Raw genomic sequence first — 64763 nt, forward strand, 5'->3', positions numbered from 1 at the left:
ATACCCTCCGCCTGCTACTGAAGGACGAGCTGCTCTGTCCCTAGAGGTTTACTACGGGGCTAACTGCAGGGCTGCGATCCTCTTCCAAGGAAGCCGAAACAGACCCTGACTCTCCTGCTGGAAGGAATCGGAAAGGAGACAGCGGTTACGTGCCGTGAGCCTGCGGCCCCTGCTCGGGAAGGGCGCTCGCCGCAGCCCCGCAGCGCCGCGGGGCACGGCGCGCCGCCCGCTCCCGGGCCCCTCGCGCCTCCGCACGCGGGGCGGCTGCGGGCTGCGCGGGGAGGACGGCGACGACAGCACCCGCTTCGCCGGCGGGGCCGGAGGCAACGAGGCTCGCCATCAGCCCGCTCGCGGCCGAAAAAGAAGCCGCCTATACAGGCCGGGCAGCGGGCAGGAGAGGAGGCGGTGGTCGGGCTCCCCACCCCTTCCCAAGGGGCAGGAGGAGGAGGAGGAAGGCGGGTGCCCACCCGGCTCTGAGGAAGGTCCCACCAGCTCGCCCCAGGGCGCAGCAGCGAGCGCTGCAGCCGCACCCCAGCACCGCAGAAGCCAAAACCTTTCCGGCGGGCTGCTTTCAACAGGGCTCTCGCCGGCCCATCGCCGAGCGCCGGCGCAGGGCAGAGCCCTCGGCAGCCAGCCGCCCGCTCCCGCGGCCCGGCCCCGCGGCCCTTGGCCCGGCCTCGCGCAGAGCGACGCCACCCATCCCGAGCGGCGGCACGGCCCCGGGAGCTCATTCGTTTACAGCAAGAGGAGATATACAAAACGAAAACTATGCTCAGCTCTGACCTTTACCAAAAAAAAAAAAAAAAAAAAAGAAAGAGAGAGAGAGAGTGAGAGAAGAGGTTTGGGAATAATATATACAGGTGGGGGAATTGCACTTAATTACAGTAGTTTACATCCATTGGACAAAATTCACCTCTTTTATATAAATCTCTATGTAGAGGAGATGGGGAGGGGCCAAGGTGGAGCAGGCTGTACCTATATTTACAGTTTAACTGGCTCAGTTCAACAGCACATGCAACTCCTCCTTCCGCACGCCAAGTAACAGCTCCAAGTCCCTCTCAGTCCTTTGGGTGAAGGAGTATAACTTAAATATTATTGATCTTCCCCTTCTGCCAGTTCTCAGTACAGTTTGTTCCTATTTTCTCAGGAGAGCCAATGGCCTCTTCGAAGGCAAATACTTAAGAGAAAAATCCTCAAGACACGTCTTGGAAATACTGCGTGGAGGGGAGGAGCGGCGCCGTCCCCGGGCAGGCACCTCGCGAAGACGGGCTGGTCCCCGGCGGTTCCTCTGGACTCCCCGGCTCAGTCTGGGCTTAACGGGCTTCTCGCGGCGGCGGCGGCGGCGGCGGCGGCGGTGCTAGGCAAGCTGGCCGAGCTTGGCCAGGGCAACCCCCGCTGGCTCGTGGGGCGCCCGTGGGACGTGGTGGAAAATCCGGTCCGGTTGCTAGGTGCAAAGCAAGTGAAGTGTGGAGCATCACCAGGCTTGCAGGGGACACTAGGAGAGAGGCGAGAGAGGCAGGAGCGGTGACCGGCCGGGCCGGCGGCACCTATCGCAGCCGGCGGCCACGGTGGCCGGCCGCCGGCCCGCCCGACCTCCACCCACGGGCTCACCCACCCCCAGAGCGGCCGCGGTGGGAAAACGCTTCCCAAGCCAGGTATTGCCTCCCCCCCCCCCCAAAAAAAAAAAAAAAAAGGGCCTGTTCGTGCCCAGCCTCTTGGAGAAATTGTTCCACGGCAGCTCGCGCACCTCAGTAGTGCTGCCAAGAGCAGCCGAGCGTGAGGCGCTCTGCTGAATAAATGAGGTCACGCAAGGCGGGCAGCGCTCGGGCTGGCAGCGGGGGCCCGTCACGGGCCAGCGCCCGCTGCCGTCCCCTCCGGGGAAGGAGCCGAGCCCTGCCCGGCGCCCGCGTCGCTCCCGCCGGCCGGCGCGGGAGCGGCGACGCTGGCGCCCGAGGCTTCGCCCGGCGCCCGGCTCGGCCGCCGCCGCCGCGTGCGCGGGAGGCGCCCGGAGCTGCCCCGTGCCCGCCGCCTCTCCCCCTTCGCTCTGCCCCGCGCTCCCTGCCTCTTGTCGCCCTCCCGAAGGGCGCCGAGCGCCCGAGGGCTGCGCGGCACGGCGCAGCCGCCCACCGCTCTTTTGGCAACGTCGTTCAGCGCCGCCTGCATCCCGCGTCTTGCCGGGCCGGGCGGGAGGATCCGCGCCGCCGCGCTGCCGAGCGGGGCCGGCCGGGGACGCAGCGCCGGCGGCGGCCTTGCCGGCTGCAGCCAACGGCAAGAGCGGTGGCGGGGAGATGAGGAGACGCCGGGAGCCCCCCGCCCGCCAGGGAAGGGCCCGCGCAGCTCTCGGCTGTTTGCTCACGTAATAAAAATGGCGGCTGGGCCTAAAGCGTAGCCGGAGGAGCGGGGAGCCGTTTGCCCCTTCCACGTCTGAACGACAACATCTGATAAGCGAGCGGCAGCACCGGGCTCCCTTCAGAGGTGCTGCCCGGGGCACGCCGGTTTAAGGTCTGCAGGCAAACCCCTGCGCCGAACGGCGGCGGCGAGAAGGTGGAAAGGAAGCTGGCAACTCCCGGCCGCGCTCTCTCTGCCTTCCCCGGGTGTCGTCGCGTGCAGGGGGCCGCGCCGGGCCTGACGGCCCGATCGCAGCGGCTCCGGCCTCGCGGAGCCCTTGGGGGACGCAACCGCATTTGCTGCGCCCCTTCCTGTAGCATTTAACTCTCTCCTCTTGCTAACAGAACAGTTTAAAGAAGAGATTTTCAGAGATGCTGCATAGGAGGGGGGAAAAGAAAAAAAAAAAAGTCTGCAGCCTTGGCTCAAAGGCTCGCGGTGCCTGCCGAGCAGGAGGAGAAGGGGTCTGCGCGCCGCGCTCGGGCTCGGGGGGGACGGCTGGCGGCGCTGCCTTGTTGCCTCCGCTTTTAATTACGACCTTCTCTGTTCTAACGAAAGGCAAGAAAGCGGGAGGGAGGGAGGAGGAGGAGGAGGAGGAGCGCTGACTTCCTCGGGCCGCTCTGCTTCAAGGTAGGCTGATCACCGCCCGGCCGGGGCGGCAGCTCGCGTCAGGCGCGGCGACCGGCCTCGCGGGTACCCTCACGCGCCGGTTCGATTAGGGGGACGTTTCCTGTGCTTGGAGGGCTTGTTCCAACAAGCGAGCATCAAAGTCAGCCAGTGGTGGGGGCGGCATAATTAATCAGGGGAGCGGTTCGGGCTGAACGCACACCAGATGGATTGATAAAGCCTTTCAAAGGAAATGGCCTGCCGGAGGAGCGCGGCTGCGCCTGGCTGCCTCGCGGATGGAGACCGGTGGGCGAAGGGGGCTCGCCGCGCGCTCCTGGGAGCGGGGACCCCGCCGGAGCGGCGGTGCCGGGCGCCCGGCCGTCCCCTCTCCCCGTTGCTCTCGTTTGCAGCCCAGCCCCTGCCTTCGCCCCCGGGCGCCGGTGCCAGCGACGTCCCACCGTAATTCCGCGCTGTATTTACTCTACCGCCATTGCCGACATTTTTTTCCTTTCCCCCGTCAAACTCGGCAAGAAAGTTTATCTGAAAACAAGTTCAAGGCTCCTCTCTTATTTATCTAGCAATCAATAAGGGCCACATATTTCCCACAGTCCCCAGAGCTGGCTTTTAAAAGAGGACTATTGTCTGGGGAGGGTCTGGCGCACCTGACGCGAGCCAGGATCCGGTGCACCGAGGGGCAGGTAAAGATTTACAGGCGGGGAGGAAGCGGGGGCGACGCCGGAGCGCTGGCCCGGCTCGCGCCCCCCCTTCGCGCCCGCGCTCGCACCCGCCCGCGCCGGCCGTACCTGCTTACTGGAAGACATATTGGTCAAAGTACTGATGCTGCTGGTGTCGGTCACCACCATCGCCGACGGGAAGCGGGAGGTGTGGGAATACTGGGGAGGCTCCTGCTTGTGCGCGTACACTGCGGGGAGGGAGGAGAGCAGCCGCGGTCACAGAAAAGCCACCCGCCGCCGTCGTGCACAGCAAATGCTGGGCTGCAGCGTGTTGCGGGGCATTACGGGGAAATTAATATCCCTGGGACGTAGGTGAGATAAGGCAGGTCATGGAAATAAGCAGCGAGGGCAGTACAGAAAGAAAAAGCAACGTTCGGGCCAGAGGAAACGGCAGAAACCTTGAGCCATGCGTCGGGGGGCAGAGAGTCAAATCTCGCTTCGGACAGGAAGCTATTTCACAACTAAAAACGTTTTCCCCTTTTTTCGTTTTGACCAAAGATTCTGCTTCTCGCCCCAGCCGGGGGCGAGCGGAGCGCGGAGGGGGGGACGGCGCGGCGGCCCGGGCACGGCGAGCCGGCACCACGGCCGCGCGGCGACGCCAGGCTGGCTCGGCCGGGGACGCGCCGGGGCCCCCACGGCACGGAGGGGGGGGCCCGGCTGGGCGGCGAGAGGAGGCAGCGAGCGGATTGTGGGGACCCCGGCCCGGACCCTTACTGTGCGAGTTCTGCAGCTGCGTCACGGTGGCCATGAAGGGCTGCTGCGCCATGTGGCTGGGCGACTGCTGCATGAGCGGCTGCTGGTGCGGGCTGTGCAGCTGCTGGGAGAACTGCACGGGCTGTAACGCTGCCAAGCTTCCGGCAACGCTGTTGATAACGGGCACGCTCTGCGCCTGCGAAGTGTTCAGGCCTGGGAGACGGGAGAGAGCAAAACCGGCACGGGGACGTCAGCGCCGGCAGAGGCGCAGCGGGCTCCCAGCAGCCGCTGCCCTCCGCGCACGCTCGAGAAGAAGCAAACCCACAAGGCCACCGATGGGGTGGTGACGCCAGACCTCCGCTGACCTCCTCTTCTGCACAGAGTCACGGCAGGACCCAGGGCCAAGTATGAGAGAGGCAACGGCAAAAGTCCCCGCTGCCCCGGGAGAAGGAGCCGCCTGGGCGAGCACCCAGCACCCGTCGCATCCCTTGCGGCACGGGGTGCAAGGGGCAGGGTTTTGCTGGGCGAGCACCCAGCACCCGTCGCATCCCTTGCGGCACGGGGTGCAAGGGGCAGGGTTTCGCTGGGCGAGCACCCAGCACCCGTCGCATCCCTTGCGGCACGGGGTGCAAGGGGCAGGGTTTCGCTGGGCGAAGCGCGCACCGGCAGCAGGACCCCCACCCACGCGCGGGACGGCAGAGCACTTACTCTGTGCGATGGCCATGACGCCGGAGAGCGGGGTCATGATGAGGTTCTGGGACTGCTGCGGGTTGTGGTGGGACAAGCTGTGGATGTTGGTCAGGGTGCTCACCGGGGGCAGCCCGCCCCCCGAAACGGAGATCTGCTGGGGAACAAAGCGGGACAACCGGCGTCAGGGGCGCAGCGGACATCGGGGGCGCCCAGAAGGGTCCCAGGAGAGGGCAGCAGCTGCTCGGGCCGCCGACGCGCTGGGGCAGAGCGAGCCTTGCGTCTGACTCTGCGCCCCAGACCCTGGCTGGGACTCCTGAACAGCACGTTAATAAATAGCAAGCGCATAACGAGAGCAGCGGTGGGGAAAGGCTTTCCTGGAAAAGCTTCCAGAGATCCACCCGAGCACGGCGCTGGGGACGTGACACAGCCCCGGCGTTTGCCGTTTTGCTCCTCGAGTCCAAGCTCCTGCAGTCAGGGGGCAGCTGAGGACTCGCAACACTCATTAACTTCTAACCGTGGCTGTTACAGAGGAAAGGTGGGCAATATCAACTGTGGAAGCTAAAAAAAACCCAGAAGGTGAATAAAAGAAGGCCTCGCAGTGATTTTCTAAGTCACCACTTTTAAGGAGAAACTCCTCATGTAGGGGCCGCCGTGGGTCTGCGCGCAGCAGCGGCCGCTGCGCAGGGCACCGACCGCAGTTCGAGTCGGATGGAGCAGACCCCCTTGGCCAAAGCGAGGTCCCCGGATTTCAGGACAGCATTTGAAGGTTAGACACGTGGCAAAGTCACTCGGAGTGTGCACAAACCACTGAGACCGGTTCCCAGCGTAAAAGGGGGCTGAGACAGCACGTGAGCATTGGCCCGGCTGCACACCCCCCGTCCCACGAGCCTGCCCCGGGAGGGAAACGGGACAGTTCGCTAAGGCTCTCGCGCCGAGCAGCCCCCGCGCAGGCTGCAGCGGCATCGTCAAGGCCACCGGTGACGTTTTGGGACGCTGGTCCAGGCATCTCGTTTATTCTGCGCGCGCGCTCCGACATCGCCCCAGCGCAATCGAAACAAGCCCATCCATAAATTCCACAGCGCGAGAACGAGTCATGCCGCCCTTTCCCAGCATTTCCCGCTTTCAAAGCCTCTTCGAGGTCTTTGCTCACCGGAAACCCCAGCCTCCAGCACACTCCCGTGAAATAACTTGCAAGCGCTAGCTGGCCTGGCTGCAAGCGCCCTCCCGCCGAGCCACGCGCACCTCTGCCCGGGGCGAGGCGGCGGCGGCCGGGGCCGCGGGCCGCTTCGGAGGGCGGCCGGCCGGCCGAGCCCGGCACCCGCGGCGGCCGAGCCCACGGGAACGCAAGCGGGAACCGCTGGGCTCAGCCCGGCCGCCAAGTGCCATGTTTGACTTTCGCTTTCGGCAGGAAAGAGGAGGCACGGGCCGGGCCGGGCCGGCATGCCGCCAGCCCAGCCCAGCCCAGCCCGGGCTTTATAAGCTTTTTTTCTTTTTTTTTTCGCCCTGGCCCAAACGCCGGGCCGGAGGGAGGCGCCGGGCCGAGAGCCCTCGTCCTGCTCTGCCCCGTGGCTTGTACGCCCTGGCTGCTTAGGAAAGCCCTTGCAGCGGCTCTGCGTGCGTGTCGGAGGCTGGTTTCTCTTCTCCGCACACGTGTAGAAGGGGAGAGCCAGGACCTCCGGGGCATCCAGGACCTCTGGGACCTTCAGGGCCTCCAGGACCTCCAAGGCCTCCGGGACCTCCGGGACCTCCAGGACCTCCGGGACCTCCAAGGCCTCCAGGACCTCCGGGGCCTCCAGGACCTCCAGGGCCTCCAGGACCTCCGGGGCCTCCGGGGCCGGTTCAGTGCTGCTGGCCGAAGCCCGGGGGCTGGCAGGAGCCGAGCCGAGCCGGCCGGGCAGGAGGAGAGCCCCGCTTGCAAGGAAACCCCTTGCCCGGCCGAACGCAACGCTGCGGCGGGCTGAAGGAGAAATAACGAATGAGCGTTTGATCGACGTCCGTGTCATCGGCGGGGGAAAGCAAACCCCGAGGCGCCCAGGCTGCGTTCAATCCGCCAGGCACGCAATCAATAAAAGCCGAGCGGGGCTCTGTCAGGTTTATGGGGCCGCGTTTGGAAAACACGCCGCTCCCGGCCGGGGCGCGCGGGGCCGAGCGCCGCCTTTGAGGCGGGTGGCGGGGCCGGCCGCGCGCCCGCGCCGCGGCCCGGCCCCACAAAGCGCCATTGTTCGGCGCGGGCCGCGTGTGAAACCCGCCGGCAGCGTGTTTGCTTTGCCCGCCGGGCCCTCTTATCTTATCAGCGCCGCGGCCACAATAGGGCCAGGTGTACTCACCATTTTGCCGTCAGGCGAGAGCAAACCGTGGCCCGGGTCCAAGGCGGCCGGGGAGACCTGCTGCAGCACGGCCTGGCTGGTGGTCACCATGGCACCGTTGCCGTGGTGGCTGATGGCCCCGGAGGATGCCGCCTCGCCGCTCGCCGCCTGGCTGTACCGCACGCCTGCAAAACAGCACGCCGGGCTGTCGCTCCGCGGCCAAGAGGCCCCGCGGTGCCGGCCCCGCGGGGCTCCCCCCGGACGCGCCGGGCAAAGGGGAAGCCCCCCCCCGCCTGCTTCCGCCACCCCGGGCACCCTCGGCACCACGCCAGCGCCGCACCAGGGCGCAACAGGCTTGGCAACGGGCAACGGGCTTCGCAAACGGGCAACAGGCTTTGCAACGGGCTCAGGGTTTGCAAACGGGCAACAGGCTTCGCTATGGGAAACGGGCTTCACAAACGGGCAATGGGCTTTGCAATGGGCTCAGGGTTTGCAAACGGGCAACGGGCTTCACAAACGGGCAATGGGCTTTGCAATGGGCTCAGGGTTTGCAAACGGCCAACGGGTTTCACAAACGGGCAACGGGCTTTGCAACGGGCTCAGGGTTTGCAAACGGGCAACAGGCTTCGCAAACGGCCAACGGGCTTTGCAACGGGCAACGGGCTTCACAAACGGGCAACGGGCTTTGCAACGGGCTCAGGGTTTGCAAACGGGCAACGGGCTTCGCAAACGGCCAACGGGCTTTGCAATGGGCTCAGGGTTTGCAAACGGGCAACAGGCTTCGCAAACGGCCAACGGGCTTTGCAACAGGCAACGGGCTTCACAAACGGGCAACGGGCTTCGCAAACAGGCAACGGGCTTCGTTATGGGCTCAGGGTCTGCAAATGGGCAACAGACTTCGCAGTGGGCTCAAGGTTTGCAAATGGGCAACAGGCTTCGCAAAGGGGCTCGGGCTCCAGCAGCGAGCGGGTGCCGGGCCCTGGCACCAGCCTCTTCCGCGGTCGCCCCCTCTCCGCAGCGCGTTTGCCACCCGCCCGCTCTCTGGAGCAGAGGAGCTGAAAGTCACAGGCTTTTAAATTTAATTGCGCATTTGAGCAATAAGCTGGGAGGGCAGGTCAGGACGGCACCCCCTCGCTTCGGCGCTGCTCTCCATCTTCTCCTCAACCCAGGCTTTTAAAATTGCAATGACAAAATTATGGTGGGAGATGCCAAACGTGCCTTTCGCAGGGCACCCGGGCCGTCCTGCAGTAGCAGCCCCCCGCAGCATCCACCTGCATCGCTCGGGCAGTAATTTGCACCAGTTTCACCCTTTGTGCAAAGCGCGGCACGTGCCCGCGGCGCCCAGACGCAGGCCCGGGCGGCCCCGGCCGCGGGGAGCTCCTGGCCATCCTGCAGCCTTCTGCCTCCGCGGCTCGGCCCGGCCCCACGGGCCCTCCCAGCGCCGAGCGGCGGCTCTCGCTCCTTCCTCGGGCCCTCCGGCAGCCGCTTCCCGCTCGACACGTGTGTGATTAACAGATTCCCGCAGGAAGGCAGAAGAGCGGCCGGCGCAAACGTCCCCGCCGGGTCGCAGCCCGCCGCCGCCAGGGAGCGGAGCCTGGCTCGCGCGCAGCTCTTCAATACAAATATATTTAATTTGGCTAAAAAGCCTCGCACTGATAACCATATGATCAGCCATGTGTCATGGAAAGGCATCCAGAGATCACAAATAATTAACTGAGGAAAACCCGCTGGGAACAAAAGCGCCTTTTACAGGGCTGCCCCGCCAGCGGCGGCAAAGCCGCTCCTCGGGGGGCCCCAGCGCCCCGGGGCTGCCCCGGCCCCCGGCACGGCCGAGAGCGGCCCGGGCCGGCGGCTGCGCGGGGCGCTGCCGAACCACGGCGCGGGGCAGCCAGGCCCTCTCTTCTCAGCGGGGTCCCGAAGAGGCGCGAGGCGCGCAGGCAGCTCCTGTCGGAAGCACAGGCCCGCCCTGGCTGCACAAGAAACGGCAAGCGCGCAGCAAAAACACGGGACTCTACAACGTGACGTTTAAGAGCTACCGAGCGAGCCTCCGCGACGCCTCCGAGCAACGCAGCCAGGGCGCAGAGCAGGGATGCCGACGTCCGAGAAGCACTAGGACAGCTTTCAATCTCTTTCGGACTCACTGAAGCTTTCAGTAAAGAAAATAAATCCGTTTCAAACCCCAAATCACGTTACGCCCATTTGAGGATGCTCACGGCTCATGAGCCAGGACTCCCAGAGTTTTGAAGCTGTCTTTGCAAACGCTGAAGTTTGAAAAGCAGATTTTCAAGCTTTCCCAGGGACAGGACGGTTCTCGCCTAAGCAACAACCGAGGCAGATTTCCCGATAATCTGATGACCGAGATTTTGGGTCTCCAGATCCCAAGGCAAAACACCGCGCTCTCTCGACGAGGGCTTCGCTCCGCAGGAGGAGGCCAGGGCCCGACGCCAGGGTGCCGGGCGCCGCGGGGCAGAGGCCGCCCGGCCCCGACGCGGCTGTCTCGAGACCTGTCGGGAAGCAGCAGCCCTCCCGGCTGGCTTTTTCCCATTCCTAGAATGGGAGAGCTGCTGCTGTTATCTGTACGCCCTCGAAGCTGGGCTGGATTTTGGCTCACTGGATAACTAGCTTTGGGAAACCAGGACCTGGTACAGTTATCGCTGCCAACAGAGCCCCCCAGCCAGGTTTTTCGGAAAACGTCTCCTAAATCAGCAAACAGCCCCGGTCCGCAGGGCGGCGGGGGCAGAGCATCATCCCGCCGCCGGAGCGGGAGGGGAGGCAGCGCGGCGGCAGCCCCCCGGCCGCGGGATTCCCAGCAAACCTGGCCCAAATCCTTCCAACGGGTAACTAACATTTGGCCCCGCTCGGCGGGCTCTCATTTTCGGGGAGCCCTGCAAGCCAGCCGTCCGCTCGGGAGGCGCCCGGGAACGGAGACGCGTGCGACCCCTCTCCGTCTCCAACCCGCGCGGGACCGGCCGGCACCTCCGGGCGCTGCCGGCGGTCTCCGCTGTCCGCGCCACGACGTCGAGGTTTCCTCGCAGCCGCCGGAGACCTTTACGACCCGGCCCGAGGTCACGGTTTACGGGGCGGCCGCTATTGAAGCCCCGACGGGGCGGTCCCCCGCCGGCGCTCGGGCGCTGCCGCAGCTCCACGCGGCTGCCGGCACGGCCGTTCCTCCGCCGCCGCCTCTCCCCTCCAGCCCTGGCACCGCAACCCGCACGCGAACCGCGGCACAGCCTGCGCTTTCTAAGGCTTTTTTTTTTTTAACTGGAGCTACAGCCCTAATATAAGAGTGTGTGTATTGGAGCCGGGTAGTGTGCGGCCCCCCGGCTGCGCGGCCCGCGGAGCCGTTCACCGCTCTCCCGTCCTTCCAGGCAGGGGGTCCCGATCGCTGCGTTTCGGCGGCCGCGATCCCCGCGGGCCTCGGCCGGCCGCAGAGCCGCTCCGTCACCTCCCGCGCGGGACCGGCTGCTGCAACGCCTGCAGAGCCGCGACGTCCCCGTGCCGCCGCGCGCGGCGCCAAGCCGCCCCCAGGCCGCCGGCCGGGGCGAGAGCGGCCCGAACCCCCGCGCGAGCTGCAGCCTCGTGCCGTGCCCTGGGAAGCGCGGTCCCCGGCAGCCGCCTCCTCCCGGCGTCCCGGCGAGCCCCAGGCCGGGGAAGAGGACGGGGCCGGCGCCAGGGCGGCGAGCGGCAGCTTCGCCCTTTCCTGCACGCCTGGCGGACCCCCCTGCCCCTTCCTTCGCGCGTGCTGCGTGCTGGTAGGCGAGAAAGCACGGAAAAAAGGCCAGAAAAATTCCCTTCTGCCTCCCTTCTGCTTCCTGCCTTCAAATCCCTAGATTTTCATCCCGTTTCCTTGGCAGGAAAAGCGATGAAGCAGCTCGGGTCTCCTCTGACTCAAACCGTATTCAGCTGCAGGGCTGCAAACCTGGTGTTTTTTAAGGTACTCGCCGTGCAGCAGCCCCAGCGCTCGCCCTGCTCCAGCAGCGGCAGCATCCCGAGGAGCCGCTTGCAGCCTCGGGAACGGCGGGCACGGCCCACGCCGCCGCTGCCGCCCGGCCCCGAGCGCATCCCGAGCGCCGGCTCGGCTGGCCGCCCCGGCTGCCCCGCGGAGCCCCCCCGGGGCTCGCAGCGCCGTCCAGCCCGGGGGGCCGACGGGCCCCTCCGACCCTTCAAACTTGAGGGCCGAGATTTGCTTTTTGGGCTGCCACTCAAATTGTCTCTAAAGTGTTAACCTTGCTAAGTTACGGAGGGGCATAGTTTATATCCATTATAAACGTGTTTATTGGGACTGGACCCTCCCATTCTGCTGCGGTCGTAAAGCCCTAATTACCCTCCATAAAACCCGCAAAAGCCTCTAACAGCGCCCTGCACTGACATAGCAGGACAATGGGCACAACAGTAAAACGTTACAGCGGCTGCCGGAGGACTACAATCAGGACCAGCGTACGTAGCCCAAGGCTACCAAAGAGCAGCTTGCAAGGTCCAGATATAAACTGAAGCACCTCTGGGCTGAGGCTTTATGGACAGGCCTTTAAAAAAAGAAAAGAAAAGAAAAGAAAAGAAAAAAAAAGAAAAGAAAAGAAAAGAAAAGAAAAGAAAAGAAAAAGATCCGAACTGCCTTCTCCATTCAGGAAGAATTCCAGGGACGGACCAGAGTCATTTATATACATATATATATATGTCTACGTCTGCAGCTATAACTAAAAACGTACAAATAACGTCCATCCACAGAGCCGTATGGATGAGCATCCTCAAGTGGCTGTGATGTGATTTGGGGCGGGAGGCCCGGCGGCGGCGGCGCCGCGCGGAGCTGCGCCCTCCCGGCCCCTTTGTATGCAGCCCGGGGCTATCGCGGGCGGCCGAGCGCCCGGGGCTCCACGTCCGTTAATCTCATCAATGCGCTGATTGTCTTCAGGGCTCTTGAAGATAAAAATGGCATAAGCCAGAGTCTGCGGCATGGCACCGAGCGAGCAAGATAAAGCGCAGCGTGACCTTCAAATCAAACAGAGATCACTGATAATGCCCTGTAGGAAGGGAAAAGTCCAGAGTCAGAGCGAAGCCTCTGAAACCGGCTCTCAGGTATTTGCCCCCAAAGAGTTAAGTTAAAATAGTTTAAGACCGCAGGCGGAGGTTGGACAGATGGATCCCCAAGAAGAGGTAGCGGGGATGCTTATTTTGGTTTTGGCAGCTATTCCCTGCGCTCCCGGCATTCATCGCCCTCCGCCGCAGGCGCCGCTCCCTCCCTCGAGGCGCGAAGGCGCTGCGCTGCCCGCCCGCGCACGCTTTGGCGGCTGCCTGCACCCCGTCGCTTCCGGCCGGGGACGTCACGGGGCTGCCCGAGGGGCCGTTAAGGCATTTAGTGCTCCAGACGCGGCCGCACGCGGTGCAAGGGCAGTTCACATCGCAGCACGGACGGGCGGGGAGCGGGCCGGCGAGCAGCGCGGAAAAGACGCATCCGCCTCCCCGGATTGCCCCGCACGAGGCCGGGGTGGTGCCCGGAGGCTCCTCGTCCCCCAAACCGACCCCTCTGGGGGAGAAAACCCCCCCGCTGTGGCCGAGCGCCGTCTCTGCCCATCGCCGCAGCCCCCCGGCGCCCCGCGACGCCCCGTTCCCGCGGTGCCGGCGCGGGAACCTGCCGGCGGCGCGGGCGCCCGAACCCGCTCCGCGGCCTCTCCCTGCCCGTTTCCGCCTCCTCCGCGAGCCTCAGCTCCAGCAGACGCCGGCGGGCCCCGCGCCGAGCCCTCCTGACCCGGCGGAGGGGCCCTCGGCCGCCGCCGCGGCCATCATTCCTGCCCGGCTCAAAAGGCCCCCGAAGAGGCTGTCAGCGGCCCCACAGCCGCGGCCGGCTCCTGCTGGCGGGGGCTCGGCCGCGGGAAATAAAGGCCCAGGCTTAACGGCCCTCCGGCCGCAAGATAAATGAAGGCGGCTACAGGAATTGCAGTCCGCTGCTAGAGGGAAACAAAGGCTCTCGCGGGGCGCCTGAATACGGGCTGGAAGGATGCGAGCACATCAAAGGCGACAAGGTCCGCTCAGAGCCCCCGCTTAATTGTCCATTAAGCATGCATGAGGGGGACAACGCCATGACAACGCGGGGCTGCACGCTGGTGCGTTATTGTCGAGCCGGGCGGCCGACACTGAAAACAGCTGATTTTGCTGACAATGTGCTTGTAGGGCACCTTGTAAGCAATCAGCCGGTGACGGGAGGGCGAGCGTCCGGCCGGGCCCCGGGCTGCGCGGGGCATTCCCGGGGCAGGGTCACGTCTTGGTCACCGCGGCCGGCGGCCGAGCTGCGCCCGCGCTCGCCCCGCCGGCCGCGGCCGGGCGCAGACCGAGGCCCGCGGCCGCCTCCTGGGGCGGCGAGGGGTTTCGGGCAGCGGCCAAACCTGCCGCGCGCCCGCCGAGAGCGGGGGGCTTCACCGGTGCGGCGCCCCGAGCAGCTGGTCCGCCAGGCGTCTAACGCCGAGGGATTAACTAGGGGCGGCGAGAAACTCAACCCCAGCCTCTGCGCGGCATCCAGGCAGAAGGCGTCCCCGCGCCCGTCCCCGCTGCGTCCCCCCGAAAGGCGCCGGGCGGCCGGCTGCCTCCGGCCGCGCTCCCCAGTTCGAATCGGCGCGCGAGCTGCCTGATTCGGTTTGCACAAGCCTGAAGATGAGAGCGGTGCCCGGCTGCGGCTCAGCGCTGACGCCCGGCCGCGGCCCCCTCTCCCCTCGGCCCGTCCCCTCCCCGCTGCAGCTCCCCGGGACACCGCTCCTGCTAATTTGCAACGAGCCGGGCACGCGTAACGAGCAACCGCGGGGAGATCTCCGAGCCGGGGCCGGCTGCGGGCTCCCGGCCGCGGACGCCCAGCGCCATCCCCGCGACGAGGAGGACGGTGCCTGGCCGGGGGCGGGCGACCCCGCGCTGACCGCCGCGCGCCCCGGCCGCCGTCGGTGCGCGGGCGGCAGGTAGCCACAACGGGCATTGTTCTCCGGACAATGCCGCGATGCCGCCGGCCCGCACCGCGCCGCGCCGCGCTGGCCGCGGAGCCGTCCTGCCCGCCGCCCCGCTTCCCTCTGCCCTCCTGCCGGCTCCCTCCGGCAGCCTCATCTCCCCCTTGGAGCCGCCGGGAATCCTCTGCGGATTCGCTCTCCTCGGCGCCAGCCAAACCCGACCGGCCCAAGTTTATCCTCAGCAGGGCGGACGCCAACCGGCGCACCCAGCAACACCGCGACGCGTGCGCCCCTCGGCGCTGCCGCGACCCCGCGGGACTTCAGCGGCGACCGGCGGCACCTCGTCGCCCCGTCCCCTGCGCCGAGCGGGGACACGACGTCCCGCCGGGGAGGAGCGGGTCCAGCCTGGCACGACCTATTCGGCAGCGATGGTTTGGACAAGGCAGCGGGGGAACGGTGGCGGGAGCGGAGCGGACCCGCCGGCCGCGGGAAACGGGCACCGCCGGCGCCGCGCCACGTCCCCGGCCGGCCGCGCGCACGCTCACCTGGCATTTTCCCGGGAGGCGAGGCGCTGGGCTGGTTGTGGTGGGGGGAGCCGTGGGAGAGCAGCAGGTTCATGCTGTGCGGGGGCTGGCCGGAGCTGTAGGCGTCCATGGCCAGCTTCTGGCGGAAAGCCTCCTCCTTCCGCCGGTTGGCGAACCAGTTGTAGACGCGCACCTCCGTCACCAGGTTGGAGCCCAGCCCGTGCGCCTTGGAGGGAGACACCCCTCGCTGCAGACACTCGGCCCTGCGCGGGGCAAGGGGACAGGTTGGCACGAGCCTGCCGCCGGGCAACGGGCCTCGAGCGCCGCCGAAACGGGCGGCGTTGCAAGAGCGGGCGCGTTCGGGGCCGTTCGAGCCCTTCCGAAAACCGGTCTGCTCTTTCCAAGCACGCAAGCGTTGCAAAAGCTACCCCGCTCCCGCCGGCCGCGCCGTAACGCCGTGCATCCCCTCGGCGGCGCCGGCGCGTGGATGAGCCTCCCGGGAGCCCGGCGCCGCGGGCGGTTTTGGAAACGAAAGCGCCGGGGTAAACTGGGAGACAACGGGGAGGCGGAGGCGGTGCGGCGCCATTACCTGTTGCACTCCTCCACCAAGGCCTCGCGCTCCTCCTTGCTGGGGTTTTTCTGCCGGTCGTAGGCTTGGTACAAGATTTGCTGGGAGGCCGGCCCCCACTTGAAGCGGTTGCGGCGCATCTTCTTGCTGGGGGTTTCGGCGCAGGCGTCGTCGAGCTGGCCAGCGCCCTGGTTCTGCTGATTGAACTCTGGAAAGAGAAACAGCAGCTGATCCTGACTGCTTTTGTCTGTCCTATTTCCACCACCCTGGACTGTCTGGTTGAACTCTGAAAGAGAAAGGAGCAGATGTGATGTGGCCTGTAGCCGCCGCCACTCAGAGTCACCGGCCGCGTCCGCCGCCGCGCGCAGCCCCCGTCCCCCCCGGCGCCCGCGTGCGGCAAACCCCGGCCCCCGGCTGCGGCCCCGCCGTCCGGCCGCCACGGACGGTGTCGCGGCAAGGCGATATTCCTAGCCTGGGTCTCCGCCTGCGGGTGCGGGCGCTCAGGGCAGGGCGGCTGCGAGGGTCCCCGCGTCCTGCCCCCCCCGCTCCCCCGGCCCCAGGCCGCGGCCAACGGGCTGCAGCACGCTGCGCGGCCGCTCGTGGCAAAGGCGCCTTCTCGCCGCGGCTTTGGGAGGCTTCTACTACGCTCGGTTTTGCAGGGGAAACTCTGCCCTCTTTTCCGACCGCCTCCTTGCCCTGGCGGCAACGGCGGCGGACAAGCGCAGGGCAAGGCTGGAGCAGATTCGGCCGGCTTCAGCGGCTCCAGGTGCGCCTGCAAAGCCACGGCGTTCGGGGCTAAACCCCTCGGCGCGCTTCGCAGCGCCTGGAGGCTTCAGGGCGGCAGGCGCGAGGGCTCGCGACCGGCGCGGCCCGCTCCGGACCGCGCCACGCCGACGGGTAACTCGCGGGCGGCTTCTTTTCTCTCTCTTTCCTTTTTTTGCAAGCAGTTGCAAAAAAACGGAGAGAGGGGGGGAAAAAGCGGGGCGAGGTGGGAAGCCGATCTAATCGCGTCCCTACTGGTTGCGCGCCCAGCGCTAAGGGAATACGAGCGCGCGGAGACTCAGCTGCTTCGGTGGCCTGGGGGGAACCTGCGCGCCATTGCGCGGGGACCAGGAGAGGCTCCTGCCCACTCTTCCTGCGGCTTTTACCTCTACCAAACCCGCAAGAGGACGTGGGGGAAGGGGCCAGGCAGCCCGCCCCCAGGGAAGAGACGGGATTTTTCTCCGCGCAACCGCACGACCCAGGCAAAGGGAGACCCAAGCGCCGCGGCCAGCGGGCGCCGAGGAGCCGGCACGTCCCCGCGACGCAGGGGGCAGCGGGGTCTCTTGTCGCCCCCCTCGCCCGGCCGCAGCCGCAGCCCCTTCCCGGCGCCGCCCCGGAGCCGCGAGCGCGCGAGCCGGGTACTTACGGCGGAGGATCTCCCGCTGCTTGCGGACGTACCACGTGTAGAGCGCGGCCCGCTTCTGCGTCTTCATGGGGGTGCCCTTGTTGAGGTGCTGCGAGAGGTGCGACTGGTTGAGGCCGGTGACGTCCACCACCTCCCGCTGCGGGATGTTGTGCTGCTGCATGTAGCCCTTGATCATCTTCGCCGCCCGCCAAGGGTCCTCGCTGGAGGGAAAGGGAGGGTGAGCGCCCCGCCGGCGAGAACGCCCGGCCGCCGCTTCTTCCAGCCCCGGACACCCAGGAGTTCACGGCTAGCGGGCTGCCTCCCCCCGCCCGAGCCCGCAGCTCATTTCGGAAGGGCACAAAACCCCACGGCCACGTCCTCCCGCCAGGCCAAGCACCTCCTTGTCCCGACTACGGAGCAGAGCCCGGAAAAACAACTGCCTGCCGGGGCCGGGGAGCAGGGCGGGCTCGGGTCCGGCCGCCGCGCCTCGGAGGGGCCGGGCCCCCCCCGGGGAAGGGACAAGGCCCCGAGCATCCCCCCGGCGGGCGCCGAGCACTAATGGACGCTCGCAAAGCGCTTCCAGGTCCTCGAGGGGGAAACGCAACCCGTTCGGCAATTGCCGCCCTTGCAGCTATCCTGCTCACGACAATTTTTCCCTTCAAAGAGATGCACGCATGGCTGCGATATATATACACATACATATACATATATATATACAGGAAGACCACAGCGGCTGTTTCTCTCTAATTTTGCAACGCCGGGGACGCTTTGCCGGCCCCTGCTCTAGGCCGCGCCATCGGCGTTAGGGAGCGGCGGCGCGGCCCCGCGCTCGCCTCCGAGCCGGGCGCGCTCTGCCCGGGACCCCGCGGGAGCGAGCGCCGGCCGAGCCCGCCGCCCCACCTCCCGGCACCCTCCTTCCCCGGCGCTTGGAAAAAGGACGCGGCGGCAACAGGACGGGCAAGTTCATAAATCTCAGCCCTGGCAACGCGAGCGGGAGCTGGTGAAAGCTCTCCGGGGAGGAACGGCCGGCCCTCCCAAAAAGTCCCGCTCCACAAAGATCGCCCTTTCCCCGGGCTCCCACGTCCCGCGGCGGCGGCTTCCTTCCATCCCCAGTGCCTGCAGGAATAATCACCCAAGAACCTCAACATTCGTTTAAAAGAGACCCTGTTTCCAGCCTTCTCACGAGAGCCGTTTACAAGCTGCTCGTAGGGAAAAGACTCCGAGCCAGAAGGTCAAAGCAAGGGAGCAAACCCTGCACGTAAACACAAAACACTCCCCCCCTCTAATATCCCGTCAGTCCTGAATGGTTTTAAACGCTTGAATTCGGTGACATGGCTCCTGCAGGATCAAGGTGTAAAACGACTCTTTCCCTAAACCGGCCCAACCTCGGTGCCCTTGCGCTAGCGGACACCAACCCAGGGAACAAAAATAGCCAAAAATAAAAATGTTGTAGGTTGCTTTTAGATCTGCTCAACACAAATAGGCAAAGCCGGGCGAACAGGCCAATACGCTACGGCATTATTAGGATCACTGCATTTATTCTTTACTAGATGAGGGCTCTGGACTAAAAGGAAGTGCTTTAACACTGAAAAAATCAGTGTGGAACCTGAACCTGGTCACAGTTATGCACTCAAATAATGAGATATTCTAATGCTTTACTTGGAATAACCGTCCAACTGCTTTTCCAATTCATTAGTTATTCTGGATCCTTCAACTTGTCAAGGGGGAAAACCCAACAGGTAGATTTCTTACTTTTTGTCCTGAAGGCAGCGCGAAAACAAAGCAGTTTGGAACCAAAGCAAAGGTAACCGGCCACAAACAGCCCTGCTAGTAAAGGAGCACGCTTTACCGCGATCCCTGCCCCCGGGAAAGAGGGCACGGATCACCTTTGGAGATGCTGCCGTGTGCCGCCTGCGTGCAGGGGCGAGCCAGCGCCGGTGACGGGGCTCCGCGGCCCCGGCGGGCTCTGCTCGCCGTCCCTCCCGCCACGGACGGTCGGGCACCGGCGGCTTTTTCGACACGAGTAGTTGAAGGATCTTTTCCTTCCTGTACACTGAGCCCTTTGTATGGCCGCAGTCACATGGCGCCGCAGATCCGCAGGTACCCGGCTGTGCGCGCGCACACGCACCTCTCGGCACTGACTCGAGCTTTCCGCAGCGGCCCAAAGCCGGCACCGGGCTCAGCGCTACGCAGACGCAAAAGCCCCGGCCGCGAAGCTCCGCGCCGGCTGGGGGAGCCGCTCCGCGGCGGCAGCGCGCTGTCGCAGGAGAGGCGACGGGGGCCCCGAGGCGCCTGCATCCGAGCAGGAGCGGCCGCAGGATTTTGCCGCGCAGAGAAAGCCCCGGCGATGCGACCGAGGGATTTCGGAGCCCTCCGGCCTGCCCACCGCCGCGAGAGGCGACCAGGAGGCAGGAGCCAACAGCGAGAGTATTTATTAAGAAAAGATCTTTTCACCCAAAGTCCCCACGTACTCGTCCCCCGCGGGAACCGGAGCAGGCGAAACGCGCTGGACGCGGTGCCGAAGGCGGCGCTCGCCGCCCCCAAGCCGGGGGTCCGCGCGACGGCTGCTGTCACGAGGGGCTCGTGTCACCCGGCTGATTTTACCCATCACTGATTAATCATAAGTTAATAAAATAGAGCTCCGTAAAGTTTCGAAAGGCAGCTTGGCTCACAGCTAACTCAAGGGCATCGCTTCCCAGAGCTGAGCCTTCAGCCAGCGCAGCAGGGCCCGCTTCGTTTCAGGACGGCGAAACGAGTCCCTTGGGGCTTACGGACGCGGTTTCTGAACTGAAATAACATTTGGCAACGTTTTGGCTAAAAAAAAAAAAATGGGGGGGATTAGGGAAAAAAAAATCTCTGGGTTTCACTTCATTTTATCATTTGAAGAAAGGCTTCAGTTTGATATTTCCAGCATGTTTCAGACTTACGCTTTCAAAACAATTATACAGCTTCTCATTTCTGAGCAAGCTTTCTCTTTACAAGTCAACTTGACCGTATTTAAAAGGGTTAAACAACCTGAAACCAAACCCAAACATTTTGTTTCATGTTAAACAAAATGTTTGGACTTGACCCAGAATGAAACGTTTGAGTGTTTGTTTGGTTTCTTTTTTCTTTTTCTTTTTTTTTTTTTTTGGTTTACCTAAAAACCAGAGAGGAAAAGATTTTGATTCAACAAAGCCTATTTTTTGGTTCTGTCACTGCAATGAAAAATCCATTAATTGTCTAACCTTCGGGGGGGGAAGGTACGCAAAAAAACCCAGGAGCACTTTGTAATATCAGAAAAGCAGTTTATGGACCTCAGTCCGCGGTTCTTCTCCACCCTGAACTTCTACGGAAACCAACGAAAGGCTGTTTTTTCCTGCACACCAGCAACCACAAATAACTACAGCCGTGAATGCTGACCAAGAAACAGGCCTTTTGCACCCTGACCTCTGCGCGGAGGTTCAGAGCAAACCTCGGGTTTCCCATCCCGTGTCTCCCCGAGGATTCCCGCTCACCCTCTTTGTCAGCCTTGAAAACAGGTAAATACACTCAACATCCTCGGAGAAATATGCCAAGAATTTATACACATGGATTATAAAACAGGCCCTCTACATAAATGATCTATCTAATCTGCATCTCTCTGTACACACACGAAGGATTAGAGCTCGGAGGTGTGCTGCGCTCAGCGCTCACCCCTTCCCCTTTATTTCAGCCAAACCTCAGGGCGCGAGCGGGAGCGACTCCAGCCAGGCACCTCCCGCGGCCGGCGGCTTTCCCGCGCCGCCGTGCTCCGCTGCCGCCTTGTCCCACCGGTGGCCTTTGGGCACCCCTGCTCCGCAGCAGGTCCAGGAAGGGCCGCGCCGAGCCGGGCTGCCAGCCCCCAAACGGGGCCAGGCCTGCCCCAAGCGCCGCACTTCCAAACCCCTGTGGGCCACGCGAACGGGCCCGAGCTGCAGCGCCCCAGGGGAACCCCCCGCTTCCCGAGGCGCCGCCGCGCCGGGGGACGGCCGGGGGCCGCGGCTGGACGAAGGGGCGCACGCTTCGAGGGCCCGGCACCACAACAGGCGATTTCTTACTGCGGCCGCGCCGCAGGCGGGCAAGCGAGCCGGGACCACCCCGCACCCGTGAGAAGCGGGCGCGGGGCTGAGCACCCCGGGGGACAGGAGGAGCCCCAGGCCAACCCGGCCCCGGGCTCGGGCCGCTGCAGTCGGAGGCAGCCGAAGCAGAGATGGGTTTAGCCCCAGCGCGCGGCTGAAATAAATGGTTGCCGACTCCTCTCGGCCGGCTCCCTCTCCAAGTACAAAGGCCTCTCTTAGAGCAAACACCAGCTCTTTGCAAAAGGCTCCTCAGGGACATGTGCCTGCTCTTGTTTGCACCCAAGGCAAACTTTGCACAGAAACACCTGTGGGAGAGCAGCAATGCTCGGGGCAGCACCCGCTCCGCGCCCCCGGGCAGGATGTGGCCAGCGAGCAGGGTGGGAAATCAGGGACAGGGCGGGAGGCAGCAAGCAAAGGTGCGGGGCACAATGCGACCCAAGGGGTGGCGAACCCAGCTGCAAGGGCCTGCCGCAGTTTCTCCTCCGGACAGAGCCCCTTGGCAAGCACGGACGGCGGTGCCCAGCCCGGTCCCTGTCCCCGTCCACCCGCCGTCACAGGGGCCGGCCCCGGGCTGGAGCACCGCACGCACACGCCACACCGAGCCCAGCGGGGCCCCGACCCGCTCCCGAGCCCCGGCACGCCGGCAGCACGGGGGCTGCCCTGGGCCCAGAGTCTGGGCTCCGCCGGGGGCACGGGCAGCGGGGCTGAGCCCCGGCAGGCAGGATCGGTGCCGTCCTGGAGACCCCAGCCCAGCTCGGGGCGCCGCTCGCTCACTGGGGTGCAGGACAGATACAAAAATGGGACGCAGGGTGGGGGCACACAGAGGTACCTGGACCCCCCCACACACACACATACCTTACAGAGCTCCCAGCGCCCGGTTACCCCGGGCGCGCAAACTCGGGGAGCCAGGACGGCGCCGGAGCGGTCCCGCCGGGCCGGGGGCTGCTGCGCCGCGCAGCGCCCCGACGGCGGCCCCGCTGCGAGCGGCGCGGCGCGGCCCGGCACGGACGGACCCGGCTCGGCCCGGACGGACGGACCCGGCTCGGCACAGCACGGACGGACGGACAGACCCGGCTCGGCACAGCACAGCACGGCGCGGCACGGACGGACCCGGCGCGGCACAGCACGGCTTGGCCCGGCGCGGACGGACGGACCCGGCTCGGCGCGGACGGACGGACCCGGCTCGGCGCGGCTCGGACCGGCCCGGACGGACCCGGCTCAGCCCGGCCCGGACGGACCCGGCGCGGCTCGGACCGGCGCGGCTCGGCGCTGCCGGCGCAGGCAGCGGGGACCCGGCGTCCCCCCGGCCCGGCAAGGAAAGGAGCCGCCGCGTTTGGGGGTTTCCTCCTTCCCCCCTCCCCGCCTGGTTTACAACTTCGGCAATGAATAACCCGCCTCTCCGTTCGCCCTAATCGCGGCCCTTTGTGTATCTTTCTGTTGATGATTTATAGAAATAAATTAATAACACCCCGGGCTCCACGTGCTGCAGTTTATGTTTTATCTCCCGGCGCGGAGGGAGGACGGAGCCGGCGGCGGGTCCCGGCCGCAGCCCGAGCCCCCCCGGGCACCCCCCGCCGCCCGCCGCTAGCGGAGCGCCCGACGGCGCGGCGCGGCAGAGAGCCGCCTGCGGGCTCCCAGCCGGCCGGCTGCGGGGCGGCCGCGGCTCCCCCCGCGGCGGCGGGGCCGGCCGGGCCCCACGCGTGTCCGCCGCGGCCCCGGGCAGGGCAGGGCGCGGCGCGGCGCGGCGCGGCGCGGCGGCTCCCCGCCGGTACCTGATCATCCTGTCCACCTCGGCCCGCTGCTCCACGGCCTCCTCGGTGTTGAGCGCCTGCAGCTCGCGCAGGATCTGCGGCGTGTCGAAGTCGTCGCCGTCCTCGGAGCCCTCGTCGCCCGAGAGCTTGCCCTTGCCGTGCCCGTTGACGAGCGGGTGGAAGACGGGCTTGGCGTCGGGCGGCGGGCCGCCGCCGGGGGACAGCGGCAGGCTCTCCAGCTTCACGCCGAAGCTGGTGGTGGGCACCATGTCGTCCAGGGCGCGGATGAGCCCCTCCTTGGTGGCCCCCGAGCTGAGCAGGGCGCCCAGGAGCTCCTGCTGCAGGGCGCTCAGCTGGGACACCATGGTCCCGGGGCGCACGGCGGAGCGCCCCGCCGCCCCCGCAGGTCTCCCCGCCGGGGCCCTCTGCTCCGCCGGCCCCGGCCCCGGCCCCGGCCCGCCCTGCCGACACCTGCCGCTCCGCCCCGGGCTGGCGAGGCTCCTGCGGGGAGCGGGCCGCCCTCTACCAAGCCATGATCGCCTCCATTAGGCAATATACCCTATGCAAATCAGCGCCGGGAGGCCTCTCCTCCGGGAGCCGCGGGGGCGGCGGCGGCCCGGGCCCCGCGCCCCTCCCGCCCCGGCCGGCCCGGCCCCCCCGCCGCCGCCGCCGCCGCCGCCGCCGCCTTGCTGCTCCCGGCCTTTATCAGCCAAACTTGGGCTGGACTTTGCCCGCGCCAGCGGCGGCCGCCGGGAGGCCACCGGGAGGAGCGGGGCGGCCCGGCCCGGCACAGCCCGGGGCAGCGCTCCGCGCCCCGCCGCGCCCGCGGGGCCGCCGGGTGGGCAGCGGCGGTCGGGGCGCCCCGACGGCGGGGCCCGGGCGGCGGCAGCGGGAGCCGCCGGCCGCCTCCGGGGTCTCCCCGCTACCGCTCGGCAGCTGCCGCCCGTCGGGGGCCGAGGGGCTCGCCGGCAACGTCGCGACAGGGACCGCTGGCCGCGCCGGGCGTGTCGCGACAGGAGGTGATCGCCGCGCCGGGCCGCCCTGCGAGGGGACGGGGTGAGCGTGTGTCCCCCCCCCCCCCCCCGAGGGCAGAAATCCTGCCCGGCCCTGGGCGCCCGGGGTGCTCCCCCTGGGCCGGCACCGGCACCGGCACCTCCCGGTGTCCCGGCCCCGGCGGGCGGCACCGGGCTCCCCCCGAGGTCGTGGGGGGGCGGCGGCGGCGGCTTCCTGGGGGACGGGGCCCCGCGCTGAAAGAAGGGCCCGAGCCCCACATCTGGGACCCAGGAAACCCTCCCCGGTCCGGCTGGGGAGCTTTTCCTCCCCGGCGGGCCAGGACCCCCGCTCCCGGGCGGGCGCACGGCTCGGAGGGGCCGGGCCGGGTTTCCTCCGCGCCCTGGGCAGGCTCAGCCCCTGGGCAGCGCGGGCGGGCTGAGTTTTAGCTGCCTGCAGCGTGGAAGGACGCGCAGTGGTTTCGCCAGCGGGACCGTGGGTGCTCTGGGGGCACAAAGCCCCCCCTTGAGCCTGGAAAGCCTGCTGGGGGGGGTGGGAGGAGAGGACGGGTTTGGAAACGGGCAAAAAAGTGAACCCAGCCCGGCTCTGGGCTCCGAGCGCGAGTTGCTTTTTCTTGCACAATAAACACACTGAGTCCCAAAAGATCAACAAAGTCACTTAAATCAAAGCAGATACCATAAATACAAGCGAGACGCACCACCATCGCCCAGAGCAGGATGCGGCTGGACCTGGGTCCTGCAAGGGCAGCAAACCTGAAGTCTCTGCCCCTGTGACCCCCCCCCCCCCCCCCCCCAATACCAGCACAACGATTTCCTTTTGCGAGCCTGGTTTCCTACAGCTTTGGCCCGTCGGGCACCCAGACTTCAGCCCCTTCAGCTTTAAACTCCCAGGTATTCAGCCACAGCCAGACTGTTACGGGGCACCCAGAGCTGTGGGAGCCCCCGAATGCCCCGCCAGCACCCGCAGCGCGTCCCCAGGCACCCCGAGCCCACAGACCCTGCACGTTGCATAGCACGGCCCCGGGCTCCGCGCGAGCGCCTGCGCCCCCGCGCCGGCAGCTGGGGACCCCCCTGCCGCTGCCGGCCACAGGTAACGGCTCTGGAAAACCAGCTGGAGTTTGGTTGCCACTAAAGGAGGGCAGAGGGAAGGCAGAAAGGCAGCGGCCGGGTGGGAACAGCCCGAGCCAGCCTGCGTGAGCGTACATGTCGAGAGTCGCGCTGATTTACAGACTGATGCGGAGCCAGATTAAGCCGCTTCTGTTTCTTGGTGCAGAGCAGCCCTGGCCTCGCGAGGAAAGGCCCATGGGCCATTTTCTTCAGAAAGCAGCAGGACCAGCCCGCGGCCGAGACTAGCGAGGTCTGGGCGTGCATGAGATGGGCAAGGAGGGCTGGTCCCAAAACGGGGAGCGCACCTCTCCGCCTGCTGGGGAGGGAGCTGGCTGGCCGGTGCGCCACGGCGGTGCAGGGCTTTCCATGGGCGTGCAGCACGCTCAGCCGCAACCCAGAGCGGAAAGGGTTGACGAAGCCCAAACGCCTCCTCCCAGCTTGGGCTCCCGGCCCTGCTCTGCGCCCGCAGCGCCGGCGCTCGGTCGAGCGAGCAGCCCTGGCGCGGCGCGCCTGCGCGGCCCGCCTCGCCAGCCCCGCTCCTCGCCAGCGCGGGAGGCGACGGCAGCCCCTCGGCCCGGCCCGGCCCGGCCGCGCCGCGCGCCTCCCCTGCCCTGCTGCGCTGGCAGCGAGCGCGGCAACGCGTTCGAGCGCCCGCTGCGCCCCAGGAGGCCCGGCCTGGCGCTGGCGGCGGCGGGTTCGCACCCCTCCCCGCTCAGCCCCCAGCCGGATGAGCCTCCGTACTCCGCCGTCTCCCAGTTTCCGTTCGGGAGCGGCGAACACGCCGCTGGGCGGCTGTCACCTCCCCGTGCCCCGGCTCCCCCCGCCGAGGGCAAGCGGACAACAGCTGCCCACTGGGCTTCCTGGGGCTGCTGGTGATGGCCAGAGGTGCCACCAAAAGGTGCTGTTACCTGTCACACATCATGTGTCTGAAACCAGCCGCACCGCTCCGAATGTCCCCCTTCCCCAGGTCAGGTGCCACACGTGGCCCCTTTGGGGCAGGGGGCAGCGGCAGAGCCACCGGCGTCTCCCAACAGCCTGCTGTTAGCAGCCAGGCGAGCAGACCTCACACCTGGACCGGGACGTTGGCTTAGGCTCGGTCTACCCGCCCGTGGGCTTTCCTGCCAGTGGTTGCCCCCTTCCAAGACCCTCTCCTAGAGGAGGGCTTGCTGAAAGCGCCCCGTGGCAGAGCTGGGACCACAAAAAGAGAGCAGGAGCCGGGATGAACACCCAGGTCCTGGGGCACCGGAGATGGGCCATGCTGGCACGGAGATAACCCCCTACCCTCGCCTCCCCGGGAGGCCATGCCTGGGAACAGCCTGCCTCTGCTTTGAGAAGGTCCCCGCTCTCTTTCAAGTGGGCTGGTGAGCTTTGACTTGGTCTTTGCACAGGCTTCATGGCATCGCATGATAATAATGTTCTGTCACAGTGGGTGACCTGGACCTTGTCCTATTTCCACACATTTGGAGCCACCTGGCTAATGAAGTGGATATTGTTTTCTGGTCCATCTCTCTCACCCTATTGCTCTTCCCCCTTCCTCCACGCCCATCTCTTCCGAGCGGTGTCAGGAGCCTTATTGCAGTCGGCCTTTTCCCATCGTTGTCCGGCACACCTCATTAACTCTTCCCAGCAGAAGATCATGGTCATTACAGCTCGGAAAGCTGATGGGCTCTCCGCAGGGCTGGGCAGCGCATAGTTTCCCAGCCGGGGAGCTCTCTCCCCCAGAGACGTGCGCCATTTCACCGGCGCTGGGAGCACCAGCCCTGCGCGAGCATCCACCCAAGCTTTCAACACGCGGCGGCCGCGCCTGGGAACGAGGCGAGCTCTCCATGCCAGAGCCCGGGTTCAAGGCCAGCTCCGCGCGCTCCTGCCCGGTTTTTATAAGCTGAACGCGCTTTGCTCTGCCAAATGTGCGGCCTCGCTGCCTGCTCCCCGTAGTAGGTTCGCCTGCAGTAGCAAAGCCCGGTCGCAGAACGCACCCCGGTACCCATCTCAGAGTCCATCCCCGTGCAATCGCTGCAAGGCAGCGACTGTCCCACCGTGACGGTGCTGCTCTGCGTCTCCGTGCCGGTGGCCGGGGCCGGCCCCGGGGACTTTGCTCTTGGCACCGCGCTCCTACGTCTCGCAGGCAGCCAGCTCCGGGCGAGGAAGGGCGCCCGCGGGCCCTCCGGCCCCCGCCGGCCCGCTGCAGCGCCCGGGACCGGCCTCCCGCAGCGGGGCGAGGTGGCACCCACGGTGCCGGGAGCCCGTCCGCGGCGCCCGCCGCCGGGATTTCTCCCTGCGAGTCGAGGCCGGCGGGGGCTCCGTGACTCACGCGGCGCCGGGGGAGCCCTGCCATGAATACGCTTACACGTTTTGTACGCGCTTCTATTTTTTTACAGTTTCATTTAACGCCTGAGCGCGTGCAGACACACCGCCCTCTGACCTCTCGGGCACTGGGCAAAAGAGTTCCCACCAAAACAAGGCCATTAAATCCCCTCGCTTATATTTTTTCTCCTCTCCCCCCACTTGCGCCGAGGTTTTTGCATTCCCGGCCTGCCTCCGCCTCCCCCACACGGAGGGTGACGTAATGTTTTGAAGCCTTCTCCCATCCCCACCTTTATTAAATATGACCTGCGCTTGCTCCCCGCGCGGAGGCGAAGGGAAGCTGTGGTTTCGGCGGCGATCAGACATGAAAGGCAGAGCTGGCCCTCGCGCCCGGCGCTCCGTCAGCGGCCCGCGGAGGGAGCGGCGCGCACGCACCCGGGAACTTCCAGCCCCAGTATTTGCCGTGGCGGGGGCAAGGCGCTGGAGGTGGCAGCCGCCCCCGGGGGCCACGGGGCAGGTGCCCCTCGCACCCTCCGCTGCCTTTGGGTTGGGCGACTTCTGGACGTGCTCCTGGTGTCCTTGTCCCCGAGCCTCTCTGCCGGCTCCGGGCGGCCGCGGGGGCCAAGCGGCAGCAGAGGGCTGCAGCCCTCGCCGCCCCGAAACGTGCCCGAAGCCCCGGCGGTGGGACAAACCTTGGCGCGACCGAGGGTCCCAACCTCCCGCCGGCTGCCCCGTCACCGGGCGCAGCTGAGCGACTGCCAAGTCCAGCGCAGCTCACAGCGAGCGAGGCCGGACCTGGCAGAGACGTAGGCAAGGGGGAACGGACTGGTCCAAAGATTTACTGAGCCAGATATCAAGTCAAGTGTATAAAAATGACTCTTATTCCACCCACATAATTCCCAGCTCGTTCCGGTATCGGGGAAGCGCTGGGTGAAACCCTGGTGCGAGTGAGCGGGGCAGCCGGGCTGATCTCGCGGCCCCGGCGGCCTTCGGAGGAGCCGTTCCCTCGGGACCCCCGCGCCGGCCTCGGCCCCCCTCCGGTGGCCGCCCGCCGGGCCCCCCTCGGCCGGCCGACGGCCCGCGGCGCCCACGCCAGCGCCGCCGCGGGCACGAGCTCCGCTTCGCCGCCGGGCGCCCCACGGCCCCGTCCCGTCGCCCCGGGATAAAGGCAGAGAGCTTTGTACGAGCCCTTACTTCACCGGGGCTATGGGATGCGGGATTAGGGGAGGGGGAAGGCGAAAGCCACCCGGAGCAGGAGGCGTCTCGGCGGCGGCGGGCCGAGCTGGTCCTTCAAAGCCAGCGCATCCCCGCGCCGCCCGGCACGGTCAGCCCAGCGCCGGCACCGCGGGGAGGCAGCTCGACGCGGCCCAGGGGCTTGGCGGCGGCGGCGGCGGGGAGCCCAAGCGCCCCGGGAGCACTGGGGGGCTCCGGGGGGCCGGGGAGGGGGCTTCTGGGAGGAGGACACGCGGCAGCAGCGTTCGTCCGTCACGCCGATAATTAATGCTTCTCCCTTACGCTCTGCAAATACCTCGCGACTCTCTTTGTCTGGTGATAAATGGCCCCTTTGAAGTTCTCCTTTCTCAAAAGCAAAGCAAAGAAACACTTTCATAACCCAGCTTCCCCCCCCCCCCCGTCCTCCGCAAAGGCTTGGGTGTTCGCGCAGGCCCCTCGCCGCTGCGCCGGGCAGGTCCTGTCCCCTTCCCGGGGCCGCGGAGGTCCGGGAAGCCCTGTTCTGCAGCGGGCGGCTGCCGCGGCTTGGGCCAGGCACGAGCAACCGCCGGGGGTCCCGACCGCCCGCGGGGTGGACGGCCCGAGCAGGACGGCCGGGAAGGCGTCCCCAAAGCCACCCGCGACCCCGCTCGCCTGCCCCCGCCGGGGCTCGGGCCGCGCTTCACCCGAACGGCCAAACGAGTTCGGCCGGGCTATAAAAAGACATTCAAAACAGGGCAAGCTGGCGGGAGGCAGCGCTAAGGCGAGCCCTGCCAGAGCCCGCGCGCGCCGGCACCCGGCTGACGTGTCTCGGCAAACAACGCTATCGGGCGAGGGATCGCGGCCGCGAGCACGCCGCGGCCCCGGCCCCGGCCCCGCGCGAGGACCCCCGGGCAGCCATGCTGCCAAGCCCGGTGTGCTTTCGGGGCTGCTCTCCCCCCACCCAAAAGAGACCCGCGAGACGCCGGCCCCCGGCGAGACGGGGTCGGGGAGCGGGGGTCCACCCCGCACTGCCCCGCCGAGCGGCCGTCTCCTCCTCGCGCGGGGCGCGTGGTCCCAACATGCCATTCTGCTTTATTGAGCAGCCGCTTGTCCCGCTGAATTTTATTAATTTTAAGACAGACAAAGAGGAGGTAAGTGATCTGGAACCAGCGCCGGGAGGTGGTTTTGTTTTCCGAGAAAACAAAAGCTGCGTTCCAGCGGGCCACCGCCGAGGGGGTTTGGGAGATGCTCCAGCCTCCGAGCGCCCGCCGCCCGCCCGGGTCCCAGCGCCGCCGGGAATCGCCTTCCCAGGGTTTTTCCAACCTGGAAGCCCCCAGGCCAGCTAAGCTGTCCTGATTTCATGCCCCGTTGCAGGGCGCCCCATCTGCACCTCGCTCGTCCTTCGTGCAAGCGGCCGCACCGGTGCCGCGGCTCGGCCTGGGGTGCCACCAGGGCCGAGAACGAGCATTGCCATCATGGAAAAAAAAAAAAATCCCGTAGGCAGTGCGATTAAATGCAGATGAGGTTATTACTAGATGGGTGTTTTTCAAGGCAGAGCGGATGCCGTCAGACAGCCCTTTGCGAGCAGCCCCGCTGGGTCTCTGCAGCCACTGCAGCCGGCAGCGCCGCGCAGAGCAGCCCGCACGCCGCTGCAAATCGAGCGGACGAAGCGCCGTGCTTGCAAACCGCCCGGGGACGCAACCTGCGCTGATCCCAGCCCCGAAACGCCCGTGTCCGGCCACCGGACTTGGTGCCGGGCAGGGCCTGGTTCCCGTGCACCAGCAGAGACCGGAGGGCAGCCCCGGCCCTGGGACCAAGAGGGGTCCCGGGGAGGGGGAGAGACAGGGAGAGTGGGAGAAGGGAGGGCAAAAATCAAAAGAAAATTGCGAAAGTCAATGGTTTGGAACAGCAGGCAGCCTCAGCAACTGCAGTGTGACTTTGATTCCCCTATCATAACCCCGAATTAAAAATTCAGGCAATTACTTGCATGGCTTCCCCCCGATGAGGCTGGGCCTCGCGTTCATTAATGCGGGCGCACAGAGAAAAGCCATTACGGCCCGCGACGGGGCATGTTTCTCTGAGAACAGTTCCGCTTGAGGAAGAAGTCCGGCGAAAGTTAAATTTCACACATTGCAGAGGCTGCCCAAGCAAGGCCGGGCTCCCTGAAAGCCGCCTTTGTCCGCGCCGCCGCGGCCGCACGCGGGCCCGGAGCATCCCGGGGCGGCGGGAGCGGAGCGCCGTCCGCGCGGGCGCTGCGGGGCCCGGCCGGCACCGGGGGCCCAGGCTCCAGCCGGGATTTGGGTGAAGAGTCCCATGAAAGCGGCAGCCCCGCGCCCCCGGCACGGCACGGGGTTTTTGGCATGGCGGGAGCAGCGCTAACCCCTGAGTCAGGGCGCCGCTTCCGGCAGCGCCCGCCAGGTCTCCCTGCGCGTATTTACCGAGCCCAACCCTGCCCGGCTCGGCCGACCACACAGTCGCAGGCAGCGTGGTGGCAGCAGTAAAGTCAGTGACTCTTCAATAAAGCTTTTCATGCAAACTTATCGCCGGCCCTGTGCAGACCGGGCCAACGTTCGAGCAAGATGCGGCAAGTTTTCCCATCTAATAAGGCTGCTTTTATGAGCAAATTTCAAGTTTCGCATAGTTTCCCGCCCCTCGCGGTGCAAACGTTTCTCCTGCCCCAAGGACACGAGCGGCAGCGCCGAGGGACGTGCCGGGCTCCCGGGCCGTCCTGGGACCCCCGGGCCTCCCCCGGCTCCCGCAGAGCCGCTGCCCGCTGGCCTCCGCCTCCGAAACCACCCGGCTCCCGCTCATTAGCCGTCGCCGCGTGCTAACGAGACGAGTCTGCATGTTACCACTGCGCCATCCAGGAAATCTGCTGGACTGAAAAAATGCCAGCACGTCTAGACCGAAATACCGGTCCCGACGCCGCGGGCAGCCCGGCGGGCTGTCTGATCCGCGGGGGGTAGAGGCGACCCGGCGGGCGGGCGGGCGGGCGGGCCCGGAGAGCCCCGCGGTGCCGGGCAGGGGCACCGGGCCAGGCCGCCAGCGCCGGCTCCGGGCGACCCATCAGCAGCAGACCCAGCGCCGCGCCGGGAGGCTGCGGGGGGGCACTGGGGGAGACGAGGGAAAGAGACAGGATAAAAATCACCGCATTAGTGGGGCCGAGGGAGGGAAGGCCGGGAAGATAGCGCCGAGCCATTTTTTAAGGGAGAGACGGCAGGCATGAGCGAAGCAGCAGCCTTCTCGCCCTGACCCCGCCACCGCAAGTCACCGCCGCCTCCGCGTGCTCGTTAGTCACGGGCCGGCGAGGAGCCGGCGTTGCCCGGCGGGGCCCGCGGCGCTTGGCACCGCCCGGCCGCCGGCGAGGGGCTTCCCGAGCCCAGGGAAGGGGCAGCGCTGCCCCGACGGGACGGGGCCGGCCGGGCGCCCCTCGGCCCCTGCTCTGCTGATGGGTCCCGCTGAGGCGGGCGATAACGATCGGCCCCACCCCGGGGTTTTACACCCGGGGAGGAAAGGTTGAGGTTATGACGCTGACGGAGACACCTGCGCCCCAGTGCCGGCTCAGCAGCCACGCGCAGACCACGCTGCCCCAGGGCCATGGGGCAAAGCTGGCCAGGGCACAGGCGGGTGGCATACGTGCCGTGCGAGGAGGCCCCCCGTGCCTCACGGGCACCTGACGAGGAGAGGCCCCATGCACGGCCTGGGCACCCAGCGAAGAAGAGCCCCATGCAGCTCCCACGTGCCAGGTCAGGAGCGCCCAAAGGACCCAGCAAGGAGACCCCCATGCACTTGGCAAAGAGGCCTCCGTGCAGCTCCCATGCATCCAGCAAGGAGACCCCATGCACCTTGCATGTACTCAACAAGGAGACCCCCTGTGGACCCAGCAAGGAGGCCCCCATGCACCTCCCGTGCACCTGCAGAGAGGACACCCATGCACCTTGCACGTACCCAACAGGGAGTCCCCTACGCACCTAGCGAGGAGGCCTCTGAGCACCCCCTGTGCACCCAGGGATGAGGCCCCATGCACCTTGCATGTACTCAAGGAGACCCCCTGTGGACCCAGCAAGGAGGCCCCCATGCACCTCCCGTGCACCTGCAGAGAGGACACCCATGCACCTTGCACGTACCCAACAAGGAGACCCCTACGCACCTAGCGAGGAGGCCTCCGTGCACCTCCTGCACGCCCAGCAAGGAGCTCCCTGTGCACCTCCCATGCCCACAGCAAGGAGACCCTCGTGCCCCTGGCGAGGAGACCCCCGCGCAGCCAGCCAAGAGCGCCGGGCCGGGCCGGTGGGGGCCTGCGGGCGCTGCTGCCGCCGGGCCGGGCCGCGGCCAGGGACGTGGTGCCCCCTCGCGGCCCTGCCACCAGCCGCGCCGGCGGGCAGCGGAGCCCCCGGCCCCGGCCGCCCTCGGTCCCTCCGCCGAGCCCAGGCGCCGCTGCCAGTCCCCCGGCGGGAGGCGGCCCGGCGGCAGCTTCCTAGCGAGCGCCTCTCGCAGGGATACAGTCATTTGGCCGCATACTTTACTTATCAGAGTAAAGGTGCTTTTCTTCCCCGAGCTCCCATCGGCTGCATGGGTTTGAAAGGGTTTATGCTCGGGCCATTGAAATTCTTGAGGGTAATTAACTGAGGCTGCCTGGGATTAGATGTACTTATTGCTCGCCGTGTTCCCACCGCGCGTCCTCCCCGGTGGGATTAGAGGCTCTCGGGATGCCCGGGGAGGGGATCCACCTCCGCCGCCGCACGCCCGGGACGTCTGCGGGCATCATCCCGCTTTGCTAAGTCTGTGAAAACGTACAGACCGCCGAAACCTCGCAAAGCAGGACACGCGTCCTCCTGCGCCCGGGGCGCTGCCGTCCCGCTCGGGCACGGCGGGGGCGCCGCCGAGAGCCCCCGCGCCGCTCCGCGCCCCCGGCCGGGCCGGGCCGCCTGACCCGACCCCGGCCCCGCTCCGGTTCAGCGGCTCCTGCAGGTGGAGGGAGTTAATCAGTGACAACCAGCTGATTAATATGCGCCGGGCCAGCGGACAAGACACCGTCACGGTGCTGCCGGCTCCGTCACTCTGTTCTTACAGCGCCAGAAAGAGAAGAAAAAAAAAAAAGGAGGAAAAAAAAAAAAGGGAAAAAAATTGCTGAGGAAATTGGTCAGGTTCCTGCTCCACCCTCAGGAAAAAAAAAAAAAGGGTCTGAACTAGAGATGCGAAGAGGAACTTCAAATTTCCCTGTCGATCTGCACCGCGTCTCCTCGGCGCGCTCGCTCGCTCCTCGGGCGGGGACGGCGCGGCCCCGGCGCCGGGCGAACCCCGACGGCCCCCCCGACGCCGCGCCTCGCGCCGGGGTTGCACCCCGCAGAGGGCCGGACCCCGCGCTGCCTGGCCTTCCCCACGACGGGGCCGCAGCAGCGGCACGACGCAAGGCGGAGGTGCCGCCGTCCGGGCTCGGGACAGAGCCCAGCACCCCCGCGCCCCCCCCCCCCCGCCAGCCACGGCAGCGACCCGCTATTTTCCTGCCACCCGCGTTTTATGTCTACGTCCTCAAGCAGCTGCTCTCCCCGAAGGGCGTTTCTGCCGCGGGACCTTCCGGGCCTCGCAGCCCGCGGGTGCTCCCCTCCGGCCCGCAAAACCCGCGCGCTTCCCGCGGACGCGCGTGACCGGGGCCGCGGCGTTGGCGGAGCCGGGAGTCTCGTCGCCGGGCAGCGGGCAGCTCCCGGTCACCTGCCCCCGGGGCCGGTTTTCCTCCCCCCCTCGCTTCGCCGCGCCGTCCCGGCACCGGCCTCTCTCTCTTCCCGGGTCGCCACGTGCTTTACACCGCTGCCATTTTCCACCCCAGAACTGGCTGCATTTTGCTGCTCAGCTATAAAACCCCTGCAAGATAACGTGCACGTTATTTTCTCTGCTCTGAGTCATTAAAGAGATCGTTACCGCGGGGGGGGGGGAGGATAAAACAGCACTACGCAAAAATAAAGTGAAACATGTAATAAATGTCATAGCCGCTACGAGCATGGCCTAGGTCCGTCCGTAAGTAGTTTTGCTGAACGGTTTAGCAGCCGCTTCGGTTTACCGACAGGCCGCGGTCCGCTTCGCCCCGAGCCCGCGGAGATGGGCGTCGCTGCCGCGAGCGCAGCCTCGCGGGCAGGAAGCCGCGTGTTTGCTTATCCAGGTAACGCAAATCGGGAGGGGGGGGGGCTTTACAGCTTGAGCTGCAGCCTGAGCTTTGAACTCCCCGAGTGGCTCATCTCGGAGCACGGCAAGAGCCCGGAGCCGGGAGGCTGCGCGGTGCGGCCGGCGCTGCGCGGCCCCCCGCCGCCGGCTCCCCTTTCAAGCCGGGCCGATGCGGAGCTCCGGCGTCCCCGGCCACCTTGGCTGTAAATCACCCTACATGTGATAAGGTAATTACCTTCTCCTTGAAACTATTCAGAGAAAAACCTATAAAGCGCCTTGGCTTGTAAACACAACAATAAAGAGGCAGGACAATAAAAACCTCGGCCAGGGCGGGGACGGAGCGGCGGCGCGCAGGGAGCGCGCACCCGCCGCTGCCGCGGCTTCGCCCGCCCGTCCCCGCTCTGCGCCCGGGGCCCGTGCTCTGCGCTGCCCCGAATCGCGCTCGGGTGCGCTTACCACCGCCACAATTAGCCCCAGAGGCTCGGGCAGGCGCAGCTGACAGCTATAACTGATCCCGGTCCCTGCCCAGCTGTTGCAGTGATTTTTTTTTTTTCAGTCATGTCCCACAGAAATTAAGCCAGTAGCTCCAGAACATCCGTTAATACTGACCAGAAGCTGGGGAAAAAAGGACTTTCCTGAAGGAGAATGAAGGGCCGGAGGCAGCCCGAGACCCCTCTCACACCCTCTCTGCCTACCAAAGATTTGCGCCTGTTCTGGGGTGTGAGGCTGCAAAGTCCCGACTCACTCAAACCGCTGTTTTGGTGTTTACTCCTGTAACGTGATGGGTCAAATTGATGCCTGGGACTGTCTGAGTTCAGGAAAGTCCTTTGAGGAAAAAAAAAAACACACAGAAGAGAACAATCAAATATGTGTACAAACAAACACCAAAACCGAATGCATAACTAGTTTAATTCCTTTACAGATGATCCCTGTCTGGCATTCAAATATGCAGCCTTTTTCTCATCTGTTCTTCAGGGAAGGACAGCGGTCAAATTTTGAGGAATACATTCAACAGATCTCCAAGGTGTTGAACGATCCCTTCTGCTCGGTTACAAGCCAGTTCCTTGAGTAAACGGATAGTTCATGTGGAGAGAATTGCTTATGCCACCTTCAGCCAAGGCTGGCCTAGAAACCACTTTTACTTTCAAAGATAAAAGCTATTCTTATCTTCTTCCATCTGAGGAAATTAGCAGGTTCCCCAATATGAGTTGAAGTACCACGTGTGGATATCTAAAAAGCTGTAGCTACTGAGCATGCCAACTCCTCCAGAAGGGTTTTACCACCCTTAGCACAGACGCACGCTCCTTTGCTCACGGTTTGTCTCCATCACTTGCTCAGTCTTGTTCAGAGCACAAGTACATGTCTTCTCAAATGTCTTTAGGTGTTTCGAGAGGCAGGTAAGACTTTGCAAAATGTGTTAATAAAACCCAAAGACGTTGGCTATGTGCTATTGGAGAATCCTAACAGCTCCTGTCTGCTTCTTAAGGCACATAAAATACCTTGGGAAGTTGTTTTGTCAGCTTTTGGAGTGAGCCAGTTGTTTCCTCTGTGCTTGCGTGGTGCCTGTCGAGCTGGCCCCCGTCGCTGCAAGCAGGGAACAACGCTTCGGGTGGTGGCCAGCAGCGCAGCTGGGCGCGCGCAGGCGCCTCCCGTTCCAGCTGCCCAAACGGCCGGGCACTAGCACGTCCATAGGGCCTGGCCGACACATCAGGAGACGCGGATGCTTGTATTATCTCCTTCCTCAAAGAGGGGGTGTGTTTCTACGCTACGTCACCTACGCATTCCTGTGCGCCAAGGCAAAACTCCTTTCCCAAGGCACTTAATGGAATTCTTGAATCAGAGACTTCCCCATTCAGAAAAACCAGCTGTCCTTCTCCCTGTACTGCATCGCGCGTGGGTTTGAACAGACGCTCAGCACAACGCTGTTTCCAAACCATGAGCAGGACACCGAGTCCAACAGCAGCCTTACCTCCAATATTTCAGCTGGTACAGTATGTAGCCAGCTCGCGGTTTGTTAGCAAAGCTCGGCAAGAAATCCAGTCACGTTTGCATGTTCGACAGTAACCGGACAGATTTGTTCTAGAGACAAAATACAGCTGCAAAACCCGGGTTTGTTTCATAGGTGGAAACTCAAAGATGGGGGAGACCGTAACAGAGGAAGCAAAAACTGAAGAATCAGGTGGAAATAGGCTCTATGCTGCCAGAGAAGGAGACAAGGAACGTGTAATTCTAAGTGCAAATTTGGAGCCTTAAGCATAGTCAAGAGAGCTTGTGAGCCCGGATGCGTGCCCACGCTCCCCTCGAGCCCAGCAAGGGCAGAGGCGAGGCAGGGCCCAGCAGCGACGCTCTTCTCTGCAGCTCTAAGTCCTCGGCCACTGCGCAGCACTTCACGGCCTCCAGACAAGGCCAACTCCGAGCCAGACACGGGCAGATCCGTTCCCGCTGCAGACTGTTACAAAGTGAGACGAGTCGATTCCTGGCAGAGCACCGGGAAACAGCCCCATACACCCAGTGCAAAGGGCGAGCTAGACACGATTCCACTAACCTGAATGAGTTTAGGGTATTCAGACAGTTTTAGGCACGCTGAACCCGGGGGCAAGGGGGAGAGCGGAAACAATTTTGTATGCCAACGAGCTTTTATGACAGGTAGGGCTTGAGCTGAAGTCTGTTCGGACATCTACTAGAGGTATCCATTTAACTCTCAAAACGCCTCACAGACTCGGTCGTCCCTGGAGGTATTGATTTGGCCCCAGCAGCGTCACAGAGCTTGATCTTCCATAGGTTAACAGCACAGTAAGCGCATACCAAAGGGAGAGTAGGTAAGTAGCATGCCTTTTTAGGGGCCTCGTTCCTTCATGGGTAACAGGCTCCCAGTGGCAGTATTGATTTCTTAAGAGTCAAAACGTCTTAGTTCAGAGAACCTAGTTTGAATTTTCTGGCTTATGTTGTGCAGTACCATCAACCTGGAAACAAGACATTTAGTTTTTGGAAGACAGGATGAGTAAAGGCGGTAGGGAGGGGCAGGCCAGGTGTCAGATATGAGGAACATGGACAGTTAAAGGTAAAGCATGTTCACTTTAAGCTATTATTCAAATATTGGCATATTTAGGTTTATTGTAGGAACATAAGAGTGACAAACTATGCAGTGCTCAGAAAAACAAAATACCAACTCCATAGTTGTTGTCAGTCAGGTTTCTAGTATGGTAAAGGCAGACAAAACCAATTCTGCCAGACTCTTCTTTACAAACGATTCTGAAAATAGCAGCAAGGGTAACAGAATGCTTTTAAATAAGCTCATAAAACAGGCTGTTTGTATAAAATATATCAAGAATGAAAAGGCATTTGTTTTCAAAGTCGTAACGTTCTAAAAGTTTAGCTACCAACAAAACCAACTGAGGACAACATAGTTCACCAAGCAAATTGAAAAATGAAGTTTTACAAATCATTTCATCAGAAGTTATGAATGACTTGAATAAATGGTTTAATACCATCAACGGGGAATTTCACTTTGGATACCCTGTGTAAATAAAAGCAGTGTGTTTCTCCTCTGTACAGTCAGAAGCATAATTTATTGGTCACTAAAAGAGCTGTTTCTAAGCCTCTGTTAATTCAGTGGCATTGACATGGTTTGTCAAAATATCTTCTAGATAAACAGACACTCTTATTCTAGCTTTGCCCTCCAGCTGCTTCTCTATCCCACAGAGATGCTCAATAGCTCCTCTCAATACTTTCTCCCTTTCACACAAGTTTGTGTGCATTCCTAGTTCGTTTTCTTCACCTCCAGATTTCATATATCGCAAGACATAGGATTTGATTGCATCCCCATTTTCTGTTATGGTTTCCCAAATGAACGGCAGGTCTGTGGTTTTTGCCAGGCTTAACAAATGAATCAGAGCTTGGCAGATCTGTGTTCTGAGGCTGGCACTGTACTTAAACTCCAGAAAGTCCTCAGTGTCTTCACTTTTCTGCAAGGCTACCACCAAGGCACTCCAGATCTGGCAGAACTGTTCAGTGGGTCCATAACATTCCCTCTTGCTAGGGATGGAGAGAGCCATGGCTGATTTGATTCGGACTTTAAAATTCTTGCATGACTTCACTACTGAGGAGAGTGCTTTATATGCTTGTGTGGTCCATGGAGCCTCTCCTAAGACAGACAAAACCCCCAAAAATTAAACAACAAAAAAACCCTTTTTAAAATTCCTCAAAATATACAAAGCCATAGAAGAATCTCCTAAGTATTTACTGGGCTTACATTACTGTATTTACACTGGTCTAATGAAAGAATTGGGGGTTATGAAATGAGAAATTAGTTAAAAAACAGTTCATATTCTGAAGTTTTGTAGGAGGAAAAGCAACATTTTGCATCTATTCACAGCTATAATCCCATTCTCACACTCATCTTCTAACATGATAGATCCAACTGAATATAGTAAAGTTACGCCTGTAATAGCGTTTGCAGGATCTGAGCCTATTTCACTGGCAACAAGAGTTCTGGGCAAGACGTACCTCTGGATACAACAGCAAGATTTGACTCAGTTTGCTTTCGTTCTCCTCCCCCAACACACTCATAACTGAGACCTTCTTATCAAAACCACAACCTGCTGCATAAATCCAAAGCCAGTGGGACAAGTCTACTCACCGAGCGGCAAGGCAGGGTTCTTAAATACATTCCCCAGCGCGTAACAAGCATTCCAGCGCACTTTCATAGTGGCCTCGCTCTGAACAGTAGAAATAAGGGCCTGAATAGATTCCTCGATGGTTTCCCTAAATCTGGGGTTTGTTATATGATACGGTTGAAGGAAATGAAGCAGATTCCCAAGAGCCCGGACTGCATTGCTCTTTACCTGGAACACACACACACACACACACACACAAAAATCATTCTGGCTTTGACTTATAAGCAAAGCTTTCGTCAAGCCTGCTACGTAATCCTGCAGAGAGTCAACAAGGAGCCCATCTGGGATCAGACTGGTTTCTTATCAGATTGTAACTTCCTAAATGCCAACAGAAAGATCATTCTCTGCAAACGGTCACCTGCTGGAAGGAAAAAAAAAAAAAGAAAGAAAAAAACCCAGGCACCATGGAATAGTGCAGTCAAGCACCCTGCAGGTAAAATGACCTGGGAAACATCCAAACACCAGTCCTCAAGCAATGATGCTGAGCTGCAGCTCCCTGTCTGTTGGAGCACCGTGGGGCCAGCAGTCTGCCATCTCCCAGAAGCAAACTAACGCAGAACAGAGCGAACAGAAACAAAGTGCAGCAATGCCAGAAGTGCCCGTATCTGAGATGCCAGTGTACTTCACAGCATTGTGGTTAAGTTTTTTTGTACACAAGGATTTTGATTACTGAAAATAGAGACTACCCCAAAGCAAGTAACTGATGCCTTTTTTTTTTTTCCTCTAATAAAAAGCAAGAGCTAATTACACCAGGATAACCCCCTTCTTCACCTCAGTCATACCTTGTCTTTGTCCTTGGATGCTTCAGTTGCTGACCGTAACATTTTCAACAGTAGGAGATCAGAAAATTCCTCTTGAAAACTTTGTCCCATTGTCTCCCTAGCAAAAAAATCATATTGAAAAAGACCTACTCAGATAATCCATCCTCAAAGATGGGATACAATCCTTTATAAGGGCATATGAACAACCTTCACTCTTGAAAAGGCTAATATGTAAGACAGACCTTACTACATGTGACCACTATGCTTATTAATTTAAAACCAAGCTATCATTGCAAGAAAGCCTGTTAGCAATGCATTAGGTCTGTAATAAAAGACAGAAGGTAATGAATTGCTGAGAGGCAAGATAGCAGAAATATTTAATAACTATTTCTCCTGTTAAAAATATAACAGTAGGTTGGAATTCCTTCAGTCCTAGGCTTGAGGAAGTGTTAAATATTTATGAATCTTACTTTACTTCCACATAACACAGAAGTAACCAGGGAACACGCAGTTACACAAAGTAACACGTAAGAAGTAGAAAACTGAAAAGTAAACTTGGATTATACTCTAGAACTAAAGATTAGAAGACATAAAACCAAGAAGATCAGTAGAACTCAAGCCCCGATATGATATGGGATACTCAGAATAGTTTCCTACATCGGTAGACACATAGGTTGAAGAGTGGTTAGAAAGAAGCATCCAATTCAGACACATTCAACCACAATTTTCCCACTACAGGCATTTGGCTTTTCTGATACTAAGTAGATAGTACCCTCTATTTGACACTACTGGAATGGTAGCGCTGACAGAGAAGTTCTGCTTACATACATGTTGACAATCAGAGTGTCTGTAAGATTGCCCAGGGACCAAGCTGCTTTGGCACGGACGTTTGGAGATTTGTCATGGAGGGAATTCAGGATAGCGTTTGCTGTATCTGCCACGAACATCACATCCTATAGAAGTAAAAACTGCTGCAAAGTTAGAAAAGCTTTCAAAACCCAAGTGATTTCCTTAGCAACATACACATCTTAGCCTTTCTAGCAAAAAAGAAATCTGCGCAGAGACCAGCTCTATTAATACATCCTTCTTTTTTAGGCAACAATTTTAACGTGTTTCTAGTGCTCTTCGTACAGCTTTGTTTGATCTTTAATTAACAGTCTAAGCCTGCATCGTGACCAAGTTCACCACTCTCTTGGGTAGCTCCTGCTGAAAGGGTTCAATGTATAATTTAATTTTGGTGGTACCTCAGTTACTTTGTATTTTAACATCATTACCTGGACTGCCAATCTCATACTCATCAAATCCCATTGTTAAGAAAGTTAATTGCTTCTCCAAACTCCCTGTTGAGATGTCTGTCTAGTTTTCTCTTCAACAGCACATTACATTTCATTTTCAATCCCTTGCCTATGATAAAGGATTTTCTTTCAAAATATTTTAGACTAAAATCTCAACTTCAGCTACTGTTATAAATTTCTTCCAATAATCACTTATTTAAGGCTACACTGCAAAAACAGCAATGCCTTCTATCTCAACCATGCTAAGATCAAATTGTACAGGGAGTTAAAAAAAAAAAAAAAAAAAGCTTTCTTCTGTAAATAAGCTTGAATTCTTATTTTAAGCAGCACTGAAGTCTTCCCATCAAAAACTTGTTAAGATCTACAGAATGGTATACAGCTGTCCCCTTTTTCCCCAACTTCACTTCACCTCTCACCCCTCCTTTTATGCCAACCTTACTTTCCCTTTCTGTCCCTGCACGTTGGGGGAAGATCCTGACTTCCCTCCTTCTGCTCCCAAATATGAGGTACTCTGGGTTCTGCTTGACCTCACATAGCAAAACTGCACTGGTTCTGTTCACCACACCAGGCCAGAGCAGGGCTGGAGATGGTAAAGAAAAACTTTACACACCAAAGACCAAAAGCAAAAAGGAAGGACAACTCATTGCAAAAGAACTCATGTCCCACATCTTATGGTTCAGCAGACCCACCGTAAAACGACACAGAATGAGAAAAGCGGGCCAGTTCTGACCTGCCGAAGGCAAGAGAAGAGGATGTAGACTCCAAGTGCACGTGCGGCAGCAGCTTTTACCAGGGGGTTCTCACTGTGGTTCAGGCCAAGCAGCAGAGTGATGCACAGTATCTGTCGGTCATTCTGCAATGATAAGCAGTCATGGCAGTGGAGAGGAACTGGAAAAACCCCTGTCCCACAGAGAGGGACAACTGATAAATTGTCTGAAAGACCCTACTACGTGGAATTTGTAAAGCTACCATTCAAATCATTCTTTTCTTTAAAAGAAACTGACTGGCATTTCAGGATGCTACAAAGGAAAGAGGAATGCTTCCAGGGAAAGTGATCTTGTTGCTGTCAGTCGATTTCCTTCTTGATTTTACCTATCATCCAAGTGCAAAAGGTAAATGGCCCTTCTGAATAAAACAGAGTGGATCAGTTGCTTTTTCATGTCCTACCTCAAAAGGTACCTCACAGACCTACATGAAAGCAGTTGAACTGTGGGAGAGTCACTCTTCCCATTTCATAAATGAGGAAAACAAGGCAGACTAAGTTAATGCCGGTTAGTTTACCGACCCACAACAACAAAAAAAAAAATCAACTGTGCTGCATCAGAGCAGGGGTCAGAGTGGGCACTGACTTGACCCTGGCATAGTCATAAGGAGAAGAGGGTGTATGGGATCAAAGTACAGAGGGATGAAGTACATGCTGTGCTTGAAGAAACCAGACTGAAAATTCCAGAGATACTGCTGTACTAGCAATTCTCGGGCAAATGAGTTCTGGCAGAATACTCCCCATCAAGAAGGGCACAGTGACATAAAAGGAGCTGCACAATGCAGTGGTGATACACTGCCAAGGCTTTAATGTTTGGAAGCATATTTCATGTTGCAAAAGGAGAGTTAAGGCCAACACATTTGTTTGCTTCTGCCAGGGCAAACACTGCAGTTTAATGTTTTAAAAGCCAGCCAAAAGGAAAAAAAAAACCACACATGCAAATTGGTGAACAACACCCGTCCACTGCATTAGCTCAGCTATCATTTCCAACACTTAATCTGCAAAACAGCAACCCCTCTCCCCATCCCCGTGTAATGAAATTCTCGCCCTCCAGCTCCTGTGCATCATAGCCAAGGCTGAGTAGTCATGGCAGGGCCAGATAGCTTCTGTGATCCACAGTTTAATTGTGTTGTCAGACTGATTACTCCCAATGTTACATTTTCTAGTCTTCGTAATATTTTTTACATTCTGAACAAGCTGTGACTATTGAAAGCCTTCCCTGACCCCCACTCCATATAAATTTTAAAAGGCTTTACATTACTATAATCAGGTAGACAAAAGCAAAATCTCAATAGGTAACAGGGAAGCCCTTTAAGTACTGCATTTTTACCTGCAGACTGCTAAAAGCTTCTGGTAAGATAGAAGAAAGAGCATCACAGGCACTCGTCTGAAGAGTTGCATGTTGAGAATTCTGAAGAGCACCAGGCAAAGGGCCATTTAACATCATAGTCCAGAAAGCTACAACCTACAGAGAAAAGGCTGGATTTACCTATTTAAACACAACAATTATCTGACACTGGCTAAACTTGAAAATATTACCAAAATGCCTACAGTACATTGTCTTTTTTCTATGATCTTTAAGACATACTTATAGCAGATATCATAATCAAGCAAAGTGATTATTACAACTTTTTATAACCCTAAAATAATCACACAGCATCCAGCTGCATAACTTATTTTTCAGCTATTTGAGTACTGCTATAAGGTACTTATTGAGTTCTATTTACTTCCTTCTCAAGGGCACATATGTTTCGATTAGATTGCATTAGGTAGAATTACAATTCCATTCTTAAAACCACATAGTTAGGTATTTTCATTTGCCTGACAATTTACATTCATACTAAGTAACAAAAATGCAGTGGTGCTAGACACGTTTCCTGTCTTCTAGAGTCACTGGTGACAGGCTCAAAATTTAGCACACCCTTAAGTAATTTTTAAAATTGCCTGCTGATCACAGAAATGAGTTTTAAATAGGCTTGTGCTACTAGTAGAATATCAGTTCCTCAGCTTCAGTGAGCTTGTCAAGAAAATCCCTTTTTTTTTTTCCCCCCAAACGTGAGGGCAGCTCAACACTGGAACAGATTGCCCAGAGAAGTTGTGGAGTCTCCATCCTTGGAGATATTCAAGACCTGACTGGACGCAGTGCTGGGCACCTTGCTCTAGCTGACCGTGCTTGAGCGGGGGGTTGGAGTAAATGATCTTCAAAAGGTCCTTTTCAACCTCAACTATTCTATGATTCTGTGAAACAGCCTCAAGCAATGGATTTTTCTATAACTGCATATATTATGGTACCAGCTACCCTCTCTTCACTTGTGAGCAGCCAGAATATTCAGGCAAGCTCTTGTAACAATGCAAATTCACCAAAACTCTAAAAGTGTATTTGTCTACGTTTTATGTAGCATTGATACCACATGCAGTATCTGCGCTGTTCCTCCAGCTCCCAGACTTATAGCAGGCAGGAAAAAAGAGATGAAGAAAGGCAGACAGTGTTAATACCATGTTAATACCAGTGTTAATCACCTACCTCCAAACCAAAATGAATTCCGGTACATTTGCTTTTAAACATATTTCAAGAAGACAAGAATTCTTAAAGCACAAAGCTCTTAAACGTTTTCACACAGCACTTTCCACTGTGGTAACTAGTAATGCAAGAAAGCGATGAAAGTGATGACAGCCTTTACTAGGGTCCTTACTCAACTTTAACAGACAGTGGTCACATCTCAGGAACACCCACATACATACACTTAAAACAATAGCTATCAACCTCACCAGCTCACTTCAGCAAAAGAAAACAACCACAGTAGAACAAAATACATTAGTGAGGAAGGCCACCTTTCGCTACAGTTTCATCCAGGAAGTCTACAAGAAATTACATATACCAGGCCCTACAGTGGTGCAGGGTGCTCCCTTTCTCCTTTTCTGCAATTGCTTTATCTGTATTCATGCCAGTAACTTTGTAGGGAATTCAAGAAATGAAGCCCAATTAAGTGCGATCTCAGATGGAGCCCACACACTTACCACACTGACTGGTACTCTCTGATCAGGGGCAATGGCTGAATCAGGCTTGTACTGCTGTACTATACCTGTGCCCAGCTCCTCCAGAAGCTGCAAGAAAATGAAAAGCAACTAGGTCTTCACGAAGGATGATTCAAGGACCATGAAACAATGGCAATTTTTACCTAGGACTATTCTTATTTACCCAGGGAACAAAAATAAGGTTCAGAATTAGTTTAGACTCTATTCTGCCCCTGTTAGAGAAGAGGTTAGAGGAAAAGCCTTTCTTAAAAAAAGTCTCCAGCTAGGGCAGCATAACAAACTGCCGGGCAAAGAGGGAATCTCTTTGAGCTTTCCTTTGGGTGAGAGACTAAAGATTCTGCAACAACTGATGTTAAATCAGGGAAGAGCCAGTGCTACAGTCCTTGCATTTCCAAAGGTTCCTGATGCCTTAGCAGAGCAAGAAATCTGTGCAAATAATGCAAGACTGCAACCAGAAGGTGCATTTCTTAAATTGGCGAGGTGCTGCATCTCCCAAGGAGCTATGGCAGGGCACCAGCTCTTCTTTATAGCATGCTACATGAAACACGCATAGATGCACTGAATATTCAGCGTTACTCATCCATATTTGCAGAGCACACTGATAGGTAAAAACTAACTTGATAAAACAATATTGGTGTTTCCTCATGCTCTTACTTTGGCTCCATGAAGCTGAATAGATGGATCCATTTCTTCCATGCATTTGCAAGCCACTTCTCCAAGCTCTAGCAAATAGCTCTGAGCCATAGAGAAATAGCCTTTTACAAGAAGAGCCAACACCTAAACACAAATAAAAAAAAAAATTCATTCAGTATTTTTTCCTTCTATTAAACCAAAATACCCCAAAGGCACCTATAGAGCCCCTTAACAGGCTAATCAGCACAGTGACCATATACTAAACTCTAATGTAACAGATAGACCTTGTAGCACAATAGAGAATTGTATTCTCTAGTACTGAGAATACTAGAGCTAATTAAAAACCTCCTGATTCCATTATTTTGTTCAAAAACGGGCAGCAAAAGCATTATCAGGTAGCAACATGATGAATTATTTACTGCGAGTTACAGTCTCCTGTAGCTAAAAAAACTAAGTAAGAGTGCCTGGAAGAGCAATACATTCTGTATCTCCTGTAATATTACTGATGTGATCTGTGAAGCTAGATTCAACAAACAGCCATCGTTCCAGAAAAAGAGTGAGACTTTTTGGGATGCACGTTACAAAATCTTAACGTTTTATGTGGTTGCATAAAGAAAAAGAGGGCCAAGTCTCAACGTTCACGGGCACTTCTTTAGTCATACCCATACCCAGCATCATTCCATGGTTCCTTTGCACATAGGTTCTTTGATTGCAAGGTTTCTCCTTGCTTTTTTCTAGCAAAACTTTAATTTAGATTCTGTATTGAGTAGTTTACCTGGGGAAGACTTAGCCTTAACCAGATGCCAGCATGCAACTGGGAAATACGTAAAAATAATAAAGGTAACAAAATCACAGGCAGATGAACTTGCTATTATAGGTTAAGTGTAGAGTGGCTTTCCTGTGGGCACAGACATGCAATCAAAACGTTACTGCTCTTTCAGTCACAATATATCAGACTTGCTTCACTAGCAAATGCATTAGCCTACATCTCACTGAAAGAGCTAGGAGCAGATGCAACTCATGTCATGACTAAGGCTCAGCTGGCAGGAAGAAATTTCATCTGGTACCAAGCGGTTCATTTCACAAACTAGCTGTTCATCCCCACCTGTAAGGATTCCAGTCGAACAGGAGAGGGTTCATAAACGCTTCCAGATGGAAAGTTAGCATCACTGTCAGAACAGGAATCCTCTCGGGGTAGAACAACGATGGAAATACAGAGACGGATGAGCCAGCATGGTTCTGAAGACATATTCCCTGGGTTATCTGGAGGCTCCCCTTCCAAGGGAAGTGTTTTTCTCCGCTGCTCACAAGAATTAAAACGATGAGGGGTTCCAGTACCACTGTTATTTAGTCCTGAAGAACTGGGCTGTTGCAAAAGCAGCTGCACTTCTGGTAAAGGTGCTTGGATGGATACTATAGATCCTAATAATGTGAGACTAGAAACTCGAACGTTAACATCTGCAAAATATAACGGTGAAGGGGGAAGAGAAAAAACAGTCTATTAGCATCTCACTAATGCATCAGCACTCTTCTTCAGTAGTTTTCAAACAAGACAGATCATAACATAATCTGGTAGTGATACACCTATTTATGTATATACCAACCGCAAGAAAATAAATCCCAACTATTGCACAACAGCCAACACTGAATTAAGGCATAACGTATAAAAAAGAGGATCCAGCCAAACAGAATGCAAACCTTTATGACAAATGTATGGCTTTATCTGGTTCCAAACTCTTGTCAGCAGACCAGGCTTTAAACGGTTGTATGGTGCATTTGAAACCAAATTTGCAAGGCACTGAAACACACAAAAGAACATACATGGAATGGTGGTTACAATGTCAGCCTGGCCTCCAACAGATTTGTTTTTACATCTGCAATTCAGGTCATTTAGACAGCTAATTATCTGAGGGCACCTGAAAACAAGTGACCCAGTTACCTGCTTTTAGAAAACTGGTTACAAGCCTGACTTCTAGAAAAAGTGTTTTACTACTGTGACCTGGCAAAAACACCAAGTAGTTTCAACAGCCCATACTTTTTTCCAATTACCAAAAAAAAGCCATACTTTCTTGAATAGCCAGCTTTCTTCTTCCTTTTCAAAATGGTAATTTGGATTCAAGTCTTTAAGTCTGACTCTTAAGAACCATTTCATAGCCTTTTCTGAGATGGCTGAAGCGACGTGAAAGAAACACAAGAACAAGAAAATTGTGCTGAAGAGGAAAGAAACCATAGGACTTTGCAGGAAGATTCAATTGACAAAGTTTTGCAAGACAAGATGATAGTGTATTTTTCCCCCCTCCCCCTTACTCCTCAACAGCTACAGGAATTTCTGTGCAGTCTTTCAAGCCTTACTCTATAGACAGAGATCAGCTCTCAGACAGCATTTGAAACATTTACAGGGTAATTACCTTGATTATTTGTGTCAGCGTTTGGGAGGAAGATTCTGCTACTAGGGCTAGCAGCAGGCAGCGGTGCAACTCTCGGATGCTAGAAGCAATAGTTACAGAGAAGGGAGTAAAAGCTCTCTTGTGATCATTAGCATCCTCAGCAACAGAAAGAAACTGCTTAGAACCTTCCAGTATGGCTGAGAGAACTTGAAGAGAAGAGGCACGTGTCTGAAATGATAAAAAAAGAACCTTATTACAAATAAGAAAATTCTCAACTTCTCTTTTACATACTTCTTCCTGTTTAACCTGTGGACACTACACCACACCTTTTCTCTGCCTAGGAAAGCATTGCCTGAGTAAGGACTGAAGGAACTCCTAACATCATTTTTCCTCAAAGTTGAGTTCCAAGGTAACTTTTTACAACACAAGAGACCTTATCTTTGGTTCTTTCAAAGCAGTTTAGTTACAGAGCTCTAGATATACTAAGTTGTTAGCAAAAATTCATCAGAATGATTTGACATTTCACCCTTTATCGGAGTTCTTTTCTTTTATCAGCCAGGGAAGACTTTTTGAGAATCCGCTATTTTCCCTTAGGCTTTCTTGAATTCTCATCTCAAACATGTGATGCAAATCATATTTTTACTATGCAGCATAACTTTGGGAACCTTTGCATGAGAAATAAGTGTCATGTCTGTTCTCTCCCCCAGGTAATTCTGGACTTTGCAGATTTTTAACCAACTATCAATGATAAAATATGAAAAGAAGAAAGAAAGAAAGATTACCATTTCCATTAGCCTTTGGGAATTTCGTTTTAACTTAAATTTTGCACGTTCTTCTTTCATTACCTTATTTCGCTTCTAGTGAGTAGCAATTAATTGCACGCTTATCCTGGCAATGCTAGCTGGAACACATATTTCTATAACATTAGAACTTTCTTTGCTAAAGCTCCTTTATTTCTCAATTTGCAGCAATCACAATCAGTTTAGAGCAACCATATCACATGAGAAATTTCCTCTTCTGTTCCTCTTTTAACACTTCCTTTGAGCTGATGGAGGAGTTTAAAATTTATGAGTCTCTTTCTTCAGCAAGAGAAAATTCAATTCCAACAACCATTTCTCATAACTTTAGACAGTATACAACCAATCCTTTGTTCCATTAAACAATACATCCTCTTTCATTTTTTGTGGTACTGTGACAAAGGCAACACAAATCCAGGAGCTAGAGAAGGCAAATCCAGGTCAGAGAAGGCAAATCTTAAGATGAATACCTGAAAAATACAATGCTTTCAGTACTACAGAACTGCCTCACCTTTGGAGAAGGGTCCTTTAAAGCAATAGTCATCAAGGACACCGACTGGGGGCTGCCAATACCAGGTGCATCAGGAACAAATGCTGACCAGTAGCCATAAAGAATTCTTTTTTCTATCGATTTTATAGCAGAGAGGAAACAGGCCAGAGCCCCCTGACGAACTTTGGCTTGATAAGATCTGAAAAACAAACAAACAAAAAGACTAATGAAGTAGTAGCAGAGAAAAGTAATGGACTTAATCTCCTCCATTTATGTTAGTGGCTAGCTGGAAGAACAGCAAGTGAATGCTTTATTCTTTCTCTTCCTGTTTTTGGTCTAAATTTAGTTTCAAACCAATATTAATTATTGCCCTCCAATTTTCTTATGTCACCACATAAATCAAAAGTAAAAGGGATTTCTTCAACCGTTGCGTTTAAGAAAAAAGTTCTGGAATCCTGCAGAAGTGTAGGGAGTCTGCACATATGTAAAATTGGTGCCAGATCGACAAGAACAAAAAGTATCATTGATTGTGATACATAAGTTTAAATTGTTAAAAACAGCAGTATTATTTGCTACCATGCTTTATGTTTACATAAACAACAATAACCTCGTTTTGCTTTGTATTCCGCCTTCAGCATCAGAATACTCCGACTCACTGCTGCTGATTCTTTTCCAACTATTATAATGTGAAGATAAATGATCCTTTCCAGCAGGTGTGTATGCAACATCTAACGCATGAGTCCGAGGATCTGAACAAGGACTGTTCTGCACATCCCCCAAGCGTAATTTCAGCATGTCTGTTCCATGGATTGATTCATTCTCTGTATCAGCCAAATCTTCTTTTGCGTCTTCCCCAAACTCTCCCTTCTTTTGTTTCCCTTTGGACTTCTTTCTTCGATTCTGTTTTAAGAAGAAAAATAGATTTTTTTAATCTTTTGGAATAATACCTAGAAATATGTGTAAACATTTTACAGTTGTAATTTTTTTACTAAGGGAAAAAGGTGTCATTTGAGACTAAAACAAACTGTTAATCCAGAAAAAACACTGTGTAATTTAATAAATCATGTCTTCAGTGAAGTTCATCAACCCAGAATTTTACAAATTTTAGTTTCTAAATGAGTGATTTTTAGATAAAATTTAGCTTATGAAAGTTATCACAGCTACTTATCATCCTATATGCAACAATACTGCACATAGAATATCCTGTTCAATAATACTGCACGTACACAGAATAATCACACACCATTAATATATGAGAGCCTGCAAACCTGCTCATTAGTAATAACACTAACTTCAGCTTTGGCCTCTGTTTATCAGCAAATCATAAGATTTCCAATAAAACTTTTCTTTAAAATCGTATTTCACACAATGATTAAATAAGAGGAACAGCAAATGTTCCTGCAGTGCAGTCTAGATTTACAGCAGGTATTTAGCATCTAAAAAGCAAAAAGTCAGCAACATGACTGTATAACTTTATTTTGTCTAATGTCTTTCAGATAATCTGTAATCCAAAATGCTTCAACAAAGTTAAATAATAACCTGTAGAGGGATTAAACAGAGCAGATGGGGCGGGGGGGCAGGGGCAGTCTCTAGATGAACTTGCCTTCCCTGCGAAAAAGTCAAATAATTGGGCAAGTGTTAGGGGAGAAAGAATGCAATTTATAAAATGAAAAGCTCAGACTAGTCTGCAAGCAGTCCCACGTCTGCAGGCCAAGAATTCTTGGCTACAGATGAATAACTGATGCACACAGAGTCAGGAAAAACAACCTCTGCAGAGCCATTTGTTTTAGTCATCTGAGTTTACAAAGCAATTTTATTCAGTGCAGAGATTTATAATCAATAAAGTAAAGAACATGAAATGTATCACATGCTCAGAACACAAAGACACTGTCAGACACTAGTATCATGTCGGGTAACACATAACAAGATCACAACAAATAGACACATGCACACAATCTGCATGCAATAGAAACAATATATTTTCAGGTTACCCCTGTTTGCTTAAAGGCAGTCAATTCTGATTGTTCCTGTTTGACGGGCGACCTTTTATCATACTGAGGTAACGGAGCTGGGTACAAGGCAGGAGGCATTTCTATGCTCAGTCCTGGCAGTCCATGAAACATACATTTCTAGAACAGCAACAAAAAACGTTAGCTTTCTTCTTACTGTATATTTATTCAGGTGTTCATCAATTTTCAGTATGGCTTGCGATCCTTTCTCCAGGTCTTGCCTCTCCCCATGCTATGTAACTTGTATGTAACAGCTTTGCAACATCTGAAATCAACTATCTCTAGAAGGATTTAAAGTAGGTCTGAAAAAAATGAGCTTCCTATCTCTCTCTCACATTCCTTTTTGAGGAGAGGAGGTAAGATGCTGAGAGAGACGAACCTAATGCCTTTTTTCTTTGTATCTCACACTACATTCTTCCTCTGTGCTTAGGCTTCTCTGCTCCCTTTTCTAATCTTCTCATACTGTTTCTTACTTAACAAACATCTGGAACATGCACCTTCCAGATTCTGCCTCTCTTTGAAGGTGTATTTGAGCATTCACCTTTAATACTGCAAGAAGGGATCCAAGTTGGTCAGTTTGCATCAGTTTCATCTTCCCACCATTTAGAAGTGACTGGATACCTTTCAGTGCATTTTGCAGCAACTGAAAACAAAAAACACAAGAATTATTTACTTTTTCTTCACAAAACTTTTAAGGTTTGCATCTTTCAAGTGACCTTCTAAGCAGTTATGGTTTTGCTCAGCGTAACTGCTGAGACAATCACTTAAGCCATCTGACTGAAAAACCAGAAAAGGTTTGACTATTTGAGCAAAATCTCAGGTAACAATATTCCAAGTCACAAGCGTAGTACATCACTTCTGCCAAAGAGGAAACGTTTGATTATAATACAGTAACCTTTTGAATTCAGAATTACGAAGTGACTTGAATGTCCTGCTAGAAGTTCCATTAGAATTTCCTAATTGAGTGTTCTGGACAATTAGGCTCACACTTACCATGCAAAAGGTGATGTCGTCTACATCAGAGGTTTTCGAAGACTGCAGAATACTTAGAAAAGTTTGAAAACAGACACTTCTGTAAGACTCATCCAAATATGGCTGCCCAGGCACACTAAAATAAAAGCAGGAGGAGTCAAATTGTGGTTTTCAGTCCATCACACAGCTTTAGAAAATTATACAAACTCAGATCCAAGCACTCCTGCAGACAGGAGAGTACACATCCCAGATGGATGGATGGCTTTTAGACAGGGATAAACTCTATCACTATAAAGAACAAAAAAACCCCATTCTGCACGTAGAGCCAATACAATCATAGCATGCTGTTATCTACTCTACTTCTATTGCCACCTTATCAACTACAATAAATTTCCACACTTAGCTCAGCAAGCTGTCATGTCTATAAATGCTAATGTTTTTCATCCCACACTTTTTGTACAGTCAAGCTCTACATGACAGGCTCTGAAAAGCTTTTAAAAAAGCATTCTTGCAGTAAAACATTATTGCAGTAAGAGTCATACTGTATTCTTACCTACGAAACAAAAGCCCTAAGAACTGAAACTGAGAACTCGTTGAACAAACTTCTGTAACCCAACGGTTTATAAACTAGAGCCTTGCTTCGCTCTTCCCCAAAACAAGTGTGTGCACATGGCATCCCATTCACAGTAGAGGTATGGCTATTCCTCTGGGAAAGAACTAAGATAATAGCTAAAGATGCTACCAAATCAGTTAAACTGCATGAGAGCTTTTTAGGCAAAATGTGGCACATAAAAGGACCTTGAATGACTTTTGCCTTTTCCCTAGTTTTCATGAAGTCTGGGCAGCCTTAACGTGCTGAAACACTTTAACATCCTCTTGGACGGAAGGGACCTCTGAGACAATAGCTTAGAGCGTTAAAGTTTCAGACTTCACATTTATGCATATACAGCTTACTGGTCCTGCATTCACCGTCTGGCACAAAGCAAGGAGACTAGCTGATCACGCCATTAGATGTGCATCTTCTAAAGCATCCATTCCACCATCTGCAAAAGCTGCTACACACCTGAGACACAGGTTTGCCATGCTGCGTATTGCTGCCCTTCTGAGCTCCACATCTGGCTGAGCAGAATCACTGAACTGTAGCAGAAGTCCAGTCTTCCCCAGCAAATCTGGGAGATACTAAAACAAACCATCAAAAGTTATTGTGGGTCAGCACTCTCCCTTCAGCCTACTGGTCCTTCCACATATCTGTGCTAAACAGATACGACAGCTGCAAATTCAAATTTCGTACAAAGAGGTTTACTAATGTGACGAGACAAAAGTCACTTGCAAACTTCTCTTATCTTGGATTAAACATACATCAGTCATGACTATGGTTCAGGCTGAGTCATAATTCATGCTTTCTTCCCAGACATAAAGCTCAGCTATCAAACTGCTGTAGTTATACAGGCTACAAGCCCACACAGGCTGACAGCTCCAACACGGCGCGCATGCACCCATCACCACCTCGCTCCAGCCAAACAGCAGGAAACTTCTCTGCAGGCTGCCAAGAATTGGCAATTGCTAGGGGACTCAACACATCGCATATCAGTCATACAGCAGAAACAAGGGCTTCATACAAACTTCAGGCCTGAAACTTGATAGCCTCCTCTTTGAAATAGCTTTGCGTCCACTGTACGCTAAAGACATGACCTGGTTACAGGATAAATTTCAGGATTCTCAATGGAGCCTGTTGAGTAATGTGCAATTTAAAGCACCCAGCATTCTTCCTGCCTGACACACAGACGTACCAAGCTGCTTAGTCTCCAGATACGACATGCACTTCCTTTAGTAGTGCTCCTTTGGTTCATACCAGACACTAGGTGGTCCCTACAACTGCAGCCTGCTGGTATAAACATATTTGTCATGGGAAGAATGTCTGTTATCTATTGATGACTATAACACACATCTAACTCACCTGGAATTTAACTTTTCCACAAATACCAGGCACTACTTAAATGGGATCTAATCTTTATATAAAGGGTTCGGTGGTCCAGGAATGTGATATATTTTCTATTCTTCCTTTTGGAAGAAAATAAAGTATAAATAGCAAGGGTTGCAAATTTTTAGTGCTTACTTTCTCCTATTTGTAAACTCACCTTCTGACATTTAGGTCCATTATTGTATACAAGAGCTGCTAAGGCTTGCAGAATTTCAACATGTGTCCAAGAGCTGCATTGCTTAAGAGCAGAGATGGAGTAGGAGAGAAGAAAATTCAAGTTCTGTTCATCAACTATCACCTGTGATAACGAAAAAGAATTGCAGTCAAGAAAAGAGCATCATCATGTACTGTTGAAGTCAATGTATCTGCCTCTTGATGGTTACGGACCCAGGTGATCTGGCTGTTAAAATTACACACCATCACAGAAACAGCCTACATTTAAGAAATGGATAAATCGACAGAAGCATCTTAAAACCAAGAGCATTTCTTACAGTGTATCACTCGTGACTGAAAGCTATTCTTATATGAGGAATCTCTCAACCGTGCTACAGCCACGGATCAGTACATCAGCTAAGAATAAATAAACGCTAAAACGAAAATTGGAGTGACTCTGTACAAAGGCCTGCTCCACGGCCTCACGAAACAGGGAGTAGTGGGGGAGCAGGGATCTGGCATGCAGGGAAGGGAGGAGCATGGCTAAACCTTCCATACCTGAAATCTGTTAAGTAAGTGATGGATAAGCTGGCAGACTTTGCTGACGAGATGTTCCTGATCAAAATTAACCAGCTGACAGGCTTGGACAAGCAAAGCACAAACATCCTGGAAAAGAAAATCTCAGTTCATTAGAGACAACAAAGCTAAAATGGAAACCACATCATCAGCTAAGAGTTTGATCACACATCCAGATCCATGCATGGACAACACTAAGATCCATACGGATTGATAATGTAACGAAATGAATGAAGCTCCAGTTGGTGAGCTTCCCCTCGTCCATCCGCAGACATCCATCCAGATGCAGGTGCACACTTACACGGATTCGAATCGCAGGAGCGCTGCTCAAACAATACCACTTAAATACCAGCACCAAAACCCACTACAACAACAGCAAAAGAAAAATATGAAGTTAGGGGATCGAGGAAGGAAAAAAAGAAGCATTGCCCCAACAAAATTAAGTACTTCCAAAACGCAAAGAAGATCTACTCTGGAAAAAAAGCGTAAGGATGTCCGCAGCGCAGCAGCTCCGATGCAGCGCGCCTGTAGCACCTAGCACAGCAAGCCGCACGCTCAGACCCGCTGGCGGCCCCCGCTGCCGGCGCGGCCCCGGTACCTGCGGGCTGGGCCCCGCCGGCGCCGCCGGCCCGCAGCTCTCCGAGATGAGCTGGTCGAAGAGCAGGTGGAGCTCGGTCCGGCGGCTGCCGGCGCCGCCGGGCCGCTCCGAGCCGGGCTGCGACCGCAGGGCGCCCAACCGCGCCAGGTAGCGGCGGAAGGAGCCGCCCGGCTGCGGCTCCGGCTCAGGGTCCGGCTGCGGCTGCGGCACCGCCACCGCCGCCATCTTCCGCCCTCCCGGCACCGGCGCTATGGCAACGGGGAGCGCTTCCGGGGCAAGGGCGGGCGGCTACGGCGGCCGGGAGGGAGCGCCCCCCCCCCCCCCCCAAGGCCTGGGCCCCGCCGGTGCCACGTCTGCCCTCAAAAGCGTTTTCGGGCGTTTTCGGCGGCTCCTGCCCCGCCGCTGCCCTTAACCATCGGGTCTAGTAAAAGAGCAGGGAGCGAAGGACGGCTGGGGAAGGCGCTCAGCTGAGCCCGGAGCGGCTGCAGGGCAGGCGGGGGCTGGCGGCCTGGAGGAGAGGCGCCGGCGGAGGGTCTTCGTGGCCGGGTGGATTAGGGATGTTCCTAAGGGGAAGGGCGGCGCGGGTGGCCTGTGTCAGGGGCTTGCCTGCGGGGGTTACGGTTAAACGCTGCCATCCCGGCCGGGTCTGACTGGTACAGAGACAGGCAGGGGCAGCAACGTGCTGCCTTCTTTACCTAACGTCTGTCTAGGGCAGCTGCCTCTGGCTGGCTGCTAGGCGTAAGCCAACAGATGCTGGGTGAAAGGGCCCGTTTAGTCAGAAGCAGAGCCGCAGGGAATCCCAACCCGCTCGCTCCAGTGGAAGGAAACAGCTCCGCGTGGAAAGGAGCGACAGGGAAGGGGGGAAAGGGGAACCGAGGCAGGTCCACGAGGGCACCCTGCGGCCACAGAGACGCAGGCAAGGAGGGGAGCCCAGTCCCTGCACCCCAGCGGGGTGGCCAGGCGCCGTTTCATATGCCCGCAAGCCAGCTCCAGTCTGTTTGGCCGTAAAGCAGTGCTGTTTCACAGGTGTTTGCCTTGTTCCACAGCTGGGGTTTTAAGGTTGAGAAGAAAAAGACTCCGGTCTGGGAGCGTGTGGTGCAGGGGTGGCAGTGAATCCGCCTGCCGACGCAGAGAGGAGAGCAGAAATCACGGAGTGGGAGAGGAGCCCCGGGACTGGACTCACTGGGAGACCCGCGGCGTTCAGTGACTGTGGGATTTATATTGGAGGCAGCAATGGGAGTCCTGCAGCAGGGCAAGGGGCAGCCTGGGGACGGGCTCCCGTGCAGCGCCAGGGAGCCGCGTGCGGTAGGTGGCACTACCCGGCCGCGTTTGCAGCCACCTCGCTGCAAAGCCCAGAGCAACTATGGCGTACGGTCCGGTCTCCATCCTGAGGGAGAAGCGGCTGAATTCGGCCTCCCTGTTTAACCATAGGCTGTGCTTCCGCACGGGGTGTTTTAGTGGACACTGTGCATTGGGGACGGTCAGTTTTTCATTAAAAGCTGCAGTAAACAATCTATGTAATGTGAAATAAGACCCCAGTCTAGGGCTGCTGGACTCTTAACAGGCCGCCGCTGTCACCCTCCACTGCCCTTTTCTGGCTCTGTTCTAGACCTAGTTTTGGCACAGTTGTGAGACAACAAATTTACAGCACTGGAGACACAAGGGACTTGCAGTTGGGAAGAGGAACCTGCGCATCTCAAGGACATTACTCCAGATTTTAACTCACACCTCACCTGAAAGTCATTTCTTACTGATGGGCAATATCAACTTCACTTATGGTCTTCTACAGTTTCCTTGAGAACAAGACCCCAGCAGAGAAGCAAAGTATTGAAAGACCACAGAGTGTCTTGAATTAGTTGAGGGGGAAATACACGTACCCTTGGGCCATGCTTTGCCACCATCCTGCACGCAGAGAGCTTCAAGCACAGGGAACCACATTGTCCAAAAAGGAGCAGGAGGCTGCTGGGCGGCGCGTACAGCACCCTCTTCTGCCCGTGCCACAAGCTGGTAAAGTCAAGGTCTGCTCCCCTGCTTGAGAGACTGTCGGCACTTCTCTCCTTCTCACCAGCTTACCCCACTTTACGCTCTTTTCATTCCCTTAACAGACTGGGCACCTCAAGTAAGAAAAACACGTGCTGTACCACCAGCATCATTACCGTGGCTTTCTTCTTCGCACTTGGCTGTCTAGTTGTTGCTAATTACTGCTTCTTACATTTTTCATTCCATTTATTCTTTATTACTTTTCTCCAAGGATAGCAGCAGGGATCCTAGGTGCCAGGCACAGCAAAACACATAGCAAAGAGACAGCCTCAAGGGGTACCCTATGCTAACATGCTACGAGAGTTTAAGGGAGCTCTTTGCCTTCGCACCCTAGCCATTGCTTTAGGGAGAGCATCTGCTTGATATATAAATATGCTGGGAGGCAGAGTAGAGGAGCATATGGCCACCTTCTCCATGGTGGAGTCTTTGTGTGAGGGTCATCTTCATCACTGTCAGAAGAAAAGCATGCATGGGTGGAGCTGGTCGTGGTGTGAAAGTGAGTCAAATCGGCTGTGCTGTGTTTAACCCCAGAACGCCTCACTCCTTGCCTTCCCTTCTGCTTCCCCACAAATGCCGCATGACACACGCTGGGATTCGGAGGGCAACCGCTATTAGCTCCATATGGGAAGTTGCTCTGCTGAAGGCCCAGCTCATCGACTGGAAATTAGCTGGCGCCCTGTTCCCTCCACCACTTCCACCCCAGCTTTGGTTAGCTTCCGAAAAAGGGATCGAAGGCAAACACCTTTGTCCAACAACACAAAATCAGCAGCTAGCCCAGACAGAACGTGACCCGTCCCCTTGCCTGCGTCCCCCTCATCCGCCTTTGCTCTCCGGAGCGGTGGTCTGCGCTCTGTCCCAGCCAGCTTTTCTTGTGCCAGCAGTGTCTGTGGGTTTAGCAGAGTGACCGCACTGGGGCCCGGACCGCAGCTGACATCCACCGACACTTGGTGGCTCCGCAGGGATTTACAGCATCTGGCAACCGGCTCAAGCGGAGCCACTTTGGTTTTGAAATTCCAAAACCAGGAATTTCAGCTTTGCCTTCCCACCTTCTTTGCTTAGCATAAATTTATACCAAACCCACAGCCAGGGACTGGCTTTGGTTTTGTTCCTTTTGTCACCGTTTTATTTTGCGATTTATTATTTTTAAAACTTCTTAATACGTACTTTAAGCCCTTACTTATTGTCCTCTGTTTTTAAAATGGTGCTGAAATTTGCCTTTTGGACAGCACTCCCCACTCCTGTAAGGCCATAATAAATCTCTTGACCCAAGACTGAAACCGCTGCGTGGGTTTATAAAGCAACCAAACCAGCCAGAAATCTGGGTAAAGAGGCTGAGCCAGATGGGTTTAGGCAGTAACTCCACTGAAGCCGGCAATGTTATAGCAAGACAAATTTTATCAGCGCCTGGTAAGCTTTCATGTTTACTCACCCCTCAAAAACCCCAGACCAGAGCAAAGATTGCACAGTATCCAGTAGTGGCCATGAGGGAAAATAGCACAAGTTTGCGATTGTTCAACATACTCAGCTACTATCATGCAAATACATCTGGTTCAGCAGCACAGAGACAGACTTCAAAGGACATAGAAGTCATTAGACTCGCAGTTCAAAGAAAAAAGTGAGCAGCTGGTTTAGGCCATCTGGAAAGGGACATAAAATGGTCTCTTTCTTCCCCAGTCAATCTATGAAATTTTCATTAATTGTAGGAACATCTTCCAGCATTAACCAACATAACATTGTTAAAAATGGAAGTCTTAATAAATCATCAAACCTCACACCTTAGGAAAACAAGGTAGGTACAGGCTGGTGGGTTCTTTCCTCACCTGCATTACAGGGTGGCATAATTAAAATTTTAGGTTGGTGTTTTCAAAGCAACTTAAATTAGTGGGAATTAGATTCCTGGACTCCTTTGAAGGTCCCAGGGAGGAATGTGGAAAGGACAGTTCCCCTGACTGCAGAGGAATCTCCTTTTGTATTGCTTTCAGGAGCCACATTTGGCTTAAAAACATACAGAGAGAGCGTTGTCCCCACGGCTGTGTTACTTGGATGCCTTTCTCCTGCTGGTGGGTGCCAGCTTTCACGCTGCAGCTCTGCGCAGGGCCCCTGCAGGGCGCAGGATTCGGCCCAGGAGGACAGCCAGCGCCCCAGCTCGCCCCCCGGACAGACCGGGGAACCGGCGCTGCCGCGCTGCGCTTCAGCTGTCGGACTCGGCTCGCTGCGTGGAAGGGGCAAGGTGGCACCGTTAGCAGCCTGAACCCTGCCACCCGTCTGGGGCAGCACGAATTCAAACGGTTGCTTTCCCCTGCGGAAGGGGAGCGGGGTATGATCCGCTGACCTAAATAGCGCTCCCAGTTGTGCATGTGCAATAAGCCGGGAGAACATTCAGCTAAAGCAAAGGCTTGACAACCTGGGGCAGGGCTAAGGGGCAGGGCTAAGGGAACGTAAAATCCCCGAGATGAACCAGACTGACCGCAGCACTTGGGGGGATTCTCACGGGGCAACGTTTTGGGAACCCAGGTTGCTTAGAGCTTAAATGAGAAATACCTCTGTGCAGTGCCCAAGCCCACGAAACAACCCCCCACGCAGGGGAAAACGTGACACAGCCTGAGCAGACATCCGAGCCAAGGAACATGCCAGCTCCGGCGGTGTAAGCACCACTCAGCAGAAATCCCAGTTTCAGATGCCCTTATCTCGAGGCCCCCGAGAGATCCTGCAAACTGATATTCCTGTTGAATAAATGGATGAGTTCCTTGAAATTCAGGCAGGTGGTTTGATAATCCAGGGATGTGACAGCTGCCACAGGGAAGTCAAACTAAACAGGAGCCGTGATAGAGAGCTCGAGGGCACTGAAGTTACCTGATGATTTTCACAAAATGATGACCTGCGAGCTGCTACTGCTTCTCACTGCCTCCTTGCATTTCAGATTTGTCAGCTATGTCTGTTCCTATGAAAGGCAAAATGGAGAGAGTTCATCTTAATCTTATTGTCCTGGGAGAATAACTTGCCTAAAATTCAAATCAGAGTTCTGGGGGGTTTCCAATCCAAGGGTTTCCTAGACACAGCTCTTTCCATCGTTCTGCCTTTGTTCCTCGTTCCTGGGACTGCCTAAATTTACTGACTTTTCACTTTGTATCAGCATGACTTCAAAGTAGGTGAAACACTGGAACCTAGAAAAATCCCTGCTCCTCTGAAGCGCTTATACATCCAGGGAAGTCAACGTGACTGTAATAACCACCAGAGCACTGCCTTCTCCCCTGCGAAGGAGCGCTGTGCGTCGCACACACCAGTGACACCAGCTCGGCAGCCGCAGGATCGCTTTGCAGATGGAGAAACCGAGTCGCAGCGATCTGAATGCGACTCGCTCACGTTAGAGAGCAAGCGAGCAGCAGGAGGGAGCCCGCTCCGCACATGCGGCGATGCAAGGCGGTCGGACACCGATGTGGTCGACATGCTGAGCCCTGGCCACGCTTCTTAACGCTCGCTCGCAGGCCGAGCTCCCGGTGCGCTCGGGCCGGCCGCAGGGCAGCAGCTCCCTCTCCCCGAGAGGCTTGCTAAGGGCAGTGAAGACCGCGTGCAAATGTGCTGGCAGCGAAGCCTAATCCTGGCATGGGCTAGGCAGACCTGCCCCAGGGAGGCCACTGTGCCTCAGTGTCTGCAAAGGGATGCCTAGGAACATGTGCATGCAGATATTTGATTCTTGAGCTATTCAGAGAGGGAGATTTAGTGAATTGCTCGGCCTGGGTTATGCTAAATATTTACTAGTCTCCAGAAGCACGCACAAATCCAGGGCTGGTAGTTAGCGCTATCTCCACCAGCACCAACAGAGTCTCCTGCAGTGCTTGTCGGCTGTGTTTTCCCAAGCTGCAGGCCCTGGCTGACGAGACAAACACTGCTGGCTCCAGGCTTGTTTTCCACTGAAGGACAGACACAGATACTTGAAATACTTTCCTAATCTCATTTTCCCATGTAAGCGACTGCTGGAGGGATGTTACTCCACGGCAGCAGCGGGGTGGGAGACGACGTGTGGGATAGCCAGGGAAGCACGCAGGCAGAGAGCATCCCCAGGCCTCCCCAGCCCCTCGCCTCGCGCCGGGCCGGGCCGGGGCACGCGTGCTGCCTGCAGCCCCGGCGGCCACCCAGGTCTGCCCCGGGCCGGATCTGCCACTCCGTTTCCTGAGCACCACATCCTTGTTCAGAAGCGCGCTTGGGTCCTCCCCCTGGCCACAGGGGCCCTGCTGATTTGGGTAATTAGGATAATTCCTTCCCTGGGCAGAAAGCAAAACAAAAAAGAAAAAAAAAAGCAGGCCATTAAACTGCGTTTCAAACAGAAACTCCTTGTGGTCTGAGAAGGTCTCCCAGCCCTCCCCAAAACCTTGGCTGAAGTGCCAGATTTCCAAAGTTATTTCTGTGTTGAAGGACTACTAGACTGATTTAAAATTGCCTAAATTGACTGCATGCTAGGAACTGCAGGTGAATCTGGTGCGGTGATTTTGGAAACACTGTTGGCACCACAGTCAGCCACCATGTCCCCCTCGGTACCTACATGAGCCCGTGAGCGTCTGGATACGGCTGGCCAGCTCGGCCGCCGCCGCCTCGGCTGCTGCCCGGGGATTCCCCGTGCTCCTCCGCCCTGGCTGTCCCTTCCCAGGGCCGGATGAACGCGGACGTTCGCATGCCTGCCTCCCCAGGAAGCGGCCTCGTTCGGGGCTGCGGAGCCTGCAAACGCCTCTGCTGTCTTCAGGGTCTGATCTCACAGGGCTGCCCAAAGGCCGCGAACAGCAAATTCACTGCAAACTAATCCAAGCAGGTGATAGGAACTGGATGTCCTCTTCCCTTAGGTAGATCTCAAAATAAAATAAATAAAAATAATTTTTTTTTATGTCTATAGTTAAAATAGTGCAGACTTGCTTCTTTAGTATTATACCTAAATCGGTTTTCATGTATTGCCAGTTTTCAGAAGCGGTGCCATAAATCGAGACAAGGAAATCGTTCGCTCCAGACCTGAAATCCGTCAAGGAGCGTAAGCTGTCATCTCTAAGAGTGGGTTTGATTTCCAAGATCTGGAAACCCACCTGAGGCTGCTGCTGATGGAGAGAAGTAGCTCTCAGCCACTGAGGGGAACGCGCCACAGAAAGCTGCAGTGACCTGCTGGGACTTGGAGAGAGTGCGCTGAGAGCTGCCAAACTGCCAGCAATCTGCCAGGGATGAACACCAAACATGAGCTAATCCCAACAAAAATAGGAGTGAAATCATAATTCATATGCATAATTCATGTGCATAATTTTATCTTTGCTATATTCTCCAGGGTTGTATTCTAGAAAACGCTTTCTTTCCCCTCCCCTCAACACTCTTGTCCTTCCAAAAAGTGCAGTAGATGCAAATCATTGGAGACAGCAAGAGGTAGTAGCTTTGCTGGGTTACTAAATAAATGCTAAATTTGTCTGAGTTTCTAGCCTACGTCTTGGCAAGTTATGCAGATTGAAGCTGCTGTATAGACTTGCAGGCTTGTAATAATCACAGGATTTTAATTGCTTTCATTGTGAACCCTGGCTGCTGATTGTATCTGCATGGAAAACTGTAACAGTTTGCACTTGCAAATGCTAAAAATGTTAAACAATAATGGCAATTAGAGATAATTATAGTTATTCTGAAGTAAGGATTGAAGTTAGATTCCAAGAAGACATCCAAAAAGAAGGGGAAGCATTGCCCTGTTTACTGCACAGGCTTCAAGCTGCTTTTTTTATACGATCAGAGATCTACCAGATTTAATTGCTTAATGATTTTCTATAAATTATTTAAGTAACACAGTATCTTAAGGCAACCCAGGCTCTGCTTGAATTGCACGTGTCAGTCTTGCTGCAGGACAGTCATAGCCATTAAAGCGCTGGCCTGGCATCCAGCACCTGCTGAGTCACCCTACGGTTTTCTGCTGTTGTGCTAATTACAGTATGCGGAAAGGCAGGGGGCATTCAGAGGGCTCCGCAACCGGGACTGCCAGCCCCGTCTGGGGGGACCCTGCTGCAGCCCTCAGTCCCCCCAGCAAGCCTGTTTCAGAGGGGACAGTTTGCAATTTAGGCACTATGGGTCCAAATTTACCCCATCCATCCTGATCAACAGGCCACAGAGGAGCGGAGCAGGTCAGACATCGGCTGCTAGGCATACTTGTCTCTTGGAGAAAACATAACTTAAAAAAAGAAAAAAGGATTTGAGAAAAGTTTTCGTCCTTGTCGAAGGGTTTTGAGCTTTCCTCAAAAACAGAAAAAGCATTTATTTTTTTCTAGAGCCATGTTCTGGGCTGGGTGCCAGCTGCTTGTATGAAGGCTGCAGTGGAGGCATAGCCTGCAAGCGGCTGGCGTTTTGTCAACCCTCTGTCCTTTTTCTGCCGGGAGCAGCCCTGCGCTCAGCCTGCTTTCGGGAGTCCGGGAGACAGCAGGAGGGCAGCACGGCCATCCGGGGAAGCGGGCAAGATGGGTGCGAGATTAAACAACAACAACAAAAAAAATCTGTAATTGAACCTTTAACCTCTTGCTCGTGGCAAAATATCTGTGTAAGAAGGGATTTCCATCCTCTGACCCAGCTGAAGAAGTACAGCGCTAAAGCTCTGTTTATCCAGTGTATATCATGACGCACTACGCTGCTGGGTGAACTATCTCCTTTCACTTTGTTCTGGCTTTTTATGCTGCTTACTCCAGCCGGGCGTCCAAAGAACTTGCGCTCGCCCTTCGGTTCAGCCTCAGTTCGGTGGCAGTTTCCCACTAAGTGGGCAAGATGGATCATTGGGATTTGCCCGTGCTCAGCAGGACCAGACGGGACAGTTCAGGGACATCGACAGGGGAAGCGCCGTTCTGCGGGATTTCACAACACAGAAAAGGCTCACAGGCAGCTCCTGCCTCCTGGCACGTTTCTCCATCCTTCTGCAGCAAGTTCATAACGTTAACCTGTGAGTGGCATCTCCAAGCCCCGAGAACGGCCGGTGCAAAGCCAGGACTAGCACTCCAAGACTCCTCTAGCTCAGGGTAATGTAGCAGGGAGGCCTCCTTCCCTAACTCCTGATTCTGGGGCGGTTTTGCTCTTTGAGCTGCGCCCAGACAGTAGAAAACACTTTCCTTACAATCCCGGTACGAGTGTTTCTGCCTCTGGCCCGAGAGAGGGGGTGGAAGTTGCTTGTACAGTCGCAAAGAT

The 64763-nt window shown here is 56.6% G+C and overlaps 2 protein-coding genes across 9 annotated transcripts; both read right to left on the bottom strand.

Annotated features, from left to right (window-relative positions):
- Nucleotides 1-768: 768 nt before the first annotated feature.
- On the bottom strand, nucleotides 769-23173 carry HNF1B (HNF1 homeobox B). Of its 8 annotated transcripts, none has more exons than XM_068910191.1 (9): nucleotides 22668-23122; nucleotides 16838-17037; nucleotides 15451-15637; nucleotides 14883-15124; nucleotides 7436-7599; nucleotides 5127-5259; nucleotides 4440-4631; nucleotides 3795-3913; nucleotides 769-1495 (listed from the first exon to the last, which is right to left on the bottom strand). In XM_068910191.1, the coding sequence occupies exons 1-9, from the start codon at nucleotides 23009-23011 to the stop codon at nucleotides 1475-1477; spliced, it is 1602 nt and encodes a 533-aa protein (XP_068766292.1). In that variant the 5' UTR covers nucleotides 23012-23122; the 3' UTR covers nucleotides 769-1474. The 8 variants fall into 8 exon arrangements, with proteins under 8 accessions (XP_068766292.1, XP_068766291.1, XP_068766287.1 ...); XM_068910190.1 differs by having other exon boundaries at nucleotides 5127-5262; XM_068910186.1 differs by having other exon boundaries at nucleotides 15451-15715.
- A 14340-nt stretch (nucleotides 23174-37513) lies between these two features.
- Nucleotides 37514-55791, bottom strand: HEATR6 (HEAT repeat containing 6). The gene is made up of 20 exons (XM_068910363.1): nucleotides 55545-55791; nucleotides 54929-55036; nucleotides 54375-54515; nucleotides 53300-53415; nucleotides 52258-52372; nucleotides 51806-51907; nucleotides 51247-51384; nucleotides 49863-50155; nucleotides 49277-49454; nucleotides 47990-48196; nucleotides 47280-47379; nucleotides 46687-47039; nucleotides 45603-45725; nucleotides 44931-45017; nucleotides 43243-43377; nucleotides 41880-42002; nucleotides 40683-40807; nucleotides 39876-39972; nucleotides 39057-39261; nucleotides 37514-38561 (listed from the first exon to the last, which is right to left on the bottom strand). The coding sequence occupies exons 1-20, from the start codon at nucleotides 55767-55769 to the stop codon at nucleotides 38011-38013; spliced, it is 3522 nt and encodes a 1173-aa protein (XP_068766464.1). The 5' UTR covers nucleotides 55770-55791; the 3' UTR covers nucleotides 37514-38010.
- Nucleotides 55792-64763: the final 8972 nt, after the last annotated feature.

The sequence above is a fragment of the Struthio camelus genome, chromosome 16, assembly GCF_040807025.1.
Source record: "Struthio camelus isolate bStrCam1 chromosome 16, bStrCam1.hap1, whole genome shotgun sequence".
NCBI classification, from domain to species: domain Eukaryota; kingdom Metazoa; phylum Chordata; class Aves; order Struthioniformes; family Struthionidae; genus Struthio; species Struthio camelus.

Bases quoted from the DNA above. Each gene is read 5' to 3' on its own strand.
- HNF1B (XM_068910192.1), bottom strand. From the start codon at position 23,011: ATGGTGTCCCAGCTGAGCGCCCTGCAGCAGGAGCTCCTGGGCGCCCTG. The intron at 4,632-5,126 runs GTAAGTGCTCTG...CCCGTCTCCCAG, and splicing joins CGTCATGGCCATCGCACAGA to GCCTGAACACTTCGCAGGCG. The intron at 1,445-3,794 runs GTACGGCCGGCG...CTTTGCACCTAG, and splicing joins ATATGTCTTCCAGTAAGCAG to CAACCGGACCGGATTTTCCA.
- HEATR6 (XM_068910363.1), bottom strand. From the start codon at position 55,769: ATGGCGGCGGTGGCGGTGCCGCAGCCGCAGCCGGACCCTGAGCCGGAG. The intron at 48,197-49,276 runs GTGAGGCAGTTC...TTATCATTTCAG, and splicing joins TAAAGGACCCTTCTCCAAAG to ACACGTGCCTCTTCTCTTCA. The intron at 43,378-44,930 runs GTAAGTGTGTGG...TTTTCTCTGTAG, and splicing joins AGAGAGTACCAGTCAGTGTG to GTTGTAGCTTTCTGGACTAT.